This window comes from Azolla caroliniana, unplaced genomic scaffold (assembly GCF_043228905.1).
Source record: "Azolla caroliniana isolate FFs.n. ecotype wild unplaced genomic scaffold, voAzoCaro1.0.p SCAF_10, whole genome shotgun sequence".
Lineage (NCBI taxonomy): Eukaryota > Viridiplantae > Streptophyta > Polypodiopsida > Salviniales > Salviniaceae > Azolla > Azolla caroliniana.
Window position 1 is genome coordinate 1785817 of NW_028230445.1, and position 71289 is coordinate 1857105.

The 71289-nt window shown below is 41.4% G+C and overlaps 5 protein-coding genes across 9 annotated transcripts; 2 read left to right on the forward strand and 3 right to left on the reverse strand.

Annotated features, from left to right (window-relative positions):
- Nucleotides 1-7909: 7909 nt before the first annotated feature.
- Nucleotides 7910-13268, forward strand: FBL17 (RNI-like superfamily protein). Of its 2 annotated transcripts, none has more exons than XM_087326464.1 (11): nucleotides 7910-8835; nucleotides 9149-9439; nucleotides 9927-10028; nucleotides 10132-10276; nucleotides 10630-10829; nucleotides 11034-11138; nucleotides 11645-11742; nucleotides 11831-12060; nucleotides 12153-12219; nucleotides 12466-12551; nucleotides 12715-13268. In XM_087326464.1, the coding sequence occupies exons 1-11, from the start codon at nucleotides 7967-7969 to the stop codon at nucleotides 12826-12828; spliced, it is 2307 nt and encodes a 768-aa protein (XP_087182590.1). In that variant the 5' UTR covers nucleotides 7910-7966; the 3' UTR covers nucleotides 12829-13268. The 2 variants fall into 2 exon arrangements, with proteins under 2 accessions (XP_087182590.1, XP_087182591.1); XM_087326465.1 differs by having other exon boundaries at nucleotides 9152-9439.
- Nucleotides 13269-14012: 744 nt separating this feature from the next.
- Nucleotides 14013-23992, reverse strand: EMB2763 (ribonuclease II family protein). Of its 3 annotated transcripts, none has more exons than XM_087325773.1 (24): nucleotides 23859-23992; nucleotides 21533-21670; nucleotides 21275-21432; nucleotides 21049-21104; nucleotides 20788-20910; nucleotides 20573-20706; nucleotides 20237-20477; nucleotides 19997-20147; nucleotides 19681-19921; nucleotides 19453-19609; nucleotides 18992-19060; nucleotides 18666-18791; nucleotides 18524-18576; nucleotides 17972-18078; nucleotides 17834-17888; nucleotides 17650-17749; nucleotides 16195-16306; nucleotides 15981-16101; nucleotides 15838-15897; nucleotides 15492-15597; nucleotides 15216-15311; nucleotides 15055-15136; nucleotides 14913-14978; nucleotides 14013-14751 (listed from the first exon to the last, which is right to left on the reverse strand). In XM_087325773.1, exons 1-24 carry the CDS (start codon nucleotides 23910-23912, stop codon nucleotides 14532-14534), a joined length of 2826 nt encoding a protein of 941 aa, XP_087181899.1. In that variant the 5' UTR covers nucleotides 23913-23992; the 3' UTR covers nucleotides 14013-14531. The 3 variants fall into 3 exon arrangements, with proteins under 3 accessions (XP_087181899.1, XP_087181898.1, XP_087181900.1); XM_087325772.1 differs by having other exon boundaries at nucleotides 19997-20150; XM_087325774.1 differs by lacking the exons at nucleotides 21533-21670; nucleotides 23859-23992 and having other exon boundaries at nucleotides 19997-20150; nucleotides 20573-20689; nucleotides 21275-21361.
- Nucleotides 23993-26943: 2951 nt separating this feature from the next.
- LOC147858648 (uncharacterized) lies at nucleotides 26944-29769 on the reverse strand. Its single transcript, XM_087325262.1, has 5 exons — nucleotides 29585-29769; nucleotides 29249-29381; nucleotides 28441-28544; nucleotides 28173-28344; nucleotides 26944-27856 (listed from the first exon to the last, which is right to left on the reverse strand). Exons 1-5 carry the CDS (start codon nucleotides 29641-29643, stop codon nucleotides 27002-27004), a joined length of 1323 nt encoding a protein of 440 aa, XP_087181388.1. The 5' UTR covers nucleotides 29644-29769; the 3' UTR covers nucleotides 26944-27001.
- Nucleotides 29770-33299: 3530 nt separating this feature from the next.
- LOC147858649 (uncharacterized) lies at nucleotides 33300-34077 on the forward strand. Its single transcript, XM_087325335.1, has one exon. The coding sequence runs from the start codon at nucleotides 33426-33428 to the stop codon at nucleotides 34020-34022; it is 597 nt and encodes a 198-aa protein (XP_087181461.1). The 5' UTR covers nucleotides 33300-33425; the 3' UTR covers nucleotides 34023-34077.
- Nucleotides 34078-35544: 1467 nt separating this feature from the next.
- On the reverse strand, nucleotides 35545-41851 carry LOC147858650 (uncharacterized). 2 transcript variants are annotated; one of them, XM_087325393.1, is made up of 9 exons: nucleotides 41129-41851; nucleotides 39654-40297; nucleotides 38947-39485; nucleotides 38308-38380; nucleotides 38104-38204; nucleotides 37966-38031; nucleotides 36392-36481; nucleotides 36101-36277; nucleotides 35545-35775 (listed from the first exon to the last, which is right to left on the reverse strand). In XM_087325393.1, exons 1-9 carry the CDS (start codon nucleotides 41755-41757, stop codon nucleotides 35737-35739), a joined length of 2358 nt encoding a protein of 785 aa, XP_087181519.1. In that variant the 5' UTR covers nucleotides 41758-41851; the 3' UTR covers nucleotides 35545-35736. The 2 variants fall into 2 exon arrangements, with proteins under 2 accessions (XP_087181519.1, XP_087181518.1); XM_087325392.1 differs by having other exon boundaries at nucleotides 38947-40297.
- Nucleotides 41852-71289: the final 29438 nt, after the last annotated feature.

Here is a 71289-nt window from a genome sequence, read left to right on the forward strand (position 1 = left end):
CGTTGAAATAGTTCTTCGCTATCAACGCACTTCGAAGAAGGATCATAACAAACCCAACGAAGCACACGGGACTAAGCAATCGCAATTCGCTAGGAAACGCAAGACACCCAACGAATTCGTGGATTGTGATTGTAAGCGACAACATCCTTTTTGCGTATTCTGTAAAAAGAAGGGTCATACAAAAGAACAATGTCGAGAGCTCCAACGGAAAGAGCACGGCAACAAAGCAAAAGTTGTAGACCATAAAGGTTAGATTCCTAATGTCCTTGAGGTCTATACGCCTCATTTAAATAATTGTGAATGTTCTTTCCCTCACTATGTATTGGGACCCAATGATTTACTACGTGCAAACGGGTATGTCAATGGATCTCTCGTACAATTTTTGTTTGATTTGGGAAGCTCACACAATTTTGTGAATGATTGTCTGGTTCATATATGGGGAATCCAACCCATCGTAAGTGATCACACCTATAGGGTGCACTTGGCTGATGGAAGAGTACAATACATCAACGGGGCGATTCATTCATTAGGAATTTCTATTGATACTTATGTAGAGGAAGTAGACTTCCATGTAATGAATCTTTGTACCACTGATGTAATACTAGGTTATCCCTGGTTTTATAATAAAAACTTTTCTTTGTCTATTGATTGGGTTCGTCATTCCATTTCCTTTGTACTAAACAATTGTACTCATTTTATTCAAGGTGTAAATAAACAATCCCTTTCGATTGTTTCCTCTCCATCAATATTTGAGTTATCTTGTTCTTCTTTATTTTATTGTGTACTTGATCCGAACATTCATGTTACAATATTGATAACATCTCAGGTCAATTGACATATTTTGAACAACAACAACTCAATAAAATCTTAAATGATTTTCATGATGTTTTTCCGAGTGAACTACCACATGGGTTACCTCCTAAACATAATATAGACCATCGTATAGATATAATTTGTACCTGGCGTTGCACCAATAAGTATACCTCCTTATCGCTTAAGTCGATCCGAAGAGGATGAGGTATCTAAGCAACTCAAGGACTACTTACGAATGGGTTATATATGTTATAGTAAATCTCCATGGGGTGCACCTGTTCTCTTGGTAAAAAAAGAAAGAGGGCACATGGCGTATGTGTATTAATTATCGACGCTTGAATAAAGTGACAATCAAGAATTCATATCCATTGCCCTGGGATGACGATCTAATTGACCATCTCCAGGGAGCTCGGTATTTTACGAAACTTGATCTCCGTACAGGCTACCATCAAATTCGTATAAGTGAGGACGATGTTCCTAAAACGACATTTCGTACGCGTTATGGCCATTATGAGTTTTTGGTTATGCCTTTTGGTTTGACCAATGCTCCGAACACATTTCAACAAGAAATGAATGACATTTTCTGAGAACAACTTGGAAAATTTGTCATTATTTTCTTGGATGATATTCTAGTTTATAGTCATACATTAGGAGAACATGCTAAACATGTCTGTTTTGTTTTGCAAACATTGCGCGATAAGCAATTCTATGAGAAGATCTCAAAATGCGAGTTCTTCAAGAAATCAATTACTTATCTTGGACATCTCATAACCGAACGAGGAGTTGAAATTGATCCTTCTCGCATCGAGAAAATCAAACTTTGGCCTACTCTTCGGAATATTCGAGAAATTCGATCATTCCTTGGTTTTGTCGGGTTTTTGCGAAATTCCCTTTGTAATTACTCCCAATTGACGATGCCGTTTACTGATCTTCTAAAAGGTCAAACACGTAAGTCTACAAAACCTATTGTGTGGAATGCTACACTAGGCCTCGCCTTTAAGGAACTCAAGGACCTGGTGTGCAAGGCTCCTTCGCTTCTTTTACCTGATCCTTCAAAACCTTTTGAAGTTGAAACCGATGCAAGCGATTATGCTATAGGTGTTGTCTTATATCAAGATGGTAAACCAATAACATTCGAGAGTAAGAAACTTGATTATGCTCAATCTCGGTATACGGTTCAAGAAAAGGAATTATTTGCAGTTATACATGCGCTCAAAAGTTGACGCCTTTATCTTTATGGAAATCTTTTTGTGGTAACTATGGACCACAAGTCCTTGAAATATTTTTGTGACCAACAAAACCTAAAAGGTTGTAAGGCACGATGGGTTGAACATTGTCGAAGTTGCATCCGTGAAGTTAACATGCTTAGCTTCACTGAAATAACATCAAATCTTTATGATCACCTTCGAGGAAAGTATCTTGTGTTAGGAAATAGGTCCCTCCAGATGGGAAGTTGAGAAGAACCGTGTTGATGAGCACGGCCTCGGCCGAAACCGGAAATCGTGGAGATAGCCAACCCGAAAGGCTAAACTTGTAAATAGTCGAAAGGTTACATTAGTATATAAGCACTTAGGGCAATCATGTTATGTGTGTGTGTTATTGTAAAGTTACCGTTGACGAGGTTGTTGCCTCCGTAACTGTGAGAGTGAACGAGTGTGAGTGGAAGCGTGTGAGCTCCATAGCCGCCTGTTGGCGAAGCAGAATCTCGAGGTCGTTGCCTCTGAGATCTCTGATTGTATTCCTTTCTCTCATAGTGTTCTGTTTCGGAGTTTGTGGACTCCATGTGGTTTTTCCCAATTCGGGTTTCCACGTTAAAATCTATGTCACTCTCAGTTTCTGTATTCTGTTTTTTCCTTTCCTTAGATTGACTATTATTCCACACACGCGAAACCAATTGTGGCCGGCAACAATTTAACTTTCATCTTGATGACAATTACTTTGCAAAATATTGGGCAAGAGTTGAGTCTGGAAAAGACACCAACACCTCCTCGAAGGAATCCTTCCACATTGCTAACGGTCTTTTCTACAGTAATGGGAAGGTTTGTGTTCCAGATTTGCCTGAGGTCAAAAAGAGAATTCTTTTTTAATGCCATTATGCACCCTCTGCGGGGCACCCTGGAATACATCGTACACTCGTTCTCATCTCCACTCAATTCTATTGGCCTAAGATGCGTCATGACATACATAACTATGTGATTAAATGTCACCAATGTCAGGTTAACAAAGTTGAGCGACTTAAAGCTGCAAGACTTTTACATCCCTTGGACATTCCCAATAATAAGTGGGAAAGTATATCCATGGATTTTATTGTTAGCCTTCGTCGCACCCAAAAAGGCCATGATGCCATCTGGGTTGTGATTGATAGACTAACTAAAATGGCCAGATTTATTGCTACTAAAACCATGGCAACAACTCCTGAATTGGCTTACCAATTTGTTGACGAGTTATTTCGTTTTTATGGGTTACCAATGGATATCGTGAGTGATCGAGATCCAAAGTTTACTAGTGACTTTTGGACGCAAGTCTTTAAGAAGTTAGAAACTACATTGAGCATGAGCTCCACGGATCATCCTCGATCTGATGGACAGACAGAGCAAGTAAATCAAATTATTGAGGACATGCTTTGAGCATACGTCGGTGCAAAACCAACAAAATGGGAATGTTATCTCCCAAATTTGGAGTTTGCTTATAACAGCTCCAAGCATACGTTGACGAGATATAGTCCGAGGACATGCTTCGAGCATACGTTGGTGCAAAACCAACAAAATGGGAACATTATCTCCCAATTTTGGAGTTTGCTTAGAACAGCTCCAAGCATACGTCGATGAGATATAGTCCTTTTACATTGATGTATGGTTTTCAGCCACGAGCCCTGATTGATGTTAATATACATCATGATGAGTTGCGAAGTACGCAAAACTTTCTTTGGGATATGCAAGATATGTTTGCATATTGCACGAGATAATATAAAAACATCTCAAGATAGAGCGCGTTTTTACGCCGATCATAATAGGCAACCTCGTGTATTCAACCCTAGACAGAAGGTATTTTTATGTGTACCTCACAATTCTAAGACATTGTCTACGGGTAAGTGCACTAAGTTAGCCCCACGGTTTTGTGAACCTTTTCAAGTCCTCAAACGCATTGGTTCATCAGCCTATCGTCTCGCTCTTCCCGATGGCATTGAAATTCATCCAGTTTTTCATGTAAGTCGTCTAAAAGAACTTTTAGGTTCTGGCGACAATATAGTTACAACTGAAACTCTGGTTACTTTAGAAGAATTATCTTCTAAACCACGTGTACTAGAAATAATTCTCGATGTTAAAACAAAAAAATTGCGTACTAAAATAATTCGAGAATTTAAAATTAGATGGATGGATAAATCTATCAAAGATGTTGGGAACGCGAAAATACTCTTAGAACTAACTTCCCTAACTTTCCATTGCAAGAGTGCAATGTTTTAAAGAGGGGGAGTATGTTACGGGCATGACCATATTATATCCCGCGGTGAGAATTTATCGTAGTATTGTATACACGTGGATAAGTGTGAGGGTTAAATGAGAGTGTAAAGAAGGGGAGGATTACTTTTACTCCTCGAGATTGAGACAACCCATTAGGCCAAGTGTGAACTTGCCTGGGGGCCTTGGGTATCGCTATAAATATGAGGCCTAGCTACCCTCAATTCATCATATCTTGACTACATCGAGACTCTGTTTCGTGGTGGATCAACTCTTGTAACGAGCGCGCCAACACCAGGTACGACTCGACGGCACGACGGTGGTATGGGACGTCGATCGAGGCCCGAGTCCGTCTCGATCCCTTAGCTCGGGGGTGGTCGGGTGGATCGACACCCTTCTTTCTCTCTCTCCTTTCTATCTATCTACCTTTATCATTATCATATGCTTACTTTACATCATAACTCTAATATACAACCTCCAACATGTGAAACCTACACCATTAACGTCACAACAAGGTGGGCATTAGAGATAACTCTACCATCCCCCCTATAGAAAAACTTGTTGATATTGAACTTGTATAACAAACAAGACAAAAGCAACAATTAGCCGTCAAAAATTACATTGCTTTGTCATTTTGTGAGATTAATCAATTAAACCTTCATATTTTAAAGATAAATTTTCTGAAATACACTAATAATAATAATACCTATTCAACATGTACGAATAAAAAATGATATACTTTTAATCATATATAATGGATACAAATAAAGGCAAGAACGTCAATTAAACAATAAAAGAAAATTTATCATTGGTTGAGGGTTTCCCACGATTAGTTGCATGTTCTAAGCTCAGGACTTTCTACTTACGTCTTTGGTTTCTTAATTAGAGCCTTAGGCATAAAAGACACATGATCCATAATTTAAGGTAAAGTCAAATAGAAATTGGCTTTGGCATCTAATGTTGAACAAGAGATACGATTCACAATTATGGTTCTAACATGGTCGTGGATTGTTGCTTATATACATGTCTTGTACATTCATAATGCTTGTAATTTAATAATTATCTTTTCACCTTCATTAGTACGGTGTACCCATGTATAATTAAGTGAAAAACATATATTACTATGCTAATATTTCTTAAAATTTCCCTATTTACATTATATATATACAAACAATTTTTTGTGGTGATAGACATCAACATGCCATCATGTTAGCTCTTTTTATATGTAGATAAATTTGCACACTAGAGTTGATTAGTATCGCCCATTGAGAGAAGTGAATTTGACCCCCTATTTCCAAAAATGACAAGTTTTCTCATGTTCACAAAATAGAAATAAATGCTTCCACCTTCCTTTCCTTGCAATAGGTAAGTCAATAACTTTGCCCCCATTAGGTTTGGGACAAATAGGGTGGCAACATTCCCAAGCTTAATACCTTCCTTACCTTGGGTTGTCTCTAGCAAGTATCAAACGCAATCAAACTTATTTTCTTGTAATGGCTAGGTGCCCACAAAAGCTCATTATTTCACCCCCTTGGATTTGGGACAAATACGACAATGACACTTACAAACTTAATACTGTACCTTGAGAACCCGATCTTAAGGTGTCCTTGGCAAGCATTGAGCTCGAGACCTTGTGGCATTGAATTAGTCTTTAAACCAACTCAAAAACTTTACAAGGCTAACTCTTCCATTAACAATGATGGATGCTCACTAAAAGACAAGCAAATATTATTTTTCATATGGCAGTAAAGAGAGGAGAGCCTCTTCAAATTAGAGGCTCTAATTTCTAATTCGATTTGATCGTCTTGAAACCCTTCAAGGTTCCATCCATGTCCGCACCTCGAGTTCCTCAAGCCTCGTGTCAAACATAAACACAAACTTTAAATTTCCACAAGGTGAGAGGATGTGTTGGAATAAATTTTTGATTTGCTACAAGTTTACTCACCTTACTCAATAACTTTGCTAATCAATGAGATCTGGCCAAGCCAACCATACTTCGGTGCTTGTCCATAAAGTCATCAATGATGTCACGCTCACACTTCAAATCGTGGAGGGCTCCTTTGCTTGAGCAACGTATTTGATATCAACCCACTTCAAATCGTGGCGCGAGAATTTGCGCACACAAAGTTGATCCACAATCATTCATAACTCGAAGCAGATTGCAAAAAATCAATGCATAAATGGGAGAGAAGTTCAATTGGGCACATACAATTAATTGGGACGAGGCCGGGCTTGAGCCAATGGATGGGATGTGGATTAAAAGGCCGGGTGGACAAATGAACAGTTAAAGGTGGAAGAAGAGGAGGGTCCAACGGTTAGGTGTCCAAAAGGGAGATTGGTCATGGGGAATCGGTGACCACTCGAGCAACAAATTGTTACTATCGAAAAGCTCCAGAAAATAGAGAAGGAAAAGAGCAGCATTATTTATTAATTTAATAAATGAGACCTCGAAAACCCGGAAAAGAAAAAACGCTTCCCAGAGCCGTGCGCCGACGTGGCAGACAGTGCAATGCTGACAAGGCCCAGACTTCTCACGAGTGTCTTTATAAATTGACACGTTCGCGCGCTGGCGTGGCAAGACCACATTTGTAGGGAAAAGAAGACGTTCAGAATTAATAATAATTAGAACAATAAATTCGAAGAGCTTTTTACGTGAAGACACTTTGCTATATGTACATACATATAGCAAGCAAGGAAGGAGGGGGTATTTTGGTAATATTTGAAAACCTCCTTTGCTTTTCTCGTTACGATCGGGTGTGAGCATATATGTATATGATGGCCCCCATGGTTTCATAGTGTCAAGACTCGAGAGTCGAGACTAAAGCTGTTCTCAAACAAGACCAACATGGCCACTTCTTCGTCTTTGCCCTTCGTCCACCACATAGTTTTCTCATCAAAGATTGTGTTGCTACATGACAACGGTTTGTTGTGATCGATCCTTCCATGTCCTTTTAGCCCTAAAGTACGCTTACTTTTGTCTTAAGGCATGGTTGGTAGTGCAACCTCGATGAAAATGGGGGAGTATGTATGTGACATACACTCGTTGAAGGACGGAAACTTCAGGCGGACAGAAGTCGTGTTTGGGCTCTATTAGGTAGTCCAAAAGGAAAAAATAATCATTCGATACATCGCACCACCATGCTAGAATAGCAATTACGTGCTTTTGTCGGGATGCTCGGTTCACGGGGCGAAAAACCGAGCGGGAAAGGAAATCCCCCCGTTTATTATGACGGAAAACCGGCCTCTCGATCGTGTCGTGCGCCGGCATGCCGACGTGGCAAGAAGGAAAACCGGCTTGCTGACGTGGCAAGGGGCTGCCGCGTCGGCTCGGGATCTGCACTTTTTGGCGCTTTTTCGGCGACAAAGTGAATAAAGACAAAACAAAAACCCCGCCAAAATAGAGGAGGAGGGCGGGCTCTTTAAATAAATAAATAAAAATATAAATAGAACTTTTTTATTTATTTTCGTGCAAAAGAGCGAAGAAAATAACAATAAATGTGTGTGGGGGCGGGGATTTTACTGTTTTTTTTTTCTCTTTTTTTTTTTTCAAGATCGTCGATTTCCCGCCAAAATAGGGGTTGTCGTAATTCTGCTAAAATTCGAAGAAAAGACAGAAAGAAAAAGAGAGCAGGATTTGTTCTTGAAGCTTCTTCTTCTTCTTCTTCTTCTTCTTTCCTTTGGAGGCTCGGCTGTCTATGGCGTCTCAAGAATTCTTTGGCTGCTTCGCCAAATCCTCAGAAGCCATGGCTCCTTCTCCTTCTCCTCCTTCCCTGCAGCCGCTCGACTTCGGCCTCGATCTCGACTCCTTCCTGCTCAATGATCATCCCTCCCCCGATGATGGCGACCATCTGATCGTCCCCCCATTTCCTTCTTCTTCTTCTCCTCCTCCACCTCCTGCTCCGAATCTTGGTAGAGCTCACCCACCTCCTCGCCATCGCCGATGTCTCTTTGGAAACTCCTCCTCCGCTCCCCGCACTCGGATTTCTGCAGCTGATTCAGCTCATCCGGGTAGAGATAATGGACCGGCAGAAAGAACCATACCAGCTCAGCGACTCGATGCCAATGATCCATGGAAGAGAACGTTGCAGAACGACAGCAAATCCAAGAAGCGGGGGATGTACAATTGTGGTAAATGCGGACAACCTAAGCGAGGTCATGTCTGTGTAGGCGATAGTCCTTCTAACTCTTCCATTAAACCTGCAATTGCGGTATCTACAAGTCCACAAAAACAAATGGCTAAAAGATTTCACCAGTACTCTGAAGATACATCTGAAGACCACATTTTATCGACTGAATTCGTTCATAATTCCAGTCCTTCTGCGCCAGTTGCTATTGCTGACGTTCCGTCGGAATTTATGGGTCGTCACCATGGATCAGGTCGAAGCTTACTGAAGAAACGAAGTATAAACTTGTCTTCATCTCTGTCCTTCAACTCATTTATGGCTCCAGCTGCTTCTAGCTCTGCTACGTCTTCTTGCTCTTCAAACGAGAGATTCAAGCGCACAAATTCAGAAATCGTACAAGCTTCCCCCATAACATCTGTTATCAGCTTATCTACAGATAGGTAGAATACACTGTCTCCTTGCAATTATTAAATTTCCTATCACATGATTCCTCAGTTACTGTTTCTTCTTCTGGATCCTGTTTACGTTCTGCATATACCTTCTTTACTATGGAAATGAAATTTGCGGTCATTCCGGAAACTCAACCAGATAGATAGATACTCGCGACTAACTTCTTCAATAAGTACATTTGCGAATCTATGATCATATACACACACTCACACGCTCAATTACTCTGCTATTTCTAAACGATGACATTTAACAGGAGATCTGTTAATAAACGAATTCTCTGTTTAATTGGCTGAAATTTCATAGCAGTTATGTCCCAGAAGTATGCAAACCTCAGAAGGATGAAGAAGAATCAATGCCACTGTCATGTATGGTTCAGATCCTTTCTCGGTTACATCCAATCGATCTCAGTGCTGCAGGTAGTGTATGTAGAAGATGGAGACAGTGTGCTGAGTATGCGTGGGTCGCAATTCGCCAGATTCAGCTCAACATTTCTTTATTTTCTACTGGAAACGATAATTTGGATTCTGGAGGTTTTCTTTCTACCGTTTTGAGGAAATGTCCAAACCTTGATGAACTCACTCTGATCGTATCAAGGTGAAAATTAACTTCAAACTATTTTGAATTTCTTTTTTGTTCAATCTATACTATGCGCACTCTTCCTGATTCTCCCATGAGTGTTTAATACTGCGAAGTCCTTACACATTATCTGATTCCATCATGAGAATTTGGTGCAATGAATTTACTCTTTATTTCGTCAACCTATACTGTACTCGTGCTGATTCCAATATGTAAATTTCGTAATGTGAAATTTTCGTTTTGTTCTATCATTTCTATACTTTTCTGATTTTACTATGGAAGTTTTGCCCTGTGAATATCCTACGTCTGATTAACAGTGCCCTTTTCTTATTCTCCTAGGAATGTTTAGCTCCATAAATTTCATTTTTGTTTCGTCCTTATTATACTCTTTCTCATATTACTATGAAAGTGTGCTTCCGTGAATCTCTTTTAGTTCGATCTATTGTTTTTTTGCCTGTACTATCAAAGCTTTGTGCTAAGAAAAATAAACTGTTGCTCTTTGCAGCGATGTACGAGATTCTTTGCTCAAATGCATCATTGCTTTAAGTTCTCGGCTTTCGTCTTTAGAAATATGTTTAGCTCCTGAAGGTGTCAACTCTATAACGGGGTAAAAATCTAGTTGAATTTTCTCACGGTTTCGTAATAGATTGCTAATTATATGTCAATTGACCTGATGCAATGTATTTTTTTTCTAATTGATTTACAAACAGAGAAGGAATAAGGAACCTTCTTCGCCATTGTAAATCTTTGACGTCTCTAAAATTAGAAGGATGTGGAAATATGTTTGAAGTTGAGCTTAACAGTGCATGCCTAGAAACACTTTGGCTCACTGGATGCTCCGAGATCAAGTACATGGTAAGAAATAATCCGTTCTGGTAGCATATAATATGAGCATTTTAATGAAAAATTAAGACATCTGGAATAACGAGGAGAATCATCTTAGCGTGTGATTCTGAAATAAGTGTTGAGGGAATAAGATTATATGATCTCGCAACGTTTTCACAAGATTACTAATTTAATGCAGTTCTTGAATGACATTAAAGTACAGCACTTTTAGAAGATTAACTCGGCCGTTACTGACTGACATTAACGTACAGTGCTCTTAGAAAATTAACCCCACACTTGTTTACAGTAGTCAACTACATAATGCGCTTAAAAATATTTCAATTGGGACCCTGAAACTGATCCTGGCATGCTATGGCTTTCAGTTTTTGAATTGTTCAAGGCTTTCGGAACTGAGCTTGGATTTTTTGCCATACGGAAATCAAACGAGTGACACAAAGACAGATACATTGGCAGCTATAATGAAGAACGTAGGGAATACAGCAAAAGGATTGAAACGTCTTCACGTGGCATCTCATTTGCTAGATGATCGTGTGGTTCATGCTCTCTTGAGTTCAGGGCTAAGGTCAGTCAGTGTCTTTAAGATTCTAATTATACTTTTTTACTTACATCCACATAAATAGTTAAATGTTTTATTGGCTTAACTGAAATATCTTTTTATTACTTACTGCCTTGAATTTAATTCAGAATTTATCAATACATTGATAAATAAGAGAAACTTTTTGTATGCATGTCACATCCAACCATTGATTGATGTTTTGTGGAACAGGTCATTATCCATGCTATCACTTACCTTTGGAGGTGGAATAACAGATAACTCTGTTGCAGCAATTGTTGCAAACTGCCAGAGGCTAGAACTCCTGGATTTGAGTGGGTATGCATGCCTTGCCATTCAAAATTTTGTACCCAATAGTTTGAGAAATCTTGCTCCGTTTTAGGTTCTGTCAAGAACTACAAAAATCGATACCTTTTGAACCTTCAACATCTTTCTCTAGTTTTAATGCTTTAATGGACTACAAAGGAGCTCCTTCCAAAGAGCTATGGATGCCATTATTAGTGGTCCATTGAGATGCAACAACATTCACTTTTCTGTTGTGCATTGGTGGAGAGATGGAATAGAATTTCTTCCATTTTCCCCAAGAAGCCTGCATTGACATATTTCTTCCTATTTGTCCATGATTCTCAAATGTCTAAATATTTCTGGCTTCAGACTCCAGGGTGCTTATTTAAATACATTATACATATGAAACCATTTTGCTAAATCAAACTCAGTAATGTATTCCTAATTTGTTTATTATTTTGTCTTTTCATCTATCTTTTGGTTATTTGTAAGGTCAAGTTTTCTTTCTACTAAACCTAACACTTCATTGTCCATTGCAGATCAAGTATTAGTGATAAGGCTCTCCAGATGATCAGTAATTCGTTCTCTTCAACATTGACAAAGCTTTTGTTGGCTCTTTGTCCAAATATCTCCCATCGTAAGATAAACAGTCGAGCTGTTACTCTTCTATAGGATTTCTGTACTTACTGTCATTGTTTGACAGATGTATATTAATGGCATTGCAGTTGGATTGGAGATGGTGGTTTCCCAGTTGCCTCGATTGCAGCTCCTTGATTGTGGAAAGGTGATAGTTGACAATTGGAATGGAATGAATCAACCGTTGGTCGAAGTAAATGATGACAACGACGCCAATATCGACTTGCACAATATACACAGGAAAACTGGAGTTTGTGTATTGCAGCTCTATCATCTAGAACTTGAGAAACTAAGCTTATGGGGATGCTCTGGACTTCAGGTTTGGTTTAGTGTCAACTATCTCAATGGCGAATAATGGTGTTTTTTGGCCCTTCATTTAGTTATGTATTAAGTTGAGTTCTGAATTGGCAGGAGCTAATTTTGGACTGCCCAAAGCTTGTGGACCTTAATTTGACAAGCTGCTCAAAGTTAAAACCTGGTGCGTGTTCCCTGCTTTCTGTATGTGTATTCTGAAATGCAGACTACATTTACATCCTAAAAAATTTTAGGACAAAACTTATCATCCAAACTTTGGGATTGATATGACCGAGATTTAAGTCTGAATGTGCTTATATATATTTACTTCGATTACTTATGTCTTTTTTGCAAGCTTGATTATTTTATTGAGCATCATTTTTGCAAGCTTTAAAAGAAACTTAAGAGCATTATTTATGGTGTACAACAGATGGGTTCCAACTGCATTGCCCATCATTGAAAGAAGTACACGTTGGTAAGTGTGGAAAAGAGTGCGTGGACAAGATTCAGTATCAGGTAATGTGCTTGCTAGATTTCTATGTCATTTTCACGTAGCGAATTACTTATTTTACATACATTGTTTGACTGTAACACTAGTTTCTTAAACACATTTATCATATGTATATATATGTATAGAGTTCTAAAATATATATCACATATAATGTATAAATATATGCAGATGGATCATGGTCTTTTAGATCCGAGGGTCATCTGGCGGCGCCAAGCAGATGGGTCAAAACGAGTGCAAGCACCTTGCATAGCTGAGGAGCCATCAATTTGTTCAACACCCTGAAAAACTCGTTATCCTTCTGGTCTATCACACACCGAATAAACCAGAAATCCTTCTTTGAAAAGCCAATATATTTCTTCCATTTACAAGAGCTAGCATTATTTTTTGACGTCATAAAATAAGGAAAACAATTGGTGCTGCTGCAAGTGATGAAGTCTCGATTAGACTGTATAGAGGGTGACCCTTAAATATGTATATATACATATACAGATACATATATATATATATATATTTATTGAGGGTTTTGAATAGAATTCTCAATTAGAATAAGGAAGAGCACACTTCAAACAGTGAATCTCTGATTACTTTTGTAAGAGTTAGTTGATCATTTAATGATCTCTAACGAAGTAAAAGCCTTAGTTCCTATTGCATTGACTTCTCTGTTAATGCAGGTTGAACAAAATCAAGGCAAGAGAAATAAATTCTAGTCTTGTTAGGTAAGAGTGTAATTTTTGCTCCTTGCTCTTGCTCCTTCTATGAAGAAAACGAGTACTGTATTCCCATTAAATTCATCAAGAGAAAATGAATACTTAAACATTTCAATCCCTTTTGTGTCTTCAGAAACGATTCATAGCAAATGGAACTCCCGAGGCTACATAACTGTTAATGTCTTAATTATAAATTTGTATACGCATTTCCAAGTGTCATATTATTGAGGGTATGCTTAAGCATGGTGCTCTAAAATACGGTAGAATGTGACTTTTTTGCTTTGAACCCGAAAAGATAAGACTTATTGTGAAATGAGTATGTTTTTCTTCAAAGTATCAACCTCATCTATTTGTACACTTGGCTTATTGGAAGGAAAGCAAATGTTCCATTTCACCAAATTCCACAGCCTAGTATTTTAGTTAATTTATAAAATTTGTTCTTTTTGAAAATACACTATTGTTTTTGCCTCCTTAATCCAATTTTGCTTCCTCTTCTGTGTACACATGCTATACTCAAGTTTACCAGGGAATATATAACAGTGATCCAATCTGGAACCAATTTTTATGTGTTAGCTTAATTAAATATAAAAGAACTATGGCTATACGTATTTTCCACAACATTGATATTTACCTTCAATCACTCTTTGAAACTTACAGATTGAAAAAATTTCCAGTATGTAATCAGCAGGTTTTGCATAGTTGTCAAAAACTGGATTGTTGATACTGGTACACCAAGAATCATGCTCATAAGAGGATAGAAAAAATTCGGCTCAATTAATCATTGCTTCAATATGTGGTCCCTGTTAAAGTTATAAACTATGATAACTCCCTATATGAAAGTTACCATGTTCCTCAGTGTCTCAAAATTCACAATTGCCGACATCCAGCATAGACAGTCTCAAACATCGTTGAAGGACTGTATACAATGGTGTTAATGATAGGAAGGGTATTCAAGTCATCCTATTTTTCAGTGGATCGTCTTTCAAAATTCACATTCATCTAAAGGTGAAACCACTGTTTTTGGAATCATAAACCTAACTACTTTGATGTAGCATACAAATGAATAGGGTTGATAAGGACCTTAAGGGGAAGGCTATGCATATTATGAGCAGCTAAAAACAACTATTCTCAGAATTATGTGGAGTGAAGCACGCGAATCCAAAAATGGGCAAGATGCTGCGGTGCATAGCCAGCTCCAAAACAAACAAATAAGTAGAATCCGTAGTGAAGGGCCGGCTCTTCCCGTTTTAGCTTCTATAAACCATTTGATTATGCTCATCAAGTAAGCAGTGTCAGTTGAAGCTTTGAGCGATTTGGCTGTGTCTCAACAACTTGAATATGAACCATGACTGCATCAAGCACTTTGTATTCCTTTGTGCCATCCCTTTTGATGATCTTCTGCTGTTCTTCATCAATCACCCAATCAAATGTTTGTTTCTCATTTTGCTCACTTCCTCTCTCCTTGGTTGTAATATATACAGGACCTTCGATACCAAACCTAGAAATACACCACCACGTGTTTTTAACTATCAGCCAAATGAAATGTTTTAAGTGCCACATCTGATTTGAATGAAATTTTTAGCAGCGAATTAGAAATAGAAATAGAAATACATACTATATATATATATATACAAATTTCATCATCATCATTATACTTACTTTGGCACAAATACTATGAAACCATTTGACCTTACTTTGACAATTCGAGCCTCTGCAGTAGTTGGGCTATATAAACACAAGCATTACGAAATAAGATGAAGTCTCAGTAATAAAAAGAGAGCAGGTCTAGAATCATTCTCACCGATCACGGAAGAAGATGAGGGTGTGAAGTTCTATAGAAGCTCGGCCTGCCATTTGTGCGTTCCGGTGACGGAAATTCAAATCTAAGACACAAAAAGAAAATCACTCTCCAGTATCACAAATATACAATAAGGTCACGCTTTTGCACTAAACACAACTCACTGTCAGCAATGTTGTTGAGTTGAGCTTTGTCATGAAAAACTGTTGGCAACTTAAATAAATCCAGTGAGGCAGCAAGTAAACGATGCACAATCACATCTGCGACAACAATTATGGCATGTTCATTCTTATCATCTACTCTTATTGTATGCCTAGAGGAAAATAACCTCATACATTTGGCAAGTATATTGCAATATGAAACTTAAAGGATGCAACCGAGCCAGCCATCAAGAGCGCAATTTACATCACCTATAAGATATCATCAGCTGAACAAAGTACCTGCATAACGACGAATTGGCGAGGTGAAATGAGTATAAATTGCTGTTGCTAGACCATAGTGATGATATTCAGGGGGAGTGAGCTCTCCACTACAAAAGTAGAGTGCCTGCATTTGTGTCCATAAACTGTATATCAGAATCCCATGTTTTGAGAAGCAAGGAAAGTAAGTAAAATATCATTGTCTATAAAAGGCCAAAATGACCTATAAGCCAAAGCGTGTTTTAAATTTGTACAAAACTGACATAATAATTGTATCTCGACATAAATATGATAGATAGTCTATAAACAAATTAGATATGTTAGATAGAGAGGGAGGAGATGGAGAATAAATACGGCAATTCTATACCTGAGTCATACACCGAGTTGCTAGTATCCTAATAAGTTTGTTGAAATACGGATCAGTACCCTGGATTTTATTGCATGTAGTTATATATTTGCATCAAAATAACAAGAAGCCAAATCAAAACATAACGTGAACATGCTTCATACCACTGCATTATCAAGAGAATCAGCCAACGTTTTTGAAGTGGTAATATCCAGCTTCACACCTACAGCAGCAGCTGTTCGGATAAGAGGTTCCAGCATTTTTGGTGTGGGTATTGGATGCCGCCTAAACAGTTCATGTTCTTCTTTACATGTTGAGGATGATAACTTTGTATAAACAGGAAAATTGACAGACTGAATAGGCTAACATTTTACTCACCGTAGTAGACCACACAGAGGATAGTGTTTCAATATTTTTTCTGCCACTGAAATATTTGCTGCAAGCATGAACTCTTCAATCATTTGATTTGCTTCTCTGATTTGATACATCCCTGTACGATATCCATTTAAAAAATTCAGTTTGTCTTTTTAATTCAGAAATATTGTGAAATGCACATAAGACATCAAAATCAGCCTAGTTAGCTTCTTACTTCTTACTCAATTTATAGTTGATACAAAGGTACCCATTTGGGTTGGCTTAGCTAAAAAGAAGGTACATGCATCCTAAAAAGGGTGTGCTAAAAGGGTGGCACAAAGGAACACATTTCCACCACATTTCCCCCCTGAGAGAAACAAGAGACTGAGGAGCAGGAATAGGAACAGGAACAGGAGCAATCGCTTGTCGAAGGAGGGGGCGCATCTGTTGGAGATAGAGCCCCCCAAGTGGCACTATCCATGTTGGCGTGTTCGAAAAGGGTTGATCCGTGTTGACGCCTGTACGGATGTATTGTAGGCGTGGGTGATGAAAGGCAAGATTTGATCCCAGGTTTTGTTGCATGGATCGATGTAAGCAATCTCCTTGTTGAGGGTCTTGTTGAGGTGTCCGGTGAGGCCATTTGTTTGAGGATGGTATGGGGATTTAAGCACCTGTTGGACACCTAGTTGAGCTGCAATGACGTTAAGGAAATCCCTGTGGAACTGGCAGCCTTGATCAGATAATAGTTGGACGGGGCTAGTGACGGAAAATGAGCTAGCAATTGGCAGATAGAGATCAATCCCTCTTGTCGACTGAGGGCCACCTGGACTTGGCTGAGATGGGGGACGGGAGGGCTATAGGCGGATAGAGATCAATTGCTCCTGTGGACTGAGGGCCACCTGGACTTGGCTAAGGTGGGGGACAGGAGGGCTATCGTGTCGGAGGGGGATTGGGGAAAGATCAATTGGCGGAGAAAGACCAATCCCTCCTGTGAACTGAGGGCCACCTGGACTTGGCTGAGGTGGGAAACAGGAGGGCTATTGTGTAGGAGGGGGGTTGGGGAAACTCGTGGGACAAGAAGTTACTGGGCAACCTAAGGTGAGGGGGAAGAGGTGGATGCTTGGATATGGGGGACTGGTACCCCGTTTCTCCACCAATATGTGAAATGCACATAAAAGATCAAAACCAGCCTAGTTAGCTTCTTACTTCTTATTCAGTTTATAGTAGATACAAAGGTACCCACTTGGGTTGGCTTAGCTAAAAAGGGTGTGCTAAAAGGGTGGCACATAGGAACACATGCACACCGCATTTCCACCACAATATATTGACATAGCCTTGCAGTTTTTCCTGAATAATATTGGTTGGCAATATTAATGTTAACCTTGAATCAAACCATGGAAATAAATACAATAGCCAAAGACTACTTTAAGATAGGAGTACAGTCACTAGCTCTAAACTGGAATTGACAGAAAAACATACCGATATCAAGAGGATTATGTGTTTCTGTGTCTATGTCAAACTTTACTTCAGGGGAAGCCAGGGTCAAAGCTCCACGGTCTATACGGCGCTGTCTCATGATCTTGAGTCCAAATAAATTACAGAACACTGTAAGACAAAGATCAAACAAAGAATAGCAAAATGAATTAAGCAATCAGTGAAGCACCTTTGCTAGAGTATTCATATTACGGAGATCAGTGGTAAGAGGATCAACTAGCCGACTGCCACAAAGAGAAAAGTAAACAAATTATAAACAATAATCAAAGCCTGATCTAACAAATAATTAAATTCCAGAAGCAAATGCCTGTCATCCATGCGTGCTTGAGCCTCTATATAAGACATTGCAGCAACAGACTTGATCACACTTTTTGTGTATCTTGTTGAAATAATTTCTGCCTCACTTGACATGTCCTATAAAACATCAACATTATTACATAGTATACTTCCTGTAATTACAAAAAGACACACGCCTAGTTTCGGAATGCTTGTCTTGCATACAGGCAATACATACATAATGTAGCATTTACTGAGAAGAGGTAATTATCTCATATTTATCAAATTTATGCATCTATTACTTTACAGAAAGAAGGTGATAGCAAATAAATGCCACATGTTACCAGGAATAGTATACTAAGATTTTCTCTAACAAGTTCAACTCAACATGAATAAGTTATTGAAGGATAGCCAATGTCTGTGTCATTTAAGAATCAAATTGTGCCAAAGCAGGCAGAACGGAACACTAGGTGGAAAATGTGTTGTACAGTGGCAGCTGTCTATCTAATATGACGAAATAGTATGTTTATCCATGCTTTATCAACAAGAAAATTTGCGAATGTAGCATATTCAAGAAAATTACCCAAATCACTGAGAAGGCCAATCGCTCAACATCTGCGCGAAGCGAGCAAATATCTGGTGTAGCAAAAGAATCATATATACAGAAAGCTCACAGCGATAATCAAATGAAATGTTTATCGTTGCTTTATATGTATGTAACATACCTTCAGTAAGAGGCTTCGGAAGCATATCAATCCGCTGCTCCACCAAGTACACAGATGTACCTCTCTTAGATGCTTCCTCGTCTAATGGTGTCCCCGGAAGTACAAAATTTGTGACATCTGCTATATCTAGTATTAACATGGGTTAAAGAATAGTTGTTGAACGCAGCCCTAATTATGCTCAAATTTATAGTAAACGTTTTGCCAAGGGCTTCAATAAATATAAATAAAGAGAACCCTGTCTATACAAGTTGGTTGTCGTCAGCATGAGATGCATAAACTCTATCAACTCATAAGTCATAACTATGAGAACTTCAAAACCAGGATACGGACTCCAACTTCAAAGTTCCCATTGGGGAGAGGTGTACAATGTAATGCATCATCAATATCTCTACAACCTGCATGTTACAAAGAATACCAATTTCTAGAATAATTTGCTGTGGTAACCAAGTTATGGGTGACAAATTAATCAAAACACTTGATTTTAGAGCAGTTTGAAAGAAAATTCTCTTCTTTCGTGATCAAAAGTTTGCCCTGGAGCCATTATATCAGTGGAAGCACAAAGAAGGTTAAATACACTACTATTTTGGATGTACCAGGATATCACAGATCTTAGATATTATGATTTACATTATCCTACAGTTAGATTGTTAATGTCATAAAATATCCTAAGGAACTATTCACTGGTAAAGGAAAATAAAGGTATATCGCTAGCTATTTTTTAATTACAGTACATTCATAAGACAATACAAAGAGTAAACCACAGCTCCGACCAGCTAAACCATCTCACCTGGAGGATCTACACTGAATACACGTATGTGTCTAAGGTCTTCACGATACGCGCAGTTAAGGTCCTCCAGAGAAACAGACCATGGAAGTGGAGGAAGACATGATAGAACCTGCTCTGAGAAAGGCCTATTATCTATGTCATTTTCAATCATGAGAACCTGCAACCATAAATTCCATAAGATAAAAAACAACTAAAGAATGCTATCAAGTTGCCAATGTTTACACACACCTCACTCTCTGTAGCTCGATCGCCAATTTCACCAATAGTTCTTATATAATGACCAGAAGGGAACCGCAAGGTTCGATCCCATGAATCAACAGCGACTAATATTCTCTTATTGATAAGATTCCCAAATTGGCGAGTTTGAATGCGAATTTTTGGAATTCTCTTGTCAGAAGATACGAAAAGAGCATTTACAGTGCCTCCGTCCCCTGCAGGCATCTGCATGGGTTCCAATGATCCACAATACCTGTATGTACAACAATGGGAGTACTGCTGAATAAAAATTACCAAGTCCTGAAGGAGCCATAATTAGATTACTTACGAGTGCCAATTACGTTTAATTACACCCACGACCCGACCACAAGGCTGTAAACCTGCTTTAGAAGCATTTTTATCTTGCCGCATGGGCTCGCATGGTGCATCATCAGCACTCTCAGGAGCCAAGCTCACCTTTTCCTCAACATCCTCTTCCTCTTCTGCCACAAAATAAACATTCCCATAGCTTTCATACACACTCCAACATTCATTCAAGCAGTTCCTGCAAATTAGGGAACACCTTTACCATCTTCCACAAGCTTTATCATGTTTCCTTCTTTCCATAGCTCCTCTGGCAACAGTTCAACAGCCACCACATCACCATCAAATGATCGATTCATGTTGATCCGCCCATAAACTACAATTTCATCTCCGATACTTTCACTACCAACATAAGCTTCTAATGGATTGTAACGATTTACACGGAGCTTTCCCTGATGGAAAATGCCCTGGCGTAAACCATTTGTAATTTCTGACATTGGTTTATGCTGAAAAATATACAGAGCAGATCAAGTTATTAACAGTAGACAGCCTGTGCAATAAAACATATCACAATTCACTTTACCACCTATCCAAGAGATACCTCTTCATATATCAATTTTTTCTTAGATGGACGTAACTCCTCCACATCCATATGAGTTGTATTATTGTCATTATCTGTTTGGACAACCAAGTCCAGGAGTTCTGGCTTCCCAAGTGACTTCACAAATGATTGCACTGAATGTCGTGGCCAAGTTATATGGTTTTTCCAAAAATTGGAAAGAGAAAATAGCATGTCCATAAACTTCACAAATTTACCTGTCTCTGTCCGTATTCCCTCTTGAAGTGCTCTCTTTTTATTTTCAACATCATTTGTCAGAAGCAATATGTTTGGCCCCCCAAGTAAATGCTTCTGATACCAAAGGCTTGCAGTGCGAATAGCTAGCATGCAATTAATGAATTAGAAAGAATAATCTGGCTCAGTATCACAGCTATGAGCTGTAGAATTAATATACTCCGAAAATGTGGTTATAAAGAGGGTAGTAAACTGATGGAAGTAATTATGCTGAATAAAGAAACCTCTATCATTACGATCATTGACACTTTCCCCTGGTAAAGCCTTTACATAGGTGTCCCTGTCCAAGAAGTGGATATGAATAAGGATACTTTCCACCGAGGTCACTCATTCAAAAAATTCAGTACACAGCAAATGTCATGTTCCTTGATATATATTACAAAACACCAGCTAGATGCAAAAGTGGAGAATATGTAAAACTGCACACTCAAATCATGAACCATGACCTACTTGTTATGCTCATTTGCAAAGACAAAAAAACGGCGTGTAGGATTGCTACATAATGCTCGGAGACGGTTATACAAGCTTAAATTTCTGTTCTTCACTTCCTCAAGCACCACAGAAAGTATCACAACATCATCTATTGCACTATTCTCTAGAAGATCAATCTACCAAGAAAGTTCCAAAGATATGTCAGAACAATTAAAAAAAGATGAAAATAGCTGAAATAATAGTTTAAACTACATATTTAAAAGTTTTGAGAGGTACATGATGGAGTGTGACATTTGTATCCACTATCAAGATATTAGCTGCAGACTCACTAAGGCAGGCAGATTCCTTGGCACAAACTGTGCAATATAATGCACCACAAGGTATATCATCTCGTAAGTAATGCTCTCTGACCACCTGCATTATAATAAATTCCATCTTATTACAGTATATTAGTCATATAATGTCACACATAGTTGACTGAGAAGTACCAGGAACATTGCCTTATTACTACGAATGTTAATGTGACCACTCACCAGAAAGATTTCCGCAATTCAAAGAAAACATCAGCATACTTTGTCAATAATTTCATTATTTCTCGTATGTAACATTGTTTACAGAGCGGGCGCATAAATATTTCCACAAATCAAAGGCAACACCAGCATACTTCCCCGTGAGTTTAATTATGTCCCATAGGTCATGTTGTTTACAGAGGACGTCAATGTAACTCTCTCTATATACATAAGGAGAGAAAGAAAGAAAGAAAGAAATATTAACATTTCTTATGAGTTCAGAATGGCCTATGGGACTGAAAAGTACATCTTAAAATGAACCAAAATAAATATAGCTAAATTTGTAAAACTGCCAAAGCTACCAGATATTCTTGTTAGCTAAGCACTTATTCTTGAGTTTAGATGGACTGAAACTTCTACTTTCAAAAGATCTCCAACACCACCATACCGAGATGAGGTCTCTGAACTTCGGCGTGAGGGAAGTTATATAACTGAATGCATATCATATGCATATGTAAAATATAAACATGCATACATAATATAGATTTAGTACTCGACTAGATTACACCCTTCAATTTTAGCTTATAAAATTATGCCATCATAATTATATGAGTTCGGGTAGGGCCAGTTCAGAGACAGTAATATTCTCTTCCTCGCTCATTTCTCTCGAAGAGGACCTATACTAATACACCAGTTTTTTTTCATAGTACTCGGTTTGAAATCTAGTAAATTTAAACAAATATCAGTTTTTCTTTCTTTCTCTCTCTCTCTCCAAGAAGAAACACACAATTTTACATGTTTTGAAGGGTCCCTAGGTCATACTTCACCACCAAGGATGATAATAAAACCTTAGGTAATCACAAGCACCATTGATATGAGGCAAGGATGCCCATTGTCCCCTACACTCTCCCAATTGTACATCAACGAGATACTGGACTAATTTGCGTGTGGAGACAACGAGGGAATTGACATATTAAGTACACCTGTCTGTATTCTTCTTTATGCTGTGACATGATCTTGGTATCTGAATCTCATGCAGGTCTAACATCATCTGACTGTCCTTGATTTTTGCCATTAAAACGGGTTCACAATAAACCTAAGGAAGACTAAGGCCATGATCTCCCTCACATCTGAGCTGACTCCCCAACTCGCCAACAAGTTGTCTTCACCTTATCAGGAGGGCAATTTGAAGTAGTTGATTCCTATGTATATCAACCGCTTGTTCCACCACACCAATCAACCTCAGATACAATGTCCATTCACCACTACTCAAACCATACATTTTAGTTATGCACTTTGTGCTTGTAAACCATCTTCATTAAAATTATTATCATGACGCTTTAGAAAACCTAGAGATTTTATTTTTGTTTCAGTATGCACAACATGAATTAACCCATATTTGTAATCATGATTTGTCTCATAGATGTGTTAGAATTACTTTCATTTCTTTCTTTCTTCTTGCTCATTCTCTCTCCCTATCGAAGTAGTGTTTATTTGAAAGCAACATGATAATATAAAATACCTTGCTGTCCAACCACAATAGTGAAGATATTATGGCAAGGTAAACCCTCTTAAGGTTCTGCAATACTAGCTGCAGTATGGCAAGTCTACTGGGGCCCAGGTGACAGCAAAGCTCATTTATCAAAACTGTCAAATCAATTGCCTTGTCAGCGTATATACTTGATGCAGTACTCCATGGAGATCATCAACACGAACTTATTTCTCATACTCCAATTGTCCTTTTGACCCCAGTATCTAAACTCTTCAAATAAGAACTCATTTCTCATACTCCAATTGTACAATAGACCCCAGTAGCTAAGGGAGTCAAACAAGAACCAATTTCTTACACTCCAATTACACCATACCTATGGCAGTTGGGCAAGAACTCAGTTCTTATACTCTAATTGTATTAAAACTCAGTAGAAAGGTAGCATAATTTCCCTATTTACGGATGCCAAAAATTGCTACACAACAGCCCAAATTTCTCCTTATCTCTCTAATACATACATACATACCTGTATGTATGTATGTAGGTATGTACGTGTGTATGTATGTATAGATTGATAAATAAGAGTTTGAGTTTAGAGACTAACCTTAAGGACCTGGCCTCGCTTGGTTTTCCTCATGAACGACTTACTCTGCAGCATCTTTCTGTCTACGCACGCTCTGAGTCTTGCCCCCAAAAATCCCAGGAAATTAGCATAAGCAAAAGAAGAAGAAGAAGAAGAAGAAGAAAGAAAGAAAGAAAGGAGGGTTTCTCAACAAATGAAGGAGCAGGGCCGGCAACGAGCGAGCGAGCGGGCGAGCAGAGAATAGTGAGGACTCTGACGGAACATTACAAATTTACAATGAATGAATTTTAGCTAATTATAAGTAAGGGAAAAGTACCAAGATACCCCCTGGAAGTTCGTCTATTTACCAAAATGCCCCTGGAAGTTTCAAATTTACCAAACTACCCCTATGTCCAAAAAAATACACTTTATCAAGTAAGTACAAAGGACCCAAAGAATCTTTTAAGTAAAGAAATTTGTGTTTGAAGGGTATTCTGGTAAATAGGGCTTGTAGATTTGAGTGTATAATTACTTTATAAGGTGTATTTTTTTGGACATAGGGGTAGTTTGGTAAATTTGGAACTTCCAAGGGCATTCTAGTAAATAGACAAACTTCCAAGGGTATCCTGGTACTTTTCCCTATAACTAATTATACGGACTCCTACAACTTTCTACCAAATCTCTATCTCTTTTATCGTCTTGGGTTCGAAACCCAAATTTCTCACCTCTCCATTAGATACTTCATACATATCTCTTTTAATTCACTTGATGCCATCGTGGAATGTAGAAGTTGAACCCATGACCTCCTAGTCTCCATTAGGCAACCTTACCAACTGAGCTACAAATCTCCCCATTGTGTGGTGTCTTCGCGTAGAAGTACCTTTAACTTTTGTTTGTAATGTTTACCATGGTTTTATCAACGTCAACCAAAACTAAATTGACATTGCCACAATGTGTACTCATTGATATGTATCTTGCGATCTCAATAATGTTTGCGTTTTTGGAATTTAGTGACACAAATATTCTTGATGTTGTAAGCTTTCTCAAAGTCTCTTAACTTCAATTGGAAGTCAATAAACTATTTCACTTGGACTCACTAATATTAAACATTGAGGTTGTAGTAAGTGATTGTTACTCGTATGAGATGTACAGGGAGGGTGAGAAACTATAGTTGTGTAAGGTATATGAGTGTGAGTGTGCGGATGAATATGAGCATGTGAACACATGCACAATTGTGTGCATCTGTACACATATGAGAAAACGTGTGTAAATGGTGAGAAGGTTATGGAGCTACCCTAACGCTCTTGATTTGTAATGGTTACCTCTTGTACATATATAAAACCACCCCATGGGGCATGAAAAGAAATAGAAGAAGTTTCCCTATTCTATGTTTCTCTCCCTCTCTCTCCCTCGCGCTCAAAACCCCTTGGGAGCGGGGTGGAGTAGTTCTTGGCTCCAGCCTCCACCCCCCACCCAACAACAATGATTTCTAAATCCATATTTTGAGGAGCAGATTATAAGTTCACACAATCTCAAAGGAAAGATACCTTTTTTTTCTCACGTTCCTAGTCCTTGTAAGTAGTGAATGAGAAGCCTAAGATGTGCAATATAGAAACATGAGAAAGAAATCTAGATAAAAGAAACATAGGTCAACAATATGACTATCAAGGGAGACGTTTGCTTTAGCAAAGGATTAGTGTTGCCTAAAATAACATTAAGCGTATAAAACAAATATGTCATAGGTGGTAGTGAAGTTGGTGTTTCCGTAAATATAAAAGAAATGTCATGGCTGAGTCGAGAAAAGAACAAATTTCAATATATTGTAATACTACTACTACTAACATTAATACACATAACTCACTCTTGTTTTATAATGTATAGATCGACAAATCCGAAATGTTATCTTGTGGTGGCAAGTATATCCTTTGGTTACATATTGATCCTAATTCAGTCTAATCAAATCTTAAAAATTAGCTACTACAAAAGATATTGTTCTTTATAACATCATAATTTATAATTCAGTCTTATAAATAATGATTCACACTTATATGTGACACTAAAATGATTTCCCAAATGATCCTCTCTCAATCCCCCACTAGGCCACCAAGTTTAACAAATATTTTTCCCAAATGCACCACAATGCATAATATACTAGTTGCAACTATGGCAAACAAAATTGTACACTGTGTGTCCATCAATCTCCACAAAAAGTAACTATAACAACCATATAAAAAGTGTGATGCAACCTTGCGTCAAACATGAGAAAATACATTTTCTTAGTAGGCGATGGTGGTGTCTCCATGTACCACAACAAGAATAAATCCTATCACCCAAGGGAGATTCCACCATGAAATAATCTATGAGACTCCCTTTTTGTTTGATCTAATACATACTGTTGTATTAGTACTAGAAAATGACCAGGTTTCAATTATTGTCTAAAAAGGTTTCCATGCTAAAAATTCTATGAAATTAACAAGGAATTCATTTGAGATGATGAAATACATTCATATCTCTTAAAATTGAGTCTTCTAAACTTTAAGGGTATTATGATAAACCTCAAGAGAGAATTTGGTCTTTGGGAGTAATCATATATGATATATTCAAATTGGTTCATTCAGAAAATCCAAATTTAACAAGATCATATCCTTGTTTAATTTGTCAAAACCAGAATGATTTCCTTGTTTAATTTGTCAAAACCAAAATGATTTTCTATTCAAGCCGTCAAACCTTCATAGACCTTGTCATGTGTTGTGTTGAAGCAATTACCAAAGTGAGGTCCAAATTATTATTAATGTTGATTACCATTCACTCATGAGCCACTCTCCAAAGGGCACATCAATATATTATAACCTCATTGGATTGATAAGTTGAAGATACATATTTGAGGATTCAACATACCCTAAGTTACTTTTTTATTAATGTTAACGATTTTGTGAATGTTAACCTTAATTGCATTGCAATTTGTTTGATATTGTTGACTTAGGGCGTTCCCTTATTGCTAAAAGACATTTTAAAGTTAATTGATAATTTCATGGCCGATTTATTCAAACTGCTCTAAAAAACTGGTAATAGATATGAGATCGAGAAATGCTCGCCCATTGTTGATTTAAGACATGTGACAAGCAAGAAGCTAGGAAATGGCTATCTCCTTGCAAATTTGAAGATAAAATGTACAAAACAAAGTTTTACTTTGTGTGGATCTTGGCAGACAACTCTGCTACTCTTGCGGCGACTTGCTCGTAATCAAGTGTTGCATAATCCTCCAATGTGGAAGAGTGAGCAAGGGAAGCATCGACTAAGACAGTCTTTGCAATGCCACACATGGATGCAACCCTTGGAAGTGGAGGTGGACGCTTAGGGGCCAATGATGGCTGGCATTTATGAGGAACCCTCAATAATGAGGATGGCTTGATGTAATAATCACTTTCATATGGACTTGTAAAAGTTGTCTCTACATGGTTATGATTCCAATGCATGTGACAAGCATCAATATCCTCTTCAGAAGACCCATTATCATTAGCATAATAATTGGACATGTGCTTAGCCTCTTCTCTAGTCACGCTCATCCCATCGTTGTCTTCACCTTCGGGAAACATGTAATCCCATGTCTCTATGTGCTTCGTAGCATTATCCTTGGTTTTCCTTTTATTTACTCTTCTACATATTCTCTTGAATTGTGAATTGTAAGTATGCTTGCCATACAATGAACTCATGTCGTCAAGTGATGAATTCATATCATAAACCCTTGCATTTGGACAAGCTTGTGCCAACACTACATTTGGTCCTCCATTTAGTATTGATAACTTGTTTTCCTTGTTTTCTTCTTCCAAGCTATCATGTTGCTTGTATTCTTCTGACTTTAGTGATGCAATGAAAAGCTTACGTTCATTCGCTTCATTTGCTTGCGTACTTCTATTCAAAATTTCAAGTAATTCCTTTGGTACGCCACCATCTTTCTTGTCACTCTTTTTCAACACATACTCATTCAATTCTTCCTTGAGATCCTCTGGGGGTCCTTTTGTTGACAAGAAGTTCAATAACTATACATAAGTGGCATAGTTGGGAGACCACAAGTCAGAACACAAGATTTGATTTCATACAACGTCATGACAACAAATCAAAAGCATATAATAAAAACATCGCATTCATGATAAGACAATGCATGCTTATCATGCATCGACTACGTGAAGTCAGTTACATCTAATGAGTTTTTGGGTCATTATTCTTCTATTACTAAGACACTTACTGTATTTAGAGTATCAGGTATACCCGTACTCTTAACCATGCTCATTTGGATGCTAAAGAAAATGGACATGCATTGAAGTTTATTCTTAATGAAGGTACATAAATACTTACTGATCGGTTGACGTAGGAATCATCCTTCAACTCCTGTGCCGAGATTACAAAATCGGATCCATACTTCATAGCAAAGATTTCACGCAGTTCTTGCAACTCCGGGAAAACCGAGCAACGAGATGCCACAAAGCACAAACTTGCCACTGACTCTTCCAAGTCAATAGGACAGTGTCTGTATCCTTACAAAGGATTGATGAGTATATAAGAGAAACCACTAAATGATGTATTGTCACTCTATAACAAAACAAAACTAGGAAATTTCTATTACCTTTGGCCAGCAATGATGCTTATATTAATTCGGACTTTATCACAGTATTCTTGAACTTTGATGTAAAGAGAAAGCAGGCATAGCTCAATCCACAGACATTCTAGCTGTTCCATACATTGAAAAAAGGTGAAGGGAATGGGTAAGAATATCCAGATAATTAACCATGAACACAAAACTCTCTTCCTCCCTATCTCTCTAAACATATGCATATACATGCACACACACACACATACATACATAAATACATACATAAATACATTCATACAGACATATACATACATACATACATACATTCATACATTCATACAGACATATACATACATACATACATACATACATATACAAATACATTCATACGCACATATATACACACATATGCGCATACATACAAACAAATATCCACATACATGCTGCACCCACATTAATTAATGTGTGTGTGTGTGCATATCTATACAAACTCACTAAAACATACATACATTTTCACATGAAGATATATGTATTCATATCCACACAAGCACATACACACCTACTCATACATACATACATACATACATACATACATACATAAAACATACATACACATACTCATACACATGCATACACACATATGCACATACATCCTCCCACATAAATGAATGTGTGACATGTGCATATCCATACAAACTCACTAAATTTTCACATGAAGATATATGTATGCATCTCCACACAAGGACAGACACATACATCCACATCCTCCATGCTCATGTACGAGTACTTATGCATATCCATAGGGTATGCATACACAAGGATGTGATCAATTTGAGATTACCTGCATTTGTGCCTTCCGGTTTTTGCCACAATTCATGAGCTGAGCCACTTGTCGTAGCAGGTGACAGAGCTGAACCTCTCTCCTTCCCCTCAGGATTTGTACCCTCGCGATTGTGGTCTCCAATAGTTTCTTGCTGATAGAGAACAAGAAATTAACAGCTAAATAAAGAGAACAAAAACAAAAGACCAAAGAGTTTATACAGTCTCGATGAATGAAAGGGAATGCAGACTGAAGCAAACCCATTGTGATATATGCACGGCTGAAGAAAACCCACAAAGGGAAGGTGCTTGAAAAACAAGAATCTAAAGGAGAAGTCTTAAGAGTGGTTACTTTTACCATTTTGATTTCTGAAAGCTGCGGACCATGCCAAGAAAGGAAAGCACAAAGAGAAGCATGATGACCGATTAGGGTTCAGCTAAAGGTTAGGGTTAGGGTTAGGGTTAGGGTAAAACCTTAGAACTAACCCATGCATTGCAGCATCAGATTTCCTTATAAAGGAGGAGGGCATTCCTCAGTGTCTCCCATTTCCAAGTCTTTTATTATTATTTCTTTATTTCCATTTTCCCCTCCCCAAACCCCCACCAACACCAAAGAAGACCTTAGAATCTTCCCTAAGACCTTAGAATCTTTCATAGTTTAATTAATACTAGCTTTTGCTTTTTGGACAAAAAATAATAATACTAGCTTTTGCTTTTTGGAAGAAGAAAAAAAAAATTCTAGCTTTTGCGAAAGCAAAATCCTCATGTTTTTCGTTGCGCTAGGAGCACCCACCCCGACCCAACCCACACGATACCTCTCTCGCCCGCCCGTCTCTTCCTGCCCACCTTGTCCTAGTTATATCCTATTGTTACTTTTCGGTGAAATGGGATATGCCTTGCTCTTCGCTCGAAGTGTGGCATCCTGAGGAGCCTTCATAACCCCGCCGTGACCAACACCCCCCTTGATGAAACACCATGTCTAGGACTCACACAAAAATATACAGCGCATTGCACGTAGCTCCCTCTCTGAAGTCTTTGCAGTTAACCATGGAGATGAAAACCAAGTGCCACATGCATGTGCTCGTGATTTAGCTCCCTTTTTATTTATGAGAATGGATAAACGACGACAGAAACCAAGCTCCACACACACACATCATGGATCAACAACAAGGTGTTAAGAAGTCTCGTGCACATGTCCAAAGGATTCATAAGAAAGTAGATATGTAGAGAGAGAGAGAGAGAGAGAGAGAGAGAGAGAAAATAAATAATCACTTAACAGTAGAAACCCTCGCAAGGGAGAATGTTCCCTACGAATTCGTAAGAGACATGAAAGAAACAAACAAAGGAACTAATAACCCAAATAATAGAAGTGATTAGTGACATCAACAAATCAATAAACGTTCGAAGTCATTAAAAACATGGAACAAATCAACAATGGTGTAAATCGTCACATATATATTATAAAAATGAAAAATATAAAATTAGGGTTTCCACTTAGAAATATGACTATAGATATGGTCCCAGATCTTGTTTACATAATGTAGAGAGTGGATCTTGTACGGATCATGTTCCCATGTTAAGAAAATGGACAATGGTTTACAATCGATCCACAATTTGTATTTTAATGTTCTATGGAACGAACACATCTATCGATTCACCCTAACACTTTATGTACCACTAACGCCAAAAGAAGATAATCTTGCAATAGTTTATTTCTTCTTTTACATCTTTTCCTCACCAAGTTGAATAAATAAATCTCGTATCGCTCCCAACTTTTTGTTTTTTCGATAAAAACATTGTATGTAATCCTCAATGGTGCACATATGACTGTCTAAAACTTGGAGTGACTCTTGTAGGATGAACGCCTACTTTTGAATCTTCTTGCTTTACTACGTTTATCAAAATCGCTAAAGAGAATATTTCAATATCCAAAGACATAATTTTTATTATCTTCTTTTGTAAATAAGGAAATCACAATGTAAACACACACACACGTGACACATCTTCTTTGTGCCAAATAAAATCTAGATAAAGGAAGAAAAGAAAAATAGTGCAAGTTGGTTAGCAACAATCCATATTTCCATTTGTGGCATCAATTATTTAAGCAATATAATATTGTGCATTAGTATTTCTAGCAACTCTAGACACTATCCTATCCTTGCTGGTCAATCCATATGATTGACACTTGTAGTGTCTTGATTCAAGCTCATTACAAATGCACCCATAAACTTAATTGTTTGTTGACTTTAGATGCACTTCCTTGGAAATACATATTCAATTACTCTATGGTGGGAGAGATCCCCGATGTAGAAATGGAAGTTCACATCACTAAGAAGAGATATTTGAACAAGAAAATACATCCATTGTTCTTTGGTTTTTAACACATATTTTTTATGGATAAGCTTGTGCCAACACATTAGACCCGTTGCTAGTATATCCAAATAGGACGACGTTGGAATAGAGTTTTGTAAATTTAATGGAATGATAGTTTAAGAAAAGCTCCATCAACTCTACCAATAGTCCCTAATTGTAAATTGTATAGGGATCCTTTCATTAACATAGTATTCTTCCTTTAACTTTGAAATATATCTCCATTTTTTTACAACACTCCTTTACCAATGTAATTTGATGCTGACAAAACTACTAAACAAAACAACCTCATTTTCATGCTCAAGAAGTTAAGCCAATGCATTCTATTATAATCATATGGACTCAATATATATTTTGGCGTTTGCTTCATTTAGTTGCAATAGTCTTAATCCATTTCTATAAGACATCAACCACCCTTGCTTGCTCCATGGTGGAATCACCATTGTAAACTACACATACGATTTTCATTTAAACCATACGATAATTGATGTTCATGTTTATACCCACTTATATTGATGTCAAGCACTAGCATAAGTTAAGACATCTACGAGACACTTTTTGCACCTATCTCATGGAGGAAAAATGTTTTGCAAACTCTAGTACCAGAATCTCACACATGTGATATGTTTGATATCAACATTTCAATGTAATTGATTTCTTTGGTATGTTTTGGTGTTATTATTATATGGATCCCAATTGACTTTGCTTTACTTTTTAAAGTCAATTGTAGATTTATTGCGTATGTTACTGGACTTGTTACAATCCCATTATATTTTGTAAGAAGACATTAGTGCACTTTCTTTGAGTTCCTCACTTCTCGTGACAAGGACTCCACACTCTTCATCTAATCTCAAAGATTATTTACCCTAGTAAAAGGACTCCACACTCTTCATAACCCATTAATTTTTATTGGATTTTGGTCTTGTGCCAAATCTTGAAATCATAAGAAAGGATATGCAATGTCTATGAAGCTTTATCCAAGAAGATAATGAAAAAGAAAATATCATAAACATTCTTCCATGTTGGTCATTGTTGTTATGGGAGTACAAATGGTGGCTTGTTCTACTATGATAATCTCTTTGACAAATCATTTTCTCTAGATCTAAATAAAACCCCTTGAAGGTATTTCACCAAATCCAAGTTGGGTTTAATCTCTTACTTTGTGGTTGGTCCAATTAAGACTTCCATTTAGAAATATTGATGTTCCATCCTTGATCCATGTGTTTCAACAATATCGTTTTGATCCGTTGTTGTCACTTTACTAGCAATTCAATTCGTCTTCAAAATTTCGACGTTTTGAGTGGACACTTTCCTTGGCATGTTCCAACTTCTACAAATGATCATACCATTTGTGTGTTGGTTAGATAAGAAGGCTCACATTTGAAAACATCAATTTGGTGTAGCTGCAATATGGTTATATTATTCGGTAAAAGAAGAAAAAACCTTGGGTGTGAAAGAGCTATCTTGGTTTGTAGTTTGGGCGAGAGAGGAGCTTAAGATATGTGAGCCTCATCTTAGAAGAAAGGCCTATTGCATTCCAACATATCCGTTCAATCTAGCCGATCAACGAGTTCCTTGAGGGTGTGAAAAGCCTAACATATAGAGACGTAACATATCGTTCAATCTACCCGATCAAGGACGGTGTTCCTTAGGGGGTGTGAAAGAGCAAACCTATAGAGAGCCAAGTGTGAAAAGGCAAAGAAAGATGAGAGAGAGAGAGAGAGAGGAGGAGTGTGTGCCACGAGAGAACCCTTGTTGAACTACACCCAAAGCTCTCCTTACATTGTCATAACTTATCTGTGAGAGAGTGAGAGAGAGAGAGAGAGAGAATGGACAAGCTAGAAGAGATGGTGCCCGGGAACACGCAAGTCGGGGCGATAGGAGTGGTTCCTACGCAAAGCATTGTGACGGTGGCGGCGATGACCCTCTACCTCTATGCAATAAGCAAGTGGGTGTTCCCACCAATAATTAGGGGCGGTGCGATACCGCCAGTATACGAGGGGAGCCGCCTCTTAAAGGTCTATGTCACTGTGGCGGGTTTCGTGGGACTATACATCCCAATTGCATACATAGTGTGGTGTGCGTGCTCATACTCGGCGGGCGAGCTTCCGGTTTCACACTTGGAGGCCATGATCTCCCACACATTCCTTTTGGCCGCCCAAGTTGTCTCGGAGCGGCTCTCTTTTTCGTGCTCTTTCTCACTCCCGGCGCGCGCCCTCGTGCCGATCTTTTATAACAGCGTGCGGCTTTATGACATTTGGGCGTGGCTCCATTCGCCACATCATACCTCTTTCTCCCACTCCCTTGCCCTCTCTAACCTTATCCTTTGGTCTTTTAACCTCTTATGCTTCTTAATCCCCATCTACCTCCCCACTTGCCTCCACATGTATTACTCCCAAGCCTTTAAGAACACTCACCGCTCCTGACTGAAAGCCATAGTTGTATTAAAAATGTAGACTATATTGTCATTTGCCTTGTTAATCTATGTTTAGAATGGTCATTTTGTGTAGTTTTTATAGATACAATCCCTTAAGAAAGACAACAAGTGTTTGTGAAAAAAAAACATATTCATATGTCGTTGCTTATATAATGAAAGACCTCGAATTTTTCTTTTATCTCCACATGCCCTCGAGTTTTCTTTGTTTCATGACACCCCCTCGGTCAACCTCAATCCACCTTTTCTCTCTTTGGAGGGTTGCCTAAGGATGTCAAGAAATAAAAAAAACCAAGGCCTTTACGAAAAAAACGTTAACCCAAGGTATGATAATGATTGTCCTTGGCCTACATACCACTCTTTGCCAATACATTATATTATTGCAACATTATATGTTAGGCATAGCATATCCTTGAAATTTGATATTCATTAATGAACCATAGGCATTAAGGTCATGTCGTCGAGATTGAATGTAATGGTTCACATCATTATGATGCTTTTTAAATGCATGTGGTTGTGATTTATCCATGATTGTGAGGATATGAAGCAATTTTCTACGCATGTCTAATATGATAGAAATGTGTTTTGTTTGATTACATGTCTTTAGTAGAATTTCCTCACCCATATAATTAATTATGTCAACTACCCAAAGCCCAAGGCTTTGATATGTCTCTTGGCATAGAATAAAGTTGGCTGCCGAGTAGCATTATTTTACAAAGTTTGCTTAGCATGTTCCATCTTGGGAAGATATTATTTCGTTTATGCTTGGTAGCTTATTCATTGAGTTTCAAAAAGTTACTTTCAAAATGGCTAGGTGCATTGGGACATTGGTTGCAAAACAAATTCTACCAATTGACAAGAAAACTACAATCTTTCAATCTCACTATAAACATAGAATATAGACGCCATATATATGTGTCATTTTTCAAGAATATTGGACTGTGATCTATATTGAATCGGCTAAGCATTGATAAAAAATATTGATCAATCAAATTTGTCCACAACAAACTATATCACTATCACTTCATTGTCTACAATCAGCTATTCCAACTAAACCCTTCAGGTTTCATTGTACCACAATTTCACAAGGCGAAATGGTCTCAACAAGAAGAAATTCACAACGTAAACAATGTTACATGGTTACACAATGACGTTTATGCGAGTTTCTAACATTATGAGAGGGACTGAATAATCTTGTATAAAATGATAACTGTGGCATTTATATAGTGAAGAAACAAGGAATTGTATTCTGTTATCCCTTGCTAGAAGGCATATAGGACCAATGATCAATATAGAAGTTAATACAGTCCATTTCTTAATGGATAACACCGAAGATACATGTAATTGCTAAAAAAACTAACACCTTCACCAACTTGATGGAACTACAATAGCAGGATGACAAACTAAAATTTACATCTAGCATAATTGTCATATTCTATGTTCTTCCTCGAAGTTTATTGTAGCTTATCAGGCTGTATAAAGATTAGCATAGGACTAAATGTACATCCACAATATGAGAAAAATGGTCAAGGCCTTGCATTAAAAACATTGGTAGGTACAAAAACAGATTGTTTCAGTATAAATTATAGTGTACAATTTCCTATGATCCACTGCTGGATTATAAACAAGTTTTACAATCATCACCCAAAAAGAATATAAATAATTGAGAAAAGCACTTGAATGTTCCACTTCCACACACCCTCCTTTCAAAATAGCTCCTGGGTGTTGAAGGTCTTCCAAGCTTCCTGTGAAAAAAGCAAAGAGCTTAGTATTAATTGGATTCTGGAATAATAACACCAAGACAGGGTGGTGTGGTTCCTCGCGTTTCTAAGCCATAGCTCAGGAGTAAAAAATACAGAACCCTACAGACTTGCTAAATATAAATGGTTGGGCATCCTAAGTTAATGAAACCCTAAAGGAATAAAAAATTAGGTTAGCCTCTGAGATTTTCACAAATTTTAGCATTTTCCTCTTTTTTATTATTATTAATGCCCCTTTTTAAAAGCCATATTGAAAAGTTTATCATTCTGTACATCAAATGAGACAAAATTTCCCATAGTGTTTTTGTACCTGAAGAATATCGAATACCCTCCCTGCAATATATTTCTGCTGGAGTGTTGCTGATTTCTGCTGCAGCTTATCAGGATGTATGAATAATGTTGCTTTCCTGTAAGCCTTTTTAACATCGGATCCCTCTATCAAACTTGTAAGAGGGAGAGTTGTCCACCCACTATCTGGCCAGAGGACCTGGAAAAGTAGCCATAAAAGAACTCAAAAACTTGGTCACATTTGGGATTAACACAGACACAAATGGATAGTTAGATAGTTATAAATATAATATATTGCATAAAAGAGCCTCACATATTGAAGGTTGGATAGAAGTGCTCGCAAGTTTCCCTCTTTCCCTGCAGCCCATTGTTTTATCTTCCGATCAGAAGATTCTGCGAGTTGCTGTAAGAAAGATTGACCATAACATCAATGCACATAACATTTCAGAGAACCTAAATCTGGATCTCTATCACCGTAAATCCTCTGTAAAATCATATTTTAAATATCCAAATGAATTCAAACACTGCTCTTACAAATACAACTCAGTAAATGATTAAAAAACCAGATGAAGATAAGAGATATATGTGGTGAGGAGACAAACCAAATGACTAACAATGCAATTATCTAATTCTTGCAATTCAGTTTTTCAATAGTAAGGGAATGATGGAAAGGCATCCTATATAAGCATGTGCACCAATGTAGTTTATGTTGGCAGTTTACGTATTCACGCTTGACCTCCATCCAGTATAGTGTGGAAGCCATCATTAAATCAGATACTAATCAGGACTAGTGCATCCTCCGGGTGTGATGAAAGATTCCAATAGATACCATCATTTGGCACTGATGAGTCATGGCATCCTAGATCAATACAGTTCCACAAAATCCTCCCCAATCGCGTGAAATGTGTGATTGGCTAGCTCCATTCATCACCACATCATCCTCAAGTCAGATACTTATTATGCCATAGTGAGATGCACAGAGACATAACCGCTGCACATTTCAATTCCCAGCCTACAAGGACATCACAATAAAAAACGCTCTCCTTTTCTGTGAACAGCTTACAAGAAGAGCAGAAAGCTTAGGTTTTTCCCTCTAGACTGTTATAACATGACCCGATGCTATGACCCACACGAAAGTTAGTCTCATGCACCATGTCCACCTTACAAGCATTCTGGATCCCTATACATTTTGGGAGTACAAAATGCTCTTGAGGACTGCGAGATGCATATATATTACAGAAAAATCTAGATCATCACCGCATGCTTCCAGGATTTCTTCATGATCCTTCATGAGAAGAAGATATTCACAACAATGCCAGCATGGCTAGTTTGAGATACTCTAGGATCACTGTTCCCAGAATTTATGTTGTATTGTGTGCCTTCTTTCATTCCCAATTTTTTTAATAAATGAATCCTTCAAATTACTATATAGTGTAGTTACATTGAGACGTAAATGTTTATCATTATTGCAGGTAAATGCTTATAACATGTAGTTACAACGTCACAGAATCCAACAATTTCCTTTACCCAAATGATAGTTCACTATCTACAAGCACTGCATCAAAATGCTAGTTGGTAATCATGAGTTATAGTCTGTCTTCCTGTGTGGTTGAGTGTATTAGGCCACCACCTTTTAGGTAATGCCTCCATAGATGGCTAACAAATCAAGTTCCATCCTTTGTGATTTCCAAAATACTCATTAGTGGCTTTTGCCTCATTACTACACCTGATTTTTGTGGATAAGCACTCTCCTTGTGAGCATTGGGAGGTAGGTTTGCATGTGTGTGTTATCTTCAGCAAAACATGGGTAAGTTTACTCATATGTTTTTATATACTTAAGACAAATTTCTTTTACTATAATTGTCTAATGGAAAAATGAAATATTACTTGTTTTTCCTCTTGCTCACGTTGCAATTCAGCTTCTCGTTGTTGCATCTCCTCCACTGCTTTTGCCTAACAGTAAAATGGATAAAGGTTACAAAAAGAGCTTCATTAAGTTCATAAAGTCTACCACACAAGCCCCACCGCTCTCTCTTTCGTTCGCACATGGCGCTCTAATCTTGATTTTCTTCGTTCCAATGACTCTCCTTCTATTTCTTGAAACCCATCTAATGAGGACACAAGACCTGTTAAGAGTATCAAATATGCCTGAGCACAAATGTAATGAATTTCAATCGGCAATTGTTAGAAATATTATAGAAGTTCAATAAGTTAACACTAGGTACTCACCTAAGAAACACTCTATATCTTCAATCTCTTCCCTCGGTGATATGTCGAACTCCTCATTCAATTGCACAACATCCTGTTTGACATGGAATTTATGAGTGAGATTTTATAAGAAAAGGTCATGAAGGTGAACTTTACTGTAGAAATGGATAGCCCAATAAAGCATGTAACATCAAATCATAGAATACTGTGTTGCTCATAATTTATGGTATCTAATCCTCGTAAAGTTTTACATGTAGCTGTGATACATAGAGGACAGTACATTGGATATGATTATTATCCTCCATTTTAAAGATTCAGGAGCTGTTTGTATTCCTGAGCAGCATCCGTTATCTGTATTTTCCTCTTCTTCCTAGTCAAGGATTCTAGAATTTAGATGATAATAGTTAATAAAATTTGTGTAGACACAGGCATGTAGAATCCTATCAACTTCTCATGTCTTATCTTATCTATTGTGATTCTCCAGTGCTACATATTTAGAATTATAACCTCACCTATGCATAGTACTTTCTGTGCAATATGAGCATGTTAAATGATGAAAAAATAAATAAATTAGTGTTATCTCTCTACTGATATGATAAATTGAATAGCATGGTGAAACAATTTATTATTATTATTGGGTCTTCTAAGGCAAGAGCTTACCTGCAATTCATCAGATTCTGCACATTTGTCAGCATTAACACCAACATCTAATTCAATAGAGGTCTGTGAATCAGTTGTCGATTGTTTCCTTCCATCAAGGCCTACATCAGCTATTGTTTCTGAAGACACTTCAGTGGGAGTTTCCTCAAATACTACAGTGAAGTCCTCCTCTACAACTGAATCACTCTTAACAAAGAATTCTGCCATATTCTCAATTGGAACCTTGTTATTATTAAAACTAGGTTCCACAGTACCAGAGCTATTTAGTGTATCAGAATTTTTTACACCCTCCGTGTCTTGATCTGAGTATCTTTTCAGAAATCGATCATTTTTCCTATCCATCTTACTTTTCTGAGACAGAGATTCTTTGAATTGCCGATTGGCCTTAGGCTGCAATTCTTGCCCTTTCAACTCTACAACATTTGGCCTCTCTCTTGAGATTCTAGATTGCTCTTTTCTCTTTTCCCTCTCTTCATTCAGCTTCCAAGCACTAGCTAACAATGCCTGAAGCTCCCTCTCTTCCATTTCGACAGTTTCCTCTGCAGATATCGGAGACAAACTTGTTGAAATCTTCTCATGATACTGCTTTAAAGTCAAACTATCATCAGATTTTTTGCTAATCAGATTTTCAGCCATGTTCCTAGCATTTTTAACTTCCACACCTCGCCTATTTTCACTAGAAACCCTAGAAAATGCTTCCATTTTACCTGAAACCAATTCATTGATAGAGCTTGTTGATTGATTAGGAGGCAAATCTGAAGTCCAGTCTTTCCATGTTTTGAATTGATGTTGGGATAAACTATCAGGTTGTGATGATTTGGTGGACTGATGCAAATCATTAACTGTAATCCATTCTTTTCCAATCTTTTCTGGACCCCGAGAATTTCCATCTCTATGCATTCTAATTTCAATGAGATCCTCATGCAATGCTTGGTCCTCTGTTGAAGAGAAAGAACGGGAAAACGTTCGATTCTTTCTGGAAAAATCATTCGGTGTTTTAACTACATTGTTGCTTTGAAACATGTCATTTGGGTAGTTTTTTTCTGATTTGATCCTAAATGCATCCCGACCATTACTTGACCTTTGTTGAAGAAGACTCTTTTGTGGAAAACCACCAAATACATCGTCAATTTCGATGCCAGTTATTGGCCCATTGTTGTTGCTACTAGACTTGGGAGATATTTTGAACTGGCTCAAAGGATGCTGGGGCGATGGCGATGGAGGTACACTAGCTGAAGTTAAAGCACTTCTTGGAAGTAAGGAAGGGATATCAAATCCTCTTTCTCTGCTATCATCAATGGAGGAAAATGAAGAGAATGAACTTTTACTTGTGACCTTCCCACCACCTGACCTGCTCTAATCCAGCAGTTGAATCCTACTTAGCTACTTAATCAAAATTTTGAAGAAAATTCACTATATTATTTTATTTGAATTATCTTCGAAAATTAATCTTTAACTTTATTTCAAAACCAAACATTGAAAAACTAGCAATTAATCAAACAATAACATTAAAATTGGGGCTTCATATTTTCACTAGAAAAAACAACACCACCACACATGATGACAAAGGTGATGACACATCCCTTTGGTCATGCCCATTCAAACTAAATGAATATAAATGATAAATTCCCAATTTTCACTACTAAAATAATGACACGACCTAAGGGCACTGGACTTCCCTTTGGGAAAGCCTATTAAACACAATTCCTTTAGAAAAATAGAAAACTCATATTCTTTACGAAGAAAAGAAACTACACCAGCCAAGGTCATAGTCACATCCCTTGGTGATATCTATTAAAACAAGAGGGAAAATAGAAATTTCTATTTTTCACGGAGAAAAATAGCAACAACTAATGGCGCTACCATTACTCTTCAGTTGTGCCTATTTTACACAGATAGAAATAAATTTGTTACTTTATCACAGAATAGCACTGGTTCAACATGCATATACAAAAAAAAATTCAAAAAATTCACGCCTATACAATCCAGAAACCCCAATTTTCCGCAGAAAAAAAAAGAACTGCCAACCCACGCATAGAAAGGTGCCAACCAAGAATGCATACACAAACAAGAGAAAAGAAGGAAAACATAAATTCACGCCCATACAAACAGAGAGAACTATAAATTCACAAAGAGATTTAACCACACTATACAAGTCGAGGAAACCATGAATAGAAAATACCTGGATTTTGTAAAGGAAGCCAAGCTTGATTTAACATAGGAGGCTTCTTCACGGGTGGGCTCACTTCCCGTTGCCAACGAAGGATGTACAGGGCTCATTCTTCGGGAACCTGCCCGAGAACTTGGTCTCGATCTACTATTGGCATCGGAATTAGGGTTTCCATATGAACTAGAGCTACCAACAACATCGGAACCTTGCCTATTCTCTTTGAATATATCTTCATAGACAAAAAGAGGCGGTGATGACGGGGTCTTCGAGACATCATATGTGCTGCCCGGGATGACATCATCGCCGAAGACAGGAAGCTCGAAAACTCGAGAAGATCGGAAGGATGGAACCTTAGACAGGATTGTTTTCTCCGCATTTAATGATGGTGATGGTGGTGGTAGTGATGATGATGATGATGATGATGATGATGATGCAAGTAGTGATGCTACTAACCTGGGTGGGCCTCCAAATACATCATCATAATCTACAGATGGAGTAGAAATACGAGGAGATGGATAAAGAGGTTTATCCACTGATCTTCGAATAGCCCCTCTATAATCTTGATCCATCCTTGGGGAGTGAAGAGGATGAACTTTAGTACTATGGGGCCTTGAGCTCTGATCCATGTCTGCTTCTTTCATAGAAGGGAAAGGAAAAGAAGGCCTGCATCTTCTCCTGACAGGGGAAGGAGGTCCCAAAGAAGATGAAGGTTTCTCTTTTCCATTGTATCATGTATGTATGCATTCCATTAGCTTATGGACAGGACAGGGGCTCACACCAATGGCCTTTTGCCTTGTGTGGACCCTCCCATATCACCCACTAGATCCTTTCCTGTCCACAGAAAACACACACACACACAACTTGGGTTCTCTCCTAGGGTATCCTCCAGTACAAACAAACAGACCAATAACAATGTGAATCGATTCATTCTGGGTCCATCTAGATAAACTGCTATTATCTCTCCATTGTGTCAGATTAAACCATAATTATGCACGATGGCTGGCTGGCTGGCTCGATTGGTGAAAATCGCTATTTTAGTCACTCTGCTTCTCGATTGCGCTGCTTGGATCGTGTCAGTTCGCACGTTATGGATGATTAAGCGATGCTTACAATGAACTTGCGAGTGCCTTCCGTAAGTAGATGTGCGGAATAAAGTGCGGCATGCATAGCTGCATCGGATTATTCGATGAGAAAGTTGGGAGGAGGGAAGCATGCAATCCATTGTCCCATTCGTGATAGATAATTGTTTTTAACATCCATAGTGAGGCCAATATTGACCCATGTGATGTTTAGTATGTACGAGGGAAGATAAGATATTCAACCTATATAGCAAGAAAATAATTATTAACATGTGGAGTATGCAAGCTCTTTCATAGCTATATGTGATGTGTTGACTATTGTAGGGAAATGATATCTAGTGAGGGTGCACCTTATTCAAAAACATTGTGTGGTACGAAGGATAATTTCCCACGGACACTTCCCTCTTGTGACAAATCATATCATGCATTTGGGCAACACCCATCTCCTAGCTAGGTGTGAAGTCGAATAGTGTATGAACGTTGGAGACATGAAGAAAATGTGAGCGACTTCTCTAATGGATATGTAAGATCTTTAACTTTTTTCATGAGAAATTGTAAGGAGTTACCTCCACGACTACCATGTGAGTATTGATAATGTCATAAAACACTCAAAAACTTAGACAACCATTGTCACCCATGTAAACATCAACTTTCCCACATGGCAATTTGTTGAAATGTCTATCAATACATTTTTTTTTTCCAACTGTATTTTTATCACAATTCTTATGTATCATAACATCAACAATGAAGTTTTCAAAAACTATTTCATTTCTTGATGTTTGTGCACACTTCAAACATCTCCATTGGATGGTATCTTCTTGGAGGCTACTCGATGCTTGTGACGTTGGCTATCTCACAAACATCTAATTGTCCCCAATGTCATCTCATTGCATGGTATCGTCCATAACTAATAAATAGCTTTTGCTAGGCTTTTACATGACATTCTACTACACAATGCACGAGAATAATCTCTAAACATTGAAAAAATAAATGCACACTCTTTCTATGGGAAATTGAGGATAACAATAATGTAAGTGGGACCTTGAAGATATCATTTCCACAAAATTTTATCCACAACAAATGGTTGTACGTTCTTTGTCATTTCATTGATATTTAACGCCACCTTTAGTTGTGCCCGTGGTTTGGGGTCTACATGAAGAGTTTCAGTGCTTAAAGAGAAAAATATAGATAAGGCTATGATATAACGTAAATTCTAATTTTATTTTTTGTTGATTTCGCGATCAATGGATTATTACCTTGGGTATGAACTTTTGGTGAGCTTTGAACCTAGGATGGTTTACGTTTGAAATTTTTCTATGGCCATCATGCTAGGCCCATGATCAAAATGTACACAGCTCATTTATGATACATACATGCATGACCAATGATCACCTACATAAACTTTCCATATTTGATATATGAACCATCCAAGGAACCATAAGTAAACAAGTAATGAAGGCATTTAATAAATAATAATAATCTTAAAAGTAAAATGAACAACAATATTAACAATAAATTAAATATGTATAAATTAAACGATATAGAAAAATGAATACTTGTTTGATAGGTCTACATAGCGTACCAAAATAGATAAGCATTCCAAAAGGAAAATCAATTTGGTATTTCTTTCAATCAAGCTTTTTAGACACCTTGTCCTTGAAGGAGTTTACTAAATATTATTTCAACAAGTCTTAATGTTTGGAGCTCACAATTTTGTGTTTACTTGTCTTTTAAATTTTGTACTTGTTTACCATTTAAATCTAGGAAGCCAATGCAATGAGTGTTTTGAACCTTAAGCATGTGATCTAACCATCATCTTAATGAGAAGTGATCTAATCTCAAAAAGTAAGGGCTTGTGTGGTGTTTATGTCGACTTGACATAAAATAACTATCTATAGTTAAAATGATGGTAACTTACCTCGGAGGTAGTCTATTGACCACCATTGTGAGGCCTAGGGTTTATGACCTAACAAATATATATATAGTAGTTGAAGGTATTCTCTCTCTCTGTCTGTCTGTCTCTCTCTCCCCATAATTTAACATTTTTATGACAAACTGTTAAGCGCTTGGATTGTACCACGATCGGTCATGAAGAATAGTGCATCAACAAGGACGTAGTACGACTAAAGTAACTATGAAGAAGAAATGGCAAGAGGAAAATGAGCTAATGGGTAGCCAAGTGTGAAAGAGGCAAAGCCTAAATGTAAATACTATATAAACCACATTATGGTGGCTTTGTAAGGGTTCTTCCATTTGTAAAGGTCTCCCTATTGATCAAGAGCTAGAGCTTCCTCTCCTCCTTGGATCCTTAAGCTTAAGAGAGATTAGTGAAGTGTTTAGTTAGAGAACACTAATCTCTCTTCCTTGTTGGTGCCAGACCTCTTAGCAAAGAAGGTTAATAAACATATTCATTACTCTTATTGTCTATGAGAGAGAGTGAGAGAGATATCGTGCTTAATAATCAATTAATTGTTAAATGAGTGTGAAGCTTGGAGGTGTCTGACAACCATCTCCGCCCGATTCGCCATCAAAAGGGTATACGCCGGTCCGAGCTCTGCAAACGACATAAAGGAGGGTTTAACTCCGTTGATATATAGATCCTACACACAAACGAATAAGAAAAACTTTAGTTGCAATTCATTTTTGACCCTTAAGTTTCAACCCACAACTACCACTCATATATTTTATATATTGACGTTTTTCTAATAAATATAACCTTCAAAATGAAGAATAGTATTATAATTTTCACTTCAACAATGACATTTGCATATTTTGTTTGACATTACATGTACGTTGTTTTAGGCAAAAACAATCATCAACGTAAAACTATGTTTGTGCTGATAGGAAGAATATAGAGAGAAAGAAAGGACAAAAACAAAGAACAATGGAGATTTCTTTATCTTTACTAGATGCCAAAACCATTCCACTAGACAAATCATGCACACTTACATATATATATGTTCTCCATTATCCATGGCAAAAGAGACTAAAAAGTTACAATAAGTAAATACAAATCATACTAATTGTAAAACCTAGGGCTAATAACAAAGCACGATGATTACCATAGGAAAATAGGAGCTCCAAATCTAGATTGTACTATATTTTTTACATCCAGATGGGAGCTTGTAGCAAAGTTTTTGAGCTCTTATGGAAGACCCAAACCATGGAAGAGTTGAATCTCTTGCATGCAACTCATACATTTGAGCTTGTTTGAGGTGAGTGAACTCAAGGGAGAGAAAAACAAAGGGTATGACAAATAGAAAAAAAAGAAAAGAATAATATAATTCAAAATTATAAAAACATATGTGGGGACCATGGATGTAGTCTCATTCAATAACAAGGTTGGGGAAATGGAGATTAATGTTGTTGTCTCAAGCCTTTAGGCAAGGATTGGGGTGATTTTAATAAACTCTACTGCTATTACACTCCATCAATGAATGCATGGAAAGTGGTGTAGTAGATGAGATCTAAGTGAATACGAAAGGCATGACGATGGATAGGAATGTCGGGCTTGTTGCCACATCCTTGCTAGAGGTAAGTTGGTGATGGCTGAAAATAGTCGTGGGTCCTAGCCTAAAGAACTCAAAATGAACTTGACATATTCCTTGATGAAGTAGGAGGGAAACTTTGAGATGGTGGGGGTGGGATCTTTTAGCTACTAAAAAAAGAGTCAAAGTTTATATAGATGCTTGAGAGATATAGAAGGGCTTTTGTCTTCTCCCCCCCTAGGGTGTGCCAATCCAACATTTGTGGATCCAACGGTGATATTTACAATATCATACATGCCATTGAACCTAAAATTGATTATTGTACCAAAGGCCCAATACCGAAGTCCATAAAACTATTGAAAGAGAAGGCTATTGGAGAATTTTGAAACCATGGAATGTTCGTATTCAAAAAAATGGTTAAATATCATGAAAACGAACATGTCACTGTGCTTCATTCAAGACCTTCAAACTTGATGAATAACTTGTTCCCAGTTTTTGCTAATCCCTCAAGGTTCACTTCTTTCATTGAAAACTCACAAGTTTATACACAACCATCATCCATACCCACACCATTTCTACTTGCTTCCTTATTGTTGGGATTGTTCCAACTTCTACAATGCATAACAAAGGTGTGTCTCACGTCTATTTAATTGGCCAGTCTTTGCAAAACATCGCAACATTAAACGTACTAAAGAACACAGGTTATGGATAACATACTCTAGGTTTGGCCTCTTAGGATGTATTTCTAATAGGCAATGTGCAAAGATCAGTGTGATGTATTTCATGCTATTGTAAATGTGGTTCTTTTACTTGACATTAGTGATTAATAAGAGGGAGATAGAGAAGTACGGGTTTCTTGAGAGAAAACCTAGTGTGATAAGTTCACATACTACGGTTTCAAAGATCAATTTATAGAAATTATTTGTTTCCTCAACTTAGATAAACACCATACGATTAAGAAAAATGTTAAGCTAAAATGCTCGTCCCTTAAAGTTCTTGTTGTTGTACTATGAAAACACTTGGGAATGTTGTCATGGCCACCACTTACTGGTCGAGATGTGAACAAGTCGAGAGAGTTAGAGAGAAGTTGAGATTGGCAAGGAGTTTACAAGTAAAAAATGCTTAGTGCAAGTGTGTCCACTTCCTATAACTTTCCTCTTGGTTTCTACTCATTTCCGTATGTTTGTATTCCACGAAGAACTCCTTATAGAAACAAATAAAGTCATGGCCACCACTTACTGGTCGAGATGTGAACAAGTCGAGAGAGTTAGAGAGAAGTTGAGATTGGTTTAAAGGAATTTACAAGTAAAAAGAGCTTACTGCAAGTGTCTCTACTTCCTATGACTTTCGTCCTGGTTTCTACTCATTTATGTATGCTTGTATTCCACGATGAACTCCTTATAGAAACAAATAAAATCACGGTGTCGTGAAGAAAACCGTCCCTTAGCGCAATCGGTGCATAGCGCGCGCGAACCGGCTCTTCACGCGTGCGCGCCCTTTAATGTATATAATAGAGGATTAGGTACAAAGGTATATCCTAGGTAGTTAGATTCGGTAGGTAGGAAGTTAATGAGGGAAACGGCTCCCTTCTTGAAGCTATAAAGGAGAGGGAGACGCGGGGAGAAGGGGATCGTGCATTGAGGAGGACGAAGTGCTGTCGGGCCGTAACCGAACGCTTCTCCTCTGTTTGTTCTCAATTGCTCTTCTCTGCAGGTTTTCGGGAGGTTCGCGCTGCTTCGAGGAACGCCCGTGTGCTTCCGGCAACACCTCCATCCTATCCCCTTTCGTGCGTAGACGAACATGCATCGACATCTGTTCGCCGGCCTGTTCGGTTGTAACCGCTCGCGTGCTCTGTTGTTTATTTGTCAATCGTTAATATGCAAACATTTGTGTCTCTCTGTCTCTGTGTCCATTCGCGTCTTCTGCGTTGACGGGCTGTGCCCCTGTGTTTCTTTGCTCATACGTAACCGGGCGTCTCTCTCTTTCTCTTTCCCCTTCTATCACCTGCTCTTCGGTTCGAGACCCCGGTGGTCCCGCCTCGTTTCTCCACGCACGCGCGTAGTAACGCGACATATTTGGTGAACCTGACGTGAAACCAACGGCAGAGGAGCAGAAGATGAGGGGGTCGGATCTTGCAGAGGCCATGGCTTCGGCCGTGGACCGGATAGTAAGTGCACGCGAGGGCACCGGCGCCCTTGACAGGGCTATTGAGGCGATCGTCGGTATGATCGGCCGGTTCAGTGGAAAGGATGCCACGAGTTATTTGGCGTCCTACCGGGCGGAGATGTTGATGAGGGATATTCCGGAAGAGAGGCGTCTTGCCGGATTCCCTCGAGTGGCGATGCCGAGCATCCATGCGGAGGTGCTCGAGGTCCGGGCGGAGAGCCGGACCTGGGAGGAGTTCGAAGGACGGCTCCTGGAGAAATACGGGCTGGATGACGCGCTTCGACTTTCGAAGCGGGGCTTCATGGAGTGGGTGGAGTCCCCCGACAAAGGAAGAAATGCGTTGGCACTCCTTTGGGAGTTTGAGGATTGCTTTGCGCGCCTTTCGGCGCTCGATCAGACTGTTCTGGACACAAGTCGTGTCCTACTGTTTGTCAAATCGGTTGACGCATGAGATCGGGAGCAAGTGGGCTCCTTACTGGAAACCGAAGACGGGCTTACGGCCGACTGGGCCGTGGTAAAAAGAGTCTGCGGCCGTTTTGACAAACGGTGGGAGTGGGCTGATACAGGGGCAACCGGGGGCGGGTCCTGCTGCAGCAAGGAAGCTCGAACCGATACCGCAGGCGTGACGGGAAGAGACCCGAGAGTGGCTCGAAACCGGTTCGGCTTCGACCGGCGTGGTCAGAGGCTCGTCCGGGGGGACAACTTTGGAGGAGTTGACACGGGTGGTAAAGGATCTCTAGATCGCCTAGGCTCGGAGGGAAGGTGGCGAACAGGCTCGTGACCGACGGCCTCCGGCAGGAAATAGGTGCATGTGGTGCGACGAGGTCGGCCACATCCAAAAAGACTGCGGGAACTTTGTGGAGGCTTTGAGAAGCCGGGTAGTGTACCTGTGGGAAGGTCGGGTGCACGCCGACGATACCCGGAGGGCCCTGAACCGAAACGACGGGCGAGGAGGAATGAAAAGGTTGATGGAAGAGGCGACAACCCGGCATGCGGAGACCGTCCACTACTCGGCGTCGGCCGGTATTCGGGTCGGTGGCAGCGAGGCCCGGAAGGAGAGCAAAGCCGGGTTCTGGCCGACGGTGCTGGAAGGCCTCGCCGGTGCCAGACTAAAGAAGGACGAGGTGGACCGCGCGGAGAAGCGGGTCCAGGAGGTAACCGGGTGGAGTGACCCGATCGAAGAAAAGATGGGTTTCGTCGAAGCAGCTTGCCAGAACTACGAGGCTCTGGTTGAAGACAAACGGGTAGGTAAAACCGGAGGGGCTGGACCCTCATAGAGATACGAAACCCGATTCAGGCCGAAACAGAACGAGGCCGGTGAGACCAGTGCCCGAGATAACCACAAGAAGGGCGGATACCAGTTGGGCACGGAGATCGAAAGGACCACGGACCTACGAAAGGTCCTGGAAGAACGAATCCTCGACAGCAAGGTGGAACTGTCGTTGCGGGAGGTGCTCGGAATCGCCAAGAAGGAGTTCCACGACTCCATCGTAGACTTGGTGAAGAGGAAGAGGCTGTTGACGGAGATAGAACCGGAAAGGCTAGTGGAGGTGCGGACGACGCACATAGAGGACATGGCGCTGGAAGACGAGTGGGCGGAGAGCCACTACTCGAGGCCACATTGGGCCCGAGCGACCACGGAAACCCCGGTGAAGATCGGAGATGTTTAGGAACCGGTGGTGGTGCTGGTGGACCACGGTTCGGAAATAAACCTGATGTCCATGGACTTCTACAAGAATGGGAAATGGCCGATCAACACCAAGAACGGGTGGAAGATACGGGTGGCGACGCGCGCCACCAAGGAACTACACGGGGCCTGCCCAAACGTGCGAGTCAAGATCGGCGACGTCGAGATAGATCAACACTTCTTTGTGCAGGAGACGTCCTCGCACCCGGTCATACTGGGAGAACCGTACATTACGACAGCGCGGATGGAGACCAAGGTGCTGGATAACGGGTCGGCTTACGCGAGGGTCAAGAGTCAGGACGGGTGTCATTCGGTCCAGTTCCTGACGGTGCGACCGAACCACGAGCGAAACCGCGAGTCCCTTGGTGGCGAGAATCGAGAGGATTTTTAGAGAGGGCTGTCAAGGCGTGGGGCCGCGACAGTCCGGACACTCCGGGAAAACCCCACAAATGTACGATAGAGGCGAAACCGAAGAAACCTTGTACCATAAGTAGGAAGTTTTGTTTCTCCGACAACGGAGGGTGTACGATAGTCGGCGTCGTTGGCCGAGAAAAGACGAGGGCGGAAGAGTGACTTCGGGCGTGCGGAGTTCTCGGGCCCAGCGAGGAAATCAACGGAGCCGTGGAGGCGGTCTCCTTCGACGATACCTTGGGAATACTGCGAGAGGTGGTCGGAGAGGGCCTTAAAGAGGACCAGACGATACTGGTTTGTTCAGAAGAGATGTACGAAGTCATCGCGGACTTTAGTCGAGGGCTCAAGTCGGATCGGACGGCTCGGGTTAACACGAAGTACAAGACTGTGGACCGGAAGGTAAGGCCAATCGCGGCACCCTTACCGGAGGGCAGCAAGTTGCGAATCAAGGGGGTCGCGTCGGACCCCAGTTTACGAGATCCGGCCTGCATAGGACACGCCTTCACCGACAGAACGCTACGGGAGCTCAAAATCGGTGGGGGTGGGTTCCTACTGCCGGCGGAAGAAGACTGGTTTCGGAGAATGCTCGGAAGGCACGGGAAAGCCTTTGCATTCTCACCGGGAGAGATCGGGTGCGTAGACCTGACAGTCGTGAAGCCGATGGTGATATTCACAGTACCGCATGTGCCGTGGAATCTCAAACCAATTCCGGTACCGAGAGCTCACATCCTGGAGCTGATGGAGCTGTTGAGGCAGAAAATTGATATGGGCATCCTCGAACCGTCGAGTGCCCCGTACTCAAACCGGTGGTTTACCGTACCGAAGAAGAACGGGACGTTGCGCTTCATTCAAGACCTGCAACCGGTCAACAGAGTGACCATTCAGAACGCAGGAATCAGACCAACGATAGACGAGTTCGCGGAGGCCTTCGCCGGAAGGTCGATCTACTCGGTCGGTGATCTATACTCGGGGTACGATCAGTTCCAACTAGCCGTAGAGAGCAGAGACATTACGACGATGCAGACTCCTCTCGATCTAGTATGGATGTGTACCCTGCCACAAGGAGGGACGAACTCGGTGGCCCACATGGTGAATGCGATGAACAACGTGCTGAGGGATTGTATCCCGGACATCACCATGCCATTCTTGGACGACATCCCGATCAAGGGATGTACGGTAGAGGAAAAGGAAGAAACGATCGGACCGGACAGATGCCGGAGATTCGTGGCGACACACATTGACGACTGCGAGAGGGTGCTGCAGAGGCTAGAGGACGCGAGGCTCACCTTCTCCGGGGAGAAATCGGCCTTCAGGCAATCAGAGATCATGGTCGTCGGACATCTATGCGGACCGTATGGCCGGAAATCGTCTCCGGCTAAGGTAGAAGCCATCTCCGCAATGAAGCCCGACTGTAACTCAGTCACGGAGGTACAGAGGTTCTTGGGAGCATGCGCGTTCTACCACATATGGATCCCGCACTACGCCCACGTTGCCGAGCCGCTATACGGGTTGCTGAAAAAGGGGCGAAAATTCGAGTGGTGAGACGAGCATATGGAGTCGGTCCGAAAGATGAAGGAGGCTCTTGCTGCAGCTCCGGCACTCCGGAAGGCTGTCTACGAGAAAGGCACTCCCATCTACATAACGGTAGATACAAGTCTGATCGGGATCGGATGGGTCGTCAACCAAGAAGATGAGGATGGCATTCGGTTCCCAATCCGGTTCGGCGCGAAGGTCCTCAACGAGCGACAGCGAGGATACGCCCAGGTTAAACGCGAACTCTGGGGTATCGTTTCGGCGGTGAAGGTCGATAAAGACTATCTGATCAGGACAGAGGTGATTATCGAGAAGGACTGCCTGCCGATTCTCGGCATGGTTTCCGGATGCGCAACCCCGGACCTGGCAATGCTCAGGTGGATAGCGTACATCAAGTCCCTGGATCCGGAAATACGACACATTTCCGGGAAAGACAATGCCATGGACGACATGCTTTCGAGGGCGCGATTCGACGACGAGGGCGGCATGGTTTCGGAAGAGGAGGAAGTCGGTGTAGACTTCTTCGAGGCGGCCTACGTAACAACCGAGGGAGGGAGCACTCCGGCGCTTAACGATTTTAACGAGAGCAAATACGACGGGGAGTGGTTGCAGATTGAGGGATTCTTAAGGACGATGACGCCGGATGCGTCATGGACAAAGAACGAGGCCAACCGGATCCGGAAGAAAGCATACCGATTCTTTCTCCGGGACGGATACTTGTGGAAGCACACGAAGAAGAGAAACAACATCCCACTCCGAGTAGTGGCGATGGAGGAGGAACAGGAGGAGTTGCTGAAGGTCTACCACGACAACCCCTGGGTTGGACACTGTGGGACGTGGGCCACGTTCGAGAAACTAAAGGGGAAGTATTGGTGGCCAGGACTGTACCGGGACGTGCATCGGTTCGTGACAACTTGTGAGAGCTGTCAGATACACTCCATAGTCCGACATCAGGACGAGCTTCACCCTACATACCCTCCGGCCATCCACTTCAAATGGATGGTAGATTTGGTGACGATGCCGATGGGCGTAGGGCAGATGCGATATCTGGTGCTGGCCCGAGAGGACCTGATGAACCAGGTGGAAGGCCGAGCCCTGCAGAACAAAACGACCGCGGCCGTGTGTTGGTTCCTGATCGAGGACGTGATATGCCGGTACGGGTGCGTCGGGAAGATCGTGGCTGACCGCGGGGAGTTGGACGCCGAAGAGGCCGAGGACCTGTTCGACCGGTTAGGGGTCAAGCTCTCGCTCACCACAGCGTACAATCCGGAGGCGAACGGGAAGGTGGAGCGCGGACACGGACCGATCGTCAAAGCGCTAGTCTGGGCATGCGGAGGCCAGGTCGGGAACTGGCCACGACTGTTACCTTATGCCTTGTGGGCGGACCGGACAACGCATAGTTCGGTAACCGGGTTCATGCCGTCAGAGCTCATGTTCGGACAGAAGCCGATCATGCCGATGGAACGGACGATCTCCTCTTGGGCGACAGTGGACTGGAGAGACGAGATGAACCGGGAAGAACTTATAGCGGCGCGTATACGGCAGCTCGAGCGGAGGGCAGGGGATGTGGAACAAGCGGCGGAGAGACTTCGGACGGCGAGGATGAGGAACAAAGCCCGGTTCGACCAAACGCACCAGCTCCGACCAAAGAAAATCGAGGAAGGCGACTGGGTGCTAGTCTACGACAGCAGCCTCGACAACCAGCACCAGGCAACACGGAAGTTTGCAAAACGGTGGTTTGGGCCTTACGTGGTAACGAGCGCCAACGGCAACGAGACGTATCACCTGACGGAACTCGACGGTACGAGGATGGCGATACCGGTAGCAGGGAAGCGGATCAAGGCGTTCAAGAAGCGCCACGACGGCGAACCGGATGTAAGAGGCCCGGACAGCGACGACGAACAGTCCGAAACGGAGGACGAACCGATGGACGAGGAACCGGAACCCGGACCGGTTTTCTCCAACCAGAACCCAATTTGGGTGCATACCGGTGGATGCGAGGTTAGGTGGGGGCGGATGTCGTGAAGAAAACCATCCCTTAGCGCAATTGGTGCATAGCGCACGCGAACCGGCTCTTCACGCGTGCGCGCCCTTTAATGTATATAATAGAGGATTAGGTACAAAGGTATATCCTAGGTAGTTAGATTCGGTAGGTAGGAAGTTAATGAGGGAAACGGCTCCCTTCTTGAAGCTATAAAGGAGAGGGAGACGCGGGGAGAAGGGGATCGCGCATTGAGGAGGACGAAGTGCTGTCGGGCCGTAACCGAACGCTTCTCCTCTGTTTGTTCTCAATTGCTCTTCTCTGCAGGTTTTCGGGAGGCTCGTGCTGCTTCGAGGAACGCCCGTGTGCTTCCGGCAGCACCTCCATCCTATCCCCTTTCGTGCGTAGACGAACAGGCATCGACATCTGTTCGCCGGCCTGTTCGGTTGTAACCGCTCGCGTGATCTGTTGTTTATTTGTCAATCGTTAATATACAAACATTTGTGTCTCTCTGTCTCTGTGTCCATTCGCGTCTTCTGCGTTGACGGGCCGTGCCCCTGTGTTTCTTTGCTCATACATAACCGAGCGTCTCTCTCTTTCTCTTTCCCCTTCTATCACCCGCTCTTCGGTTCGAGACTCCGGTGGTCCCGCCTCGTTTCTCCACGCACGCGCATAGTAACGCGACAACGGATTGTCAAAACTCGAAAGACAATTTTTGGTAAAGCTATTGTTCGTGCACCATAAAAGAGGGTTTGGAGAACTAGTAAATGTTGAGAATGCTGCCGTCTAGTGCGGAACAATGTCAATACTCCGTTGTTGAGAGATCATTAACAAGTACAAGTCGAGATGATTTATGATTACAAGCAACTAAAATATGTAACAAGATCAGTAGGAATGCAAGAGGAAGAGAACAAAATGTTAGGCACAAGATGACGTTTATTGCTTAGGCCCAAAGGCTCAATTTATAAAATGAACAACAACATCAACTTAGGTTACAAAGTCAGTTTATATACTGATTGACTTAGGGCAATTGTCCTTCTTAGTGTTTACAAAGATGTCCTAAACCTAATGTGTACAAATGGGACAATGTGAATACGTCCATTAGAGACCTGTATTCGACACTCCCCCGTAATGGGCGTATACATCCGAAATCTGTAATATAAGTGAACGATACAGATTTGTACAAAGTTGTTGAACGAATCGGATTTTAGTTCAAGTCGGTAAACTCCGGAAAACAGAAGGCCGAATAGGTCGAAGTCAGAGGATTTGAGGCCGAACTTCGAATTGTAGATGATGATTGTTCGAAACCATTTAATTTATGATCAACCGATTATTCATTGCGCTCATTTGGTGCCGTAGGGATCAAAATCGATTCGCCGAAAAACACTTGGTGATTCCATCTACGTCATTATTGGCTGTAGATATCTTCTCGAGGCTGATTTTCCCTGGAACAACGTAGTCCCGAACAAAGTGATATCGAACGTCGATATGCTTGGAGGCGTTGTGCGGGATCGTATTTTTCGATAGAGAAAAGATGCTCTGATTGTCACTATAGACAACTAGAGTTGAGTCGGATTCGACTTGTCGAAACGTGTGCGCTAGCCGACTGAGCCATAGAGCCTCTTTCACTGCATGGGACGCGGCTACGTATTTGGCCTCGGTTGTTGATGTGGCAGTGCACTACTGAAGTTTTGATTTCCACGAGATTGTGTAAAAGAATATGATTGCAGAAGCTTTGACAGGACCGGTTACACTAGATAGCAACAAAGAATAAAGACACAGGTTTAATGGAAGTCTTACGCAGGAGAGACAAAGAAAGCAGAACAGTAAACTCAATTCAAAATAATAACACTCTGTACATACAATGTGCTTAGTGAGCACTTTTATACAAGTCCTTACACGGACTGACAGAAGTACTAACATGTACTTCAATGCTCATACGAGCGACTATCACTGACTCCCAAAAATACGCCTACGTATTAGGCTAGATTCGTAGGCCTCTAACGGCCTATCGGTTCCAATCCGATTCGGCTCTTGCTTTTGGAGACTGATCCGAACACCTATCTGGTTCTTCGTTGTAGATACTGATCCGGCTTTGGCTTATTCAGCCGATCCAGATCCGGTTGAGTTTGTTCGCTCAACAGTCCCCCTCAAGCTCAACTTCAGGTCAGATTGCAAGTGTCAGTGTCAATGGTAGCCGATCCTCTCCTCCGGCTTCCCTTGGCATCCTCCTGCCTGACTCGTGCTCCTCGTCCTGTTAAGTTCCGCTTTCCACGACCTGTCCGGTCCCGTGCACTTCGACCTTCTCGGTCGGCTTGTCTGCTCAGAAGGCCCATCTCAGCTCCTTTGCTGTTGTGACTCCGGCGCATCTCGACCCGTCGGTTCCTCCGTGTTGGTGTCGACTTCTGCTGCCTCCTTCTGCGTTTGGCCTTCAGTTGATCCGGCTCCTCCGAATCAAGCACCGCTTCCGAATCGCGTGATTCCAATTTGTTCTAGCTCTTGTCCGAATTGGTTGTCTCCAATTTGTCCTCCTTAAGGCCCTTGACCACATCTGCCCATGTCTTAGTCTTGGCCTTTCCGGCTTTGCCTCCCCCTTTTTTGGTTGGCTTTGGCTTGGGCTCTCTGTTCCGGTGGCTCCCTGTGCGTCCGGTCTCGGCTTTTTCAACCGTCCCGTGCCATCCGACTTTTTCAGTCGGGCCAAATCGAAATCGGTTTCTGACTCGACTTTTCAATCATCTTTCTCATTCCTCCCCCTCAAGTTCGGCATATCTAGATACTGCACACCCAGTGCATCGGAAAATTGCCGCAACTTGTCCAAGCCCAGAGGTTTGGTGAAGATATCGGCCACTTGCCGATCTATCAGAACATGCAACAGTTCCACTTCATTGGAGAGAACGCGTTCTCGGACAAAATGATAGTGCACATCGATGTGCATAGTCCGGGCGTGAAAGACAAGGTTCTTTTCCAAATGGATGTTGCTGAGGTTGTCGTAATAGATCATTGTCAGATCAGACACCTCCACTCGCAGATCCTTCAAGGGCCTCTTTAGCCATATGGCTTTGCACGTTGCGACAACCGCTCCTTGGTACTCGGCCTCCGTGCTCGACAATGCTATTGTCGGTTGCTTTTTACTACTCCAGGTGACCGCGACGCTTCCTAGTGAAAACACACATCCGGATGTAGACCTATGGTCGCCGGCATTTCCGGCCCAATTGGCATCCATGTAGCCAACAAGTTGTTCGGCTACACCGGTCCGATATAGCAACCCCCTGTCCTTAGTGCCACTAACATACTCGAGTATTCGGTGCGCGCACTGAAGGTGCTCCACAGTCGGATGCGCCATGAATTGACTAATCAATCCGATTGTATAGCTGAGGTTCGGCTGGGTGATGGTCAGATATATAAGGATTCCGACTATTTGCTAGAACCTTTTCGGATTGCATGCCGTTCCGGAGTCAGGGTGAAGCTTTACATTTCGGTCGAGAGGAGTTGAGATGGATTTGCATTCTGTCATGCCGAATTTGAAGAGCATACTTAGCACATAGTGGTGGTGGCTGATTAGTATGCCTTCGGGGTTGCATATAACTTCAATCCCGAGGATGTAATGAAGGTCTCCTAGATCCTTCATCTCGAATGATGCTCCAAGCTGGGATTTGATGCGGCCGATTTCGTCTAGGTCGGTGCCGACGATGACAAGATCATCCACATAGAGCAATATGCTCACCGATCCGTTTTGACCTTGCCAGATGAAAATGAAGAATCCGATTTCGACAGAGCAAACCCCATACGACGTAGTCTATGCGTGATCTTCGCGTTCCAGGCGCGCGAGGCTTGCTTGAGTCCGTAGAGGGACTTCTTCAATCGGCACACCGCCGATGTATTCACTCCGGAATGAAATACGGGGGGTTGAACCATAAACAGATGTTCCTCAAGCTCACCTTGCAAGAACGCGTTTTTCACATCCATTTGATGTAGATGCCACCCCTTCGCTGTTGCCACCTCAAGGAGGACACGAACGATGAACGTCTCATTGTAATCGATGCCGTGTTGTTGCGCATAGCCCTTTGCCACTAACTGGGCCTTGCACCGGTTCATGGAGCTGTCGGTTTTGTATTTAACCTTGTACACCCACAGACAACCGATCGGCTTCACTCCTTTCAGTACGTCCACCAAATCCCACGTCTCATTTTCTGTGAGTGCATGCATTTCTTCCTCCATAACGGCATGCCAATTTGCGTCCTTCGCCGCTTTTGCGTAGCTGTCTGGCTCAAGCACTTCTGCCACCTTCGTCATGTACATATAATGATATGCCATGTACTCATTATATCCGTACCTTTTTACGGGGTTCCTCTGGCAGGTGGATCAACGTAACTTCTCTTTAGCCGATTTCAGGGCCCTCTTGGCTGACTTAGACTTCTCTTTCGAAGGTCCATCTATGTTTTGTCTAGAGTCGGATTCGCTCTGATCCAACTCGTCTCTGCTGGTGTCATACTCCGACATCTTCTTCTTCCCCTTCTCTTTGCACGTGAACCGTCTCCTCGGTGCCTTGCGCGGGGAGAGCACCACTGAGTCTTCACTACTCGCTGGCTCATCATCCGGTTCACCACTCGGACTTAACCAGTCCGAATTCTGTCCACTCATCCAGTGAGAAGTCGGAATATCTGGTTGTTCGGATTCCGCGATGCTTCTCTCTGTTCCGGATTCCACCGGATTATCTACAACAATCAGCTCGGGTTTGGGTGGGGAGAAATACCAGAGTGCTGATTCATCAAAAAAGACATCTCGGCTGACTCAGATCGGTTTCGATCGGGGGTTATAACACTTATAACCCTTCTATTCGTCCAAATAACCGACGAGAATGCACTTTTCGGCGTTCACATCTAACTTTCTCTGTTTTTCCTTCGGTACATGGACATATGCAATGCCACTGAACACCCAAAGGTGTGTCAAATTTGGCTTTTGCTCAAAGTAGAGTTCAATCGGCGACACCTTTGTCCCTGAGGCAGATATCCGATTTTGGATGTAGACGGTTGTCCGAATCACTTCAGCCCAATAAAATTTGGACATGCTTTTCTCCTCAAGCGACACCTTCTACCAGCGTCCTATTCTAATGCTCGGCCACGTCGTTTTGCTTCGGTGTGTATCTGCAAGAGAATTCCTGTCGGATTCCCTTCGTACGTAGATAACTCATGAACTAGCCAGAAAAGTACTCTTTTCCGCCATCCGATCTTAGACACTTAATCTTTCTTCCGGTCTTGTGTTCAACAAGGTTCTTCAAATCCTAGAAGCACAAGAAGACTTTGCTTTTCTTCTCGATTATATAGATCCAAGTGTGCCGGGTGAAATCGTCGATGAAGGAGACGAAATACCGACTCCCATCGATACTCATGTTTTGTGCCAGTCCCCATACATCCGAATGGATGAGATCAAGCCGATTCCGGCTCCGATTCTTCTCATTACGGAATGGAAGCCTATGCTATTTCCCGAGTTGTTAAGCTTCACATATTTGGCCATTTTGGCCACTGAACTTCCGCAGTCCGAAAAGTACGTGTTCCGACTACAACTCCTGAAGCTTCCGAAAGTTGATGTGGCCGATCCGCTTATGCCGTAGGTCGATGTCTGACTCTACCTTCTGGCCTTTCACGAACATAGCGGTGCCGACATCATTCGTTTCGAGGATAAACATTCTCCTGTCTCGACACCCTTGCATGATGACTTTGCCCTCTTCTTCAATGAAACACTCAAGATGTGTGAACCAGTGTCATGAGGATTTTCGGCTATGGTGAGAAAACCTGAGCGGGATGAATAAAATGGGGATGTGCAACATTGCACATGCACTTGATAGGATTGTAAAATAGAGTAACAAATGTAAAGGGAAGGGTAGAATGTAAGGTGCTAAAAGTGCACTACAACGTTTGTGAAGTATAAAGGTGATCTATACTTAGGGGCTCATGCACATGTAGACTAAAGGGGAGTGCATGGAAGTATGGTGTAATAAGTAGAGGGTATGGTTGGTTGTGAGGAGAGGGAGTTAAGGATCCATCAATCTCTCCTCCAAAGATCAAGGCAAATATTCCCCATTGAAGGAAGGGGATATTTGGCCTCTCTTTTTGTAATGTGCCTCACCCCTTATTACATAAAAGGGAGTGAGGGGTCACTTGGGAAGGGGTCTCCATTATGTTGTTTTGGGGTAGACCATTAGGGCTTTAATTATCCCTATTTCGTTTTAGGGTTTCACGTTTTAGGATCTCATTTTAGGGTTTCATTCATTCATCTTCTTCTTTTCCCCTATCCGGTTAGGGTTTCATCTAGAGGGTTTACATTCGTCCTACGCGCCCATGGTTGTAATTCATGTGGTGTTTTCGTTATATAATCACTCGATGAATCTTGTCTTGTCTTTTCTCTAATCTTAATCTCTCCAATCTTAACCTCTCTAACCTTAATCTTTCCCTTCTTGGTTAAACTCTCAAGCTTATTTGCCTTCTCTCACTCCCTAGTCCAAGACCCCCGTGGTCCCGTCCTATCCGATACGCACACGCGAAACTTCGCGACACCGGACCTGCATCCCTTGGTCGACAATCTGTTCGACTGACATAAGATTCTTTGTGATTGTCGGGAGGTGCAAGACGTTCATCAACTTTCCCTTCTGCCCGACATGGCTGAGAGGAACCTCACCGATGTGCTTGATGGTATGAGGAGTGTCATCTCTGGTTTCGATAACTCCCGGTTGCTCTGGCTTTTCCAGAAACAAGACCCACTCTTCGTGGCTCATCATGTGGTTAGTTGATCCGGAGTCAACGTACCATACTTCCTCCGATCTGGAAGCGGTCTTCTTCATTGAGTTCGCCTTGTGCTTCATCATGAAGGCTGACCCTTGTCCGGTCTTTCCGGTTTCGAATCCTTCCGATTCTTTAGCGTAGTGCGAGCTTTGCTAATTTCCTCGACCGGCCTTGCCAGATCCGGATTTGTCCAAATTAGTGTGCTTCTTCCAACACTCACTCTCTCTGTGGCCCTTCCGACCACAATACCAACATTCTGTTGTGGTCTTCTCTTGCCGGTTTCCGGCGGCACTTTAACTCCCCCTGCTTGTGGAGGGTCCAAAACTGTTGTCGGCACTATCTCTGTGCCTCCGATTTTGCTCTTGTTGGCCGCCTGCATTGCGTGCCGATCCGCCTCGTCTACCACGACCATGGGGCCGATCCGCCTTCGTGCACAACATCCTGCTATTAGTCTGTGTACTCGTTGACGAACCCACATGGTTCTCCTCTACTAGGAGCATCGATTGTAAGTAAAAAAATGAGGGCATATTCTCCCTTGTAGAGACTGCCGTTCGAAATGCTCTAAACTTTGATGCCAGGCCCGTGAGACAAATCTACACCATCTCATCTTCCTCGATGGTTACGTTGATAGAGTCAAGTGAGTCATAGATATCTTTGATCTAGGCAGTGTAGTCGGCCACCGACATGTCCTTCTGTTAGATATTGCTCAACTCCTGTCGGAGTTGCAACTTCTGGGCCATGGTGCTTGCGGTGAAGACCTTCTTTAGGTTTCCCCAAGCTTCCTTCGGCATCTTGGTGTTCCATATATGGCCCAACAACTGATCGCCGACACTGGACGCAAAGCAGTACATAACTCTGCTTGCCGCTTGTTCCCAAGTTGGGAAGTTCCTGTGTGCCACATCAGGTGCTGTATCCTTAGCTCCGTCGACATAACTCTAGTAGCCATGCCCGAGCAGGTACTGGTGCATCTTGTACAAGCAAGATGCGTAGTTGGATCTGTCGAGCTTCTTCTTGGGAGCGAGCTAGCCATTTCTCGGTCCATATCCTTCTTCTTGTCTATTCTTTACTGGGTGTTAGGGTTTGTCTTAGGAAATCGCTCGTCGGCTGTAGTTTAATGAAAGACACAAGTTTAATGAAATCTTACACAGGAGAGACAGAGATAGCTGAACAATAAACTCAATTCAAAATAATAACACTATGTACATATAATGTGCTCAATGAGCACTTTTATACAAGTCCTTACACGGATTAACAGAACTACTACATGTACTTCAATGCTCATACGAGTGACTAGCCATGATTCCCAAAAATATGCCTATGTACTAGGCTAGATTCGTAGGCCTCTAACGGCCTACCGGTTCCAATCCGATCTGTCTCTCCGATCTATCTATTGGATCTATCTCTCCAATCCGGCTCTTGGTTCTGGATACCGATCCGGACACCTATCCGGTTCTTCATTGTGGATACTGATTCGGCTCTGGCTTATTCAACCGATCCGGATCCGGTTGAGCTTGTCCGCTCAACAGATTGCTCCATTGCCGAATTTGAAGCAGTATCTGGTTGTCGATTTTCGGTTGTCCACACAACTAGCAAAATATGAGTCAGTGTAACTGACTATGCCTGAGTTTTGTTCGGGCAAAAAAGAATGCCATAGTCTTTTGTGCCTACTAGATATCTAAACACACGGTTTACTGTGTTCTAGTGCGATCGGCCAGGGTTGTGCATGAATCTGCTGACGACTCCTACGGTGTGAGCAATGTCAGGTCGTGTCGTCACCATCACGTACATTAGGGATCCAACTACCGGTGCATACAGTACCGACTTCATAATTTTCCCCTCCAAACCGGATTTCGGGCAGTCTCGTTGAGATAACCAAGTGCTAATGAGGAGCGAGGTTGAAGTAGATTTTGCTGATTACATGTTGAAGCGTTCTAAGACACGTCCAATGTAGTTGGATTGAGACAAGAACAACTATCTTTGATTTCGATTATGACTTATCTTCATTCCAAGAATGTGTCTTGCCGGACTGAGGTCCTTCATGGCAAACTTCAACCCTAGTTGCCGAACAAGTTGGGGTGGCCGAATCAAACGTCTCTTTTAGTTTGTAGACCCACTTGCAGGGAAGAGCAAGTCGATTTTTCAGTAATTCGACCAAGTCCCAAGTCTTATTTTGTTGAATGGAGTTCATTTCCAACTCCATTGCCAGATGCCATGTGGCCGAATCGAAGGATTCCGATGCTTCTTCGTATGACGCCGGTTCTCTGGTGTTCGTAAAGAAGATTCCGGGAGAGTATCTCTCCGGGGGTTGCGACAGTCTCTTGGATCTTCGAGGTATGACTGGACTAGTCGCATCAGGTGTCGGGGTCGGATGGTCCAAAGCCGAACCATTCGGTTGTGTCGAGTCGGATGCTGCCAAGTTGGTGTTGGAGGTTTTGGCTACCCGTGAGGTCGACCTCGTGTTGTGTGCTAGGCCTTCACGAAGGGTCGGCACTTCGTGTCACAGACAAGTAGACGAAGCTCAATACTAAGAGAGTGAGAGAGAGATCATAGACAAGATAATAAGAAAGAGAGAGAGAGAAAGTAATCAAGAGAACAAGAACTGAATTATGATTCCGTAACTGGTGTTGTTCACCTTGACTAAGGCCAAGGGGAACCCTGTATTTACACATGTTTATGGGCTCTAAATGTAGCCCCATGCAAAAACTCATTTTCATGCACAAGCTTCTAGAATGTTCTAGCTTCTGGAGCTTTCTGGAAGCTTCTAAAATCCTACATGTAGAATAGATAATCTACAATAATCTAGTAAGGTAACATAATTATGTATTAGATGTATTGGTTAAAACATATCGATTAAATACAATAGGGCAAGAGTTTGAATCATGACATGACTGTTGTCATGTCCATGACATTATCCCCCTGCTAAGGCCGCCTCCGAAGATGCCTCCTCGGTTTTTGTGGATATTGGTGATGAAATGCATGAACAACATCCGGTGCATTCTCCAAGTGTTGGGATGGTTCCCAAGTTGCCTCTGAAATGGGATACCCTTTCCATAGTACTAAGTATTGAAGTTGTCGTCGATGCCAATGAGAGTCCAAAATCTTGTCCACCTCATACTCCTCACCTATGGAAAGCTCAATTGGAGGTGGAGGTGGAGAGTGTCTTCCAGGAATAGTGGATGGATGATAAGGTTCAAGAAGAGGGGCATGGAAGACATTATGAATCCGGAAATGTGGGGGAACTTCTTGTAATCCAACTTTCCACAAGGTCGAGTAGTATCGACATGGTGACGTAAGAGCCAAACTTGATCACGAACTGCAAAGGTGGGTGTAGCGGAGCGATGTCGACCAGCTTGCGCTTTATACCGGTCCCTTGCAAGGATGAGTTCGTGGGAGAGGTCTTGATGAATGTCGGCTAAAATACGAGCACGCCCTTCCGCTGACGGGTTGACAAAGCTGTTAGGGATGGAAATACTGAAGCGAGGATGGAAACCATAGTTGGCGAAAAATGGGGTGACCCCAGTTGAACCATGTAGCGTATTATTATATGTGAACTCTACCAAGGGTAGGAGGTCAACCCAATCATCTTGCTGGTAGCTAAGCGAGCATCGAAGGTATTGCTCAAGAATTTAGTTCACCCACTCCGTTTGGCCATCGGTTTGAGGATGATAAGACGAAGACAAATTCACTATTGTGCCCAATGTTTGAAGGAGCCACCACAAAAAACGAGAGACAAATTGCGGTCTATGATCTGAGATGACATCATCCGGGACCCCATGAAGCCACATCACATTCCTTAAAAATAGTTCGGTTGTTGCTTCTACTGAAATAGTCTTTGCACAAGGGGCAAAATGAGCCATCTTTGTAAACCGATCTACCATGACGAGCACTGTGTCATATCCGTGGACAAGAGGCAAGTAAGTGATGAAATGCATGGAAATTGATGCCCAAGGCCGGTTGGGAATGGGAAGTGGTTGGAGCAACCCCTATGGCCTATGGTGGACGACTTTGGATCTAGCACAAGTATCACATATCTTGATGAATTCCTTGACGAACTTCCATGGTTGAGGCCACCAATATCCTCGTGAGATTAATTCGAGTATCTTTGTAACGCCAAAATGACCAGCCAAGGGGTCATCATGACACTTTTGGAGAACTTGAGTTCGACATCAGCCCTCCAGAACATATAAGAGTTGGTCTCGATAAAGCAATCCCCCCTCGAATATGAAGCGGTCAAGGTCTTCCTTGGTCTTGGATTTAGATGGATCAATAAGACCTTCCTGAATTGCGTTGGCGAATTTGTCGGTTGGAAGTGCTTTGGCTATCTCCTCAAGCAAAGAGTCGTCATGGAGCATGCATGTGTCAAAGAGCTGGAATTGATTTGGTTTAAGCAAACATTGAGATTGTTGAGCATAGGCAATTATCCCTTGGGCTCAACTCAAAATCTGACCGTCGTGAAAGAGCATCAACCTTCATGTTTTATGCCCCGGCCGAAAGACAATTTCAAAGTCATAGTCGGCTAAGAAAGTTGATCAACGGGCCTGCCGCCGATTTAAAGTACGGATTGTTGAGAAATACAATAAATTTTTATGATATGTTAATACCTGAACCAGATGTTGCGCCCTAGCCAAGTAAGGTCTCCACTCCGTGAAAGCTGCCACTATAGCCGCAAGCTCCTTGTCGTAGATGGGATAGTTGATTTCTAGAGCTGTGAATTTTCGGGAGTAGTATGCCACCGGTGTAGGATGCCATCATCATCGGGTTGGGATAAGATGACACCAATGGCAAAGTCAGAGGCATCTGTTTCAACTTGAAAAGGCTTAGTAGGGCCGACGTGAAGGAGGACTGGAGCTCGGGTAAAAACTTCCTTGAGTAGGTCGAAGGTGTGTTGAGTAGATGGAGTCCATTGAAATGACATCCCTTTACAAGCAAGCTCAATCAAGGGATGGACTATGACGGAGAACCCCTTGATAAATCACCGATTGAAATTTGCGAAACCAAGGAACGACTGGACGTCCTTTACTCGTTTTGGAGTGGCCCATTCTTGAATTGTCTTGATTTTCTTTGGATCCATGGTGATGCCCTGTGGGGAGATAACATAACCAAGAAATTCTATGGAATTGCAATCAAACTCACATTTTTCTCTCTTGGCATAGAGGCCATGCTCCCTAAGTTTCGAGAGAATCAATCGAACGTGGTGAGTATGCTCTTCAATGCTCGACAAGAAGACAAGAATGTCATCAAGGTAGATAACAACAAAGTGATCGAGATATTCTCGAAATATGTCGTTCATCATATGTTGAAAAACAACTGGAGCATTGGTGAGTCCAAAAGGCAAATACGTTGTACTCGACGTGTCCGTATTGCGTACGAAATGTCGTCTTCCATTCATCACCAAGTTTAATCTGAACCAAGTTGTATGCTCCCCGCAAGTCAATCTTGGAGATGACCTATGCACAATGAAGGTGATCGAGGAGCTTTGGGATGAGAGGTAAAGGGTATCAATTATGTACCGTGATTTTATTGAGGCCACGATAATCCACACATAGATGCAACGATCCATCCTTTTTCTTCACAAACAAGATGGGGCCCCAGCTGGTGACTTAGACGGTTGGATGAAGCCCTTCTCCAAATTTTTATCGGGATATGTGCGAAGAGCCTCTAGTTCTGGTTCAGAGAGACCATAAATGGGCCCAAAGGGTGGAGATGTGCCCTCATGTAGATTGATCAGACAATCATATGGTCGATGCTCCGGTAAGTGATCTGCATTCTTCTTCTTGAACACATCACCAAAGTCACCATATTTGGATGGAAGCGAGTCCAGATTGGCTTTCATAGGAACCAAAACTGGGGTACTCGACTTTGCATCCTTGGCCATTGAGATGGAGTGCATTGTGATTGCATTGTGATTGGGGCATGAGCATCTGAGTGCATTGGTCCAAGTTGAATGGCAGAGTGCTCGACAGAAAACAATTCGGGCCATTCTGACACAACGACATTGGAAGCTACTCCAACCTCCATGTGAGTTTGCAGTTGAAAAGTAAGTGAGTGATTGTGCCAATCTATAATAGGGTTATTCCCTTTCAACCAAGACAACCCACGTATGATTGGATGCCGCGGTGAAGTGATGAGGTAAAATGATAAGGCCTCCTGATAGGTCCCGAGCTGCAAAATGAGGGGGACCATGGCTTTGGCGACTGCACCAGAGGAGAGCATTCGCCCATCGATAGCTTCGATTGGGATAGGCTTGGATAACTGGACAATAGGAAAGTTGTGTTTACGAATGAACGTTTCGTCCATAAAACACGTCCCCGGAATCGAGTAGCGCTAAGGATTGAATTGAAATAGACTAGAAACAGAGAGTTACCTTGAAGGAAAAGTTGTTAGTAGAACTTTGGGAGCAACATGTATGTCTGTTGTCCAACCGCATGGCTCCTATTGTAGTTGGACATCGTCGTTTTCCGAATGTTGGGATCCACTAGTTGGATTGTCCCGATAGACTTGTCGCAGATTGCTTTTGAGTGGGCAAAAACAAATTAGATGGGTAGAGGTGCCGCAATATAGACATAGCCCATTGGTTCGTCAATGGTGTTGTTCGGCAGTGGTGAGTGGGGCTCGAGCTCGATCAATTTCCATCGGCATAGGATCATTGAACGATGTTGTTGGAGAAGATCTTGCAGACAGTTGGGGTTGTACCATAGGTTTAACATGGAGAAAGGGCGACAACTTGGAAGTCGCTCGTTCCTCTTGTCGAAGTTCAAAAAGGAGGTTGTCACAACTGACTGCTTGCTTGATGGCTTGTGATAATGAAGTCGGCCCCGGGAAGTTTAGTAGTAGATTCTTAACATCACTTTGAAGGCCCCGACGAAAATGGTTGCAAAGGGCTTGGTCGTCCCACTGAACGTCACATGCGAATTGTTTAAATTCAGATGCATAAACAGACACTGGACGCTTACCTTGATGTAATGAATAGATTTTGGTAAGGCTTGTTCGATGACGATCCGTATCCCCAAATGTCACCTCAAACTCTTCTAGGAAAGCAAGAAAATTGTCGAGAAGTGGTGATGATGTTTCGACCAAAGGTGCAAACCAGCTTTGTGTAGCTCCTAAGAGGAGAGTCCCAACGAGGCCAACTCAGCAAAAATCATTCGCATATCTTTGGGGTTGTAGCTGGATAATAAGCTTGATCTGATTTATGAACCCCCGGAATTGCGCCCTTGTGCCATCGAACTTGTTGGGTAAACTAACATTGGGTTCTATAGTTGAAGTGGGGTGAAGAGGAATTGGAGCGAGGATTGACGAGGGGCTAAGCTTTACAGATTGGAGATTCCTTGATGTAGGAGGGCACTTGGGTTCTTCATTCTCCAATTCCATTGGAGTCCTAGCTTGGAGTTTCTGGAGAGATTCCCGAAGATTCTCATTTTAAACTTGAAGTTGATGCATGGCTGCCAATAGTTGATTTATGTTCTCGGTAGAATCTGACATGATGAGGCTTTGGAGATGGAAGGTGAACAAACTATCACGGACAAGTAGACGAGGCTCAATACTAGGAGAGTGAGAGAGAGATCATAGACAAGATAATAAGAAAGAGAGAGAGAAAGTAGTAAAGAGAACAATAACTGAATTATGATTCCGTAACTGGTGTTGTTCACCTTGACTAAGGCCAAGGTGAACCCTGTATTTATACATGTTTATGGGCGCTAAATGTAGCCCCATGCAAAGACTCATTTTCATGCACAAGCTTCTAGAATGTTCTAGCTTCTAGGGCTTTTTGGAAGCTTCTAAAATCCTACATGTAGAATAGATAATCTACAATAATCTAGTAAGGTAACATGATTATGTATTGGATGTATTGGTTAAAACATATAGATTAAATACAATAGGTCAAGAGTTCAAATCATGACATGACTATTGTCAAGTTCATGACACTTCGGAAAAATTTACCCTTCGGACTTCAATAGGCCTTTCGGCCATCTTATGCATAACCGACTCATTGAACACTACGTCCAAACTTCAGACGATTTGCCTATGCTTGGGGTCCAGAGTCGGTATCCGATTTTGCCATCTGGTCCATAACCAAGAAAAACACATTTCCTGGATCGTGGTTTGAGTTTTTGGCGATCGTTCTTTGGGATGAGGGCATACGCCTCACACCCGAAAATCCTTCGTTTGTCGTAATTCGGCTGACTACCGGTCCATAATTCCTGAGGTATTCGAAGTCCTAGAGGCCTACTCAACGACATATTGATTATGTGTATTGCTGTAAGTAGGGCCTCTGTCTAGAAGCCATCCGACAGTCCAAAGTGTTGGAGCATTGATACTACCCTTTCCTGAATTGTCTGATTCATCTGCTCGGCAATTCCATTCTACTCCAGACTAGAGGGTGTCTTATATTCACGTCGTATGCCGTGTTGTCGACAAAATCTGACGAATTCTCCCCTGTTTTTGGTTCGAAAGCATTTTAGTTTTCTGTCGAACTAATTCTTAACCATAGAGAGCCAATCTGAAAAGATTGAGTACACTTAATCTTTAGTTTTGATCGGATAAGCCCACGCCTTCTGATTCAAGTCGTCAATAAAGCTGGCGAAGTACAGAGCACCGCCGAGAGACTAGTGTGGCATAGGGCAACAAACGTCCGAGTGGACCAAATTGAGTGGACTCGATTCTCTCGGTGCTGATGTCAGGTGTGATGTGGCTATCTGTTTGTCGTATTGCCAATGCTCGCAAAACTAATGATGAGAGAAGGAGAGTTTAGGGACATATCTGGCTCTGGATAAATGCATGATGCCGGCCTTACTGAGGTGTATGAATCGTCTGTGCCATAGTAATGACAGGGGAATGTCGACCAAGAAGAAGTCACCCTTTCGGAGTGTGACGTATGTGGGTACATTGAATGTACTTTCGGTCCTTGATCAAGTTGGAGGTTCCCCTTGTGGAGTGTCCACCATCCTGATGAGAAGCCAACATGAATGTCGTCTTCATCAAGTTGTCCGATTGAGATGAATGACCTTTAGAGTTCAGGTACATGTTGGCCATTGTGTGTACCAATGTAGAGCCACCCGAAAGGTTGAGCTCTACTTTGCCGATTCTGATGATAGCGCAATGTTGCGAGTTTCTGATTTGAACTTAGTTGGAATGTCGGGCCAAGTATTACTGAAATTGGGATCAACAAGGGGTCACATGATATGAAGCGCCCGAATCCAAGAGCCATGTGATCGATTCCTCAGTTGTAAGTAGAACTTTTGATTCGACTGGATTCTCAATGGATAGTATGTTCGGGTTGTTTGACAGTACTTCGGCTGAAGAGCCGACATAATTGACCTCCTCATGCCGGCCACTCTTCTGATCAACTCGTTGAGCCTTATCATGCTTGGCTTTGAGTGCACAACATTTGGCTTTGATGTGTCCGGGTTTCTTGCAATAATTGCAGATTCGATTATCTTGGGATTTGCTTGACTTCGGTAGTTGTTAGTCTGTCGAGAGGAACTTCTTCCTTGACTATTCGATCAATCGGTTGAACCTTGTACTACATACGCATCATTGGCCGAATCTTTTGCAAACGATTTCCTCTGAACTGCTTCAATCAGAATTATGCTTGTGACCGAGGAGTACTTAACGACTGCAGTCGACGCATTGCACAAAGTTATAACGAAAGTTTCCCACGAAGGGGGGAGATACTCATAAGCAACATTCTCTTAGTTCATCTGCGATACGTCCCTTGAGCCGCAATTTGGGAACTTAAGCTTTCGTACTCATTCAGGCGTGCCTGGACCTAGTCGGATTCTTTAATCCGAAGATTGTAAAGGTGCCGAATTAGATATATCTGTTTGGTGGTTACCTTTTTCTCGTAGGTATCCGAGAGTGTCTTCCACAGTTGGAAGGCAGTCGAACACGATTGCACCATGAAGTACACAGACTCCGATAGGTGGATCGGAATGGTGGCTCGGACGATTTTGTCGAGCTTTTCCCATTCAAGCTGCGTGTATCCTTTTGGGCCAATTTCATTTTCAATGGGGTCGATTTGCCCCTTGACTATTAAATAGTCTTTCATCTACTCCTTCCAGAAGTCGAGTCGAACTTCCTTAGACTCATCTCTGACGAGCCGGATATTGATGCCATCTGTGTCGGCTTGATAGACTTTGTCTAGAGTCGACCACGAATAGTGGTGGAGTGTGGCCGACTGGCTCACTCGATGTCATTCTGGCCGAAATTGGACACAAGTTGAATCGGTCTCGACTCTTTGACGAATTCTGTCCAGAGTGACTACAATCAATTGACTTAGTTGAATTGGACCCGAGTTTGCTGATTCAATTTCGAATCTCGATTTTCGGGATTTTGGAACACAGAGTATGTGCCGATTATCCAGTCCAGTCCTACTTTAGGTGACTACAACAATGAGAGGAACATATTCAACTAACCTTTCCCAATGTTGTCTAGCCGAATGAAGCACGAAAGGGGGTTGTTCCTGGAGCCCAATCGCTATGAGTGATTACGATGAGTGAGTAAATAACGTCGATTGACCTATTCGATTGTCATCTAATCCGATGTAGCACGATTGAGACAGGGCCTTCAAAAAACAAAATCTGACTCCGAGTGGCTACGATCACGGGTAAAGTACGACCAACTGGCTTACTTTAATGGTGATTTAGAACAATGGAGTGTAGGTTTTGTAGATGTTTCTCTTCACAGAAAAAATGATGATCTTGTAGGAATTGCCAGCCGAGATCTTCATGGTGTACTGAGGAAGAATTACTGATGGAGACTAAGTAGACAACGGAGGTAGAATGGAAAAATACCAAGCACTAATACTAGATGTTGAGAACGTTGTCGTCTAATGCGGAACAATGTTAGTACTCCTCTATTGAGAGATCATTAACAAGTACAAGTCGAGATCAGTAGGAATGCAGGAGGAAGAGAAAAAAATGTTAGGCACAAATGACCTTTATTGCTCAGGCTCAACGACTCAATCTATAGAATGAACAACAACATCAACTTAGGTTACAAAGTCAGTTTATATACTAACTGACTTAGGGCAACTCCCCTTCTTAGTAT

Bases quoted from the DNA above. Each gene is read 5' to 3' on its own strand.
- FBL17 (XM_087326464.1), top strand. From the start codon at position 7,967: ATGGCGTCTCAAGAATTCTTTGGCTGCTTCGCCAAATCCTCAGAAGCC. The intron at 11,743-11,830 runs GTAAGATAAACA...ATGGCATTGCAG, and splicing joins TTGTCCAAATATCTCCCATC to TTGGATTGGAGATGGTGGTT. The intron at 12,061-12,152 runs GTTTGGTTTAGT...CTGAATTGGCAG, and splicing joins GGGGATGCTCTGGACTTCAG to GAGCTAATTTTGGACTGCCC.
- EMB2763 (XM_087325772.1), bottom strand. From the start codon at position 23,912: ATGCTGCAGAGTAAGTCGTTCATGAGGAAAACCAAGCGAGGCCAGGTC. The intron at 20,151-20,236 runs GTAAAGGTGTTC...ATTTTGTGGCAG, and splicing joins GATAAAGCTTGTGGAAGATG to AAGAGGAAGAGGATGTTGAG. The intron at 16,102-16,194 runs GTGAGTAAAATG...TGAACTGTTTAG, and splicing joins CCTCTGTGTGGTCTACTACG to GCGGCATCCAATACCCACAC.
- LOC147858648 (XM_087325262.1), bottom strand. From the start codon at position 29,643: ATGCTTCTCTTTGTGCTTTCCTTTCTTGGCATGGTCCGCAGCTTTCAG. The intron at 28,345-28,440 runs GTAATAGAAATT...GTAAGGATACAG, and splicing joins AGCATCATTGCTGGCCAAAG to ACACTGTCCTATTGACTTGG. The intron at 27,857-28,172 runs GTAAGTATTTAT...ACTTATGTATAG, and splicing joins ATTCCTACGTCAACCGATCA to TTATTGAACTTCTTGTCAAC.
- LOC147858649 (XM_087325335.1), top strand. From the start codon at position 33,426: ATGGACAAGCTAGAAGAGATGGTGCCCGGGAACACGCAAGTCGGGGCG.
- LOC147858650 (XM_087325392.1), bottom strand. From the start codon at position 41,757: ATGAAAGAAGCAGACATGGATCAGAGCTCAAGGCCCCATAGTACTAAA. The intron at 38,205-38,307 runs GTGAGTACCTAG...TACTCTTAACAG, and splicing joins AGATATAGAGTGTTTCTTAG to GTCTTGTGTCCTCATTAGAT. The intron at 36,278-36,391 runs GTGAGGCTCTTT...CTACTTTTCCAG, and splicing joins TTCTATCCAACCTTCAATAT to GTCCTCTGGCCAGATAGTGG.